The sequence below is a fragment of the Carassius auratus genome, unplaced genomic scaffold (assembly GCF_003368295.1).
Source record: "Carassius auratus strain Wakin unplaced genomic scaffold, ASM336829v1 scaf_tig00006454, whole genome shotgun sequence".
Classification (NCBI taxonomy): Eukaryota; Metazoa; Chordata; class Actinopteri; order Cypriniformes; family Cyprinidae; genus Carassius; species Carassius auratus.
This window is the reverse complement of record NW_020523756.1, coordinates 6,804-78,892: the sequence shown is the minus strand read 5'-3', so window position 1 is coordinate 78,892 and position 72,089 is coordinate 6,804. Positions and strand designations below refer to the sequence as shown.

Here is a 72,089-nt window from a genome sequence, read left to right as displayed (position 1 = left end):
GCCACATAGTCGCAAGGAGTCGCTACTTAGTAAGGATGTACAGACCTATTTATCTTCAGGGCTTTTATTGTCTACCGAGACCATGGGATGCCAGTGCTAATATGAGATTCACAGTCAGACTGTCTTCTTGAGACAGCAGTTCCCATATTGGAGAGTTTGGCCTTGTCTAAACCGGGCTGTTTTAAATGGAGATGAAGCACTGATCCTGCCCCGAGGAACCTTCTCTGCTGATGATAGTGGAAGACTGCTTGCTTTTATGAGCAGCAGGGTGTTTGTGAATCTTGGATGTTCATGCAATACAATCATTATGAAAGACACCACTTACGAAAGGAAAATATATTTACCAATATATTTCTTAAAATATACTGTGATATATTGTAATATATTATTTTCCCTTTTTATTTTCTAATATTTTATATATTTGAATACATTTAATAATATATTAATGATACATATATTATATAATATATTGCAAAATATACAAATGATTGCCGCTTTCAATATATTGCAACATAAATATATATAAGAATATATGCCTAATATATTATATACATGATATTTTCCAATATACTGCAATATATTTTTGTTTCATAAGGGACACTAACTGAACATGAAATGTTGCAATGAGACTTTATTCATGTGTGTTAAAATACTTTCTTCAAGACAAGAGACAAGATGAGGATTAATTTTTGATTGAACACACATGCACAAATGCTGTCTGTCTGTCAGGGAAGCTGCTTTCTCTTTTCCACACACTAAAAGTGATTGCCAATATTAGGACCAAAACAAAGTATTTCACTTGACTATTAGGCTGTGACTATTAGGTTCAGTCAATTTAAACAGAAAAGCCAATTACCTTAAGGTTGTGGAAGTTGTTTTTGAATAGAAAAACAAAACAATTCACCATTAGAATTATTTTATTACTTTAAAATTATAAATGTTTCCAAAAGGGGTGCAAATAAAGAGGTCTTCCTTCATAACAACAATGATTATGTTATGTTGTATTTTTATTTACCAATATTACCTTTTTACTCTATTTCTGATTTATTATTATTATTATATATATTTATGATTATTTGAAGGAAGATTTGCAAACATATACTTAAGAGTATATGTACTATAATTGTCACTCTGTCACTCTATGCTCTGGTTTTCCATATAGTAAAAAAAAAAAAGTCCCACCCCTTTCTGAATTATTTATATAGAGGTGCTCAGGATAGAACACATTGCAATCAAGTAGTTATCTGGCTGACCCAGATATCTTCACTCATCAGCTGATGTGACCTGCTTGAGCCACACTACTTATCCAGACTGAGGCCTAGAATCCAGAACCTTGGCTTAGATTCTGAATTTTTTATAGCCAGGCTGCCATAGAGAATTTGGCTTAAAATAGTGGACCCGTTTTATGTTGCTCTTAACAGATGAGGGTTTAAAGAGGGCAGGCTAGAGGGAATTACAGCAGCAAAGTCAGAATTTATTCACCAGCTTCTCCTGAGCAGATTAGATTCAGTTAAAAATATGAATGGCCCTACTAATGGTGTCCAGACAGTGGCCATGTAATCTCATAAGAAACCAGAGAAAGTTCACAATTGTTAGTCCAGGATGTTTATTAACAGCTGTGTTAAGTGCATATAGCTTAAAATATAGTTAAAAGTTAATAAGAACACAGAGCAAAAAAGGTTTCAACTGCTACTGTGAAGAAAAAAAAAAGATATTTAGAATACTAGATTTGCTAAATACAGGGGAAGAGTCTTAATTCTGAATAACATACTAGCATACTACTCTATCTCTGCAATGCATGTAGCATGTATGTTAGTATGTTATTCTGAAACCAGCCCATGTTATGGAAGGGTTGACTGAAAGTATAGCTACTGTACTTGGAGCTTATTAATATGTGAAAAAAAGTTTTTAAATGAATATCCTGTGTTGTACTCTTTCCTCTGTAGTTTTGATAGCTGGGTTTCAGTCTTGCAAAGTAAGGTACTTTTTACATTTTTTTAAGACCAAAAAATCAGGATCACATCAGCTAGCTTTGGTCATAGTAGCAGCATGCTAGGAAAACACAGTTTATACCAAACTTTAGAAAAAAAGAACACTAAATACACTCTGAAAAGTATTTGCATTTGAGCTAATGTGTAGCGAGTAAACTAACCATTTAGTTTCCATTTTTTTGCTGACTAAACACATCTTCACAACAGTTTTTTTTAATATATTTAAGATATATTGATATTTCTGTTGTACGTGGAAAACTGAAAATACATTAAATTGTCAAAAACAACATTTAGAAAAACAGGATATCACTTGCTTCTAATATTCTGTAATGGTTCATTTGTGCTCTTATATTTTCTGTGAGCAATAAGTAAGGTTCTAGAGCCAGAAATGTAACAAATTATCACTGTATATATATATATATATATATATATATATATATATATATATATATATATATATATATATATATATATATGTGTGTATGTATATATATATATATGAAGAGTTCAGATGCAAAAGCCTCTAAATGCCATCTGAAATTTTCATAAAAAATTAGGACTTTTATCAGGCTCCTATATTTATGGTCAGTTATTTCACTATTATAGCCTGGACAAGGACCTGTACATTGCCATTAAAGTAAAATGACTCAACCTAAGCATAGGAGCTTGATAAAAATCCTAATTTTAGATGAAAATTTCAGATGGCATTTAGAGGCTTTTGCATCTGAACTCTTCATATATATATATATATATATATATATATATATATATATATGTGTGTGTATATATATATATATATATATATATATATATATATATATATATATATATATATATATATATATATATATATATATATATATATATATATATATATATATATTCTTTTCCTAGAGTTCATGCTCAACATAGAAAATACTCTGATATTTAATTCATAACAAAACTTTAGTAGACTGAATTGCACAGACCGCTTCTTTTATTTATAATTGCTTTCACATATTTGGCTTGACACATATTTATGCAAAAACAAAAATTCACCCAAATGAATAAAAAAAAAACAATTATGTCACAGACAATTTGCACAAAGTAATTACTTTATCAGACTTTTGCCCACTCCAAGATAAAATCTAGCATGATGTGAATGAAAGATAAAAGCAACAATGGTTTAGTCACAAATTTTCTTTTGTTCCACTGACAGATCTTATTCAACATTCATAAGAACATGACAGTTTCACATATTTAAAACTGTGAATTAGGTCTTTGTGATGTGATGATAAATGATGGCACAATCTGACATAAAACTGCTAAATCAAACCAAAAAATCCCATTTATCTACTTTATGAAGGAAAACTAATCTATCCTTTCATAAGATAAACACACAGCAAGCCTTAACAAGGGTGACAAGTTTTAGGTATCCATCCTCATGTCATGTCATCAGTGCAAGATTAATGAAGGAAAGACAATTTAGCAGCCTCGATTGAAATACAACCTAGCAAGCTATTTAGCACCTCAGAAACGGACATTGTCACTGTTTAAATAAATAGGAGCAACAACTATCACCTCTTAAAGTTCTGAAAGCCCTAAAAATGAATGTATACATCTATAGTACGCAAAGTCATCTAAGAATCAACAGCTGAGGTTCCATCTCGTAAACATTGCGTTCTTACTGTAAACTGTCTCTTATTTACAGTAAGACAGTGATTTTTCCCCAAATCAGACAACAATTACATCTATCTTGTGCATTTTTCAGACAGTGTCATTGATATTTGTATTGTTCATTCATATATAAATTTTAGGAATATCCAGTTCAGTTGACATCCTCTCGGCTCTACATATGTAGTAACTTCAAAGTGAGATTTTTTCTCTGGCCTACTTCTCTGTTCAAAGTCAGACAGCTACATCTACCTTTCTCAATATGTCCTGATTAAAGAGAAACAGCCTTCTGCTGCAGTTATTGCATAGAGTAGAAACATTATGCAGTCTTACGACCATATGCAGCCCATATGCACAGCAGCACTCAAGATGCGTCCGGCTGTTCACTCTTGTTCTTGTCATTTTGATTTTTTTCCACTGCAGTGGATGATGAGAATATATTCAAGGACATATTTAGGTTGTTCCAATCCTTAAGTTACTGAAAATAAAGATCATACGCCAGTGTGTTCTTGAATAAGACAATGTTTTTTCCTGGTTGAAACTCTCATACCCACAATATTTGCACTCAACAGTGCAATATGTTACAGGAACAAGAATTGACAGTGATCTTAGATCATCATCTAGAAAATCACTGTTGGTCGAAGCAAAGTCAAATGTTATACACATATATCTCTTTTATTATACTACTATATTTTACAATAAAATACTGTCTGATGACTGTCTAGGTCAGGAGTCTTCAACAGTGGGACTGCAAGAGGTCTGCCCATTTCTGTTAATGACAATAATTGTTTTGTCAAATATTAAGTAATTAATATTATTATATTGCATTGCCATCATATTTGCTGAATGAAATCCAGTATTTGTTTCTTAAAAATAGTGCAACAATATTTGACACATAATTCTCACAAAATATGTTGAATATAGTAGCATATTTTCTTTCAACAACCATTTCTAAGGCATAGAAGTGCTGAAGTCTTGTAATAAACTTAAAAAAAAAAACTGCCACAAAGACATGGTTGTAGCTATTTATTCAAAGATATGCCAGTTTTCATATGTATGAATGATTCTGAAGACTATTTTATGCCTAATCCTGACATCAAGATTAGAATTATGGCCAGTGATGGAAAACAAATGCAAACATGACCAGATGTTAGCATCTCTTGGTGTTTTATCTATGGCAACTATGGCATGGTGGACAAAGACTGTAAACACTGTATTTACTGTATACTTTAATTTTATACAAGTAGCACAGTTGCTTTGGGTTTTATCTGTACATGAAAAGTTAGATTTTATGTATTCATACACAATTCAATTTGCTACCATAAATCTAATAACTTTCAATAAGGGTTTTCAATTAACTAAAGAGATAATAGAAAAGTCTCAGTCAAGTAATATGCAAGCCTTTCATTATTTAGAAGCTGTAGGCTTTTGTGTGCTTTCATTTCTTAATGTCTCTTTCGATTCTGTAAGCATGCAAGCTCTTTTCATTGGTTAAGATAGAAATCGGATTCGGTCCAAATGGCGTCCTCCTGTTTTCTAATGGTCATGCATACAAATGCAGAGAGACCGCAGACCCTGGTAGAACCCAGACGCTCTACACATAATCTCATTACCAGTGAGTCAAAGGAAATGGCCTGGGCTAAAAGATAAGGCCTTTAGTGAATGTGTGCTGTTTGACTTCTTTCCGTAATGGGATCATATAATCAGACATAGAAAAATAAATAAATTAATATTTAGAGCAACATTTAAATCATTTAACGAGTCCTAAATTTGCTTCACCGCTAGTGTCATGTACAATAAGAAAAAAACATCAGATTCTGCAAAATAAATAAATAAATAAATAAAAATAAATTGTAAACAGATGATTTAAGATCTCAAAAAAAAGAAAGAAAAGTAAATCTACACAGTAACACAACATTTATTTGACAGGTGTTTATGAATTAAATATATTCCAAAATGTACATTATAATTAATTTGTAATTGCATATTCTTTATTTGTCAAAATTATGTAACTGATCAGATTTACGGTGGCCGAGAAAGCTCAAAACTCTGTAACTTAAGAAAACACAAGCAAACTGAAAAAACACCAGCAGATATAGAAAACATCTTCCTTACTATCATCACAACACATGCATTTAACGAAACGCACTACAACACATGCATTTAACGAAACACACTGCAAATCATCACAACACATGTAAATAACGAAATGCACTGCAAATCCTCACAGCACATGCACATTAAGAAACAATTAATGAAGCATTGCAAAAAAAAAATCATTAACCTTGAAATTATATTTAGCTGAGGATATTAAAGTTAGCCATCTTAAGTAACGTTTTATATTTAATCTGTTAATTATTAAGCTTATTTAGGCTAATCATATCCAAAAGATAAAGGAATCATGCAATCAGGGTGTAAAAAAAAAAAAAAAAAAAAAACTCACCTTCCAGTTCACCAACAACTCCACTGACCAGTAGCCACTGCACGATAAGCAAATCCCAGCTGGGTCCGACATTTTTTGGAAATGATTTACAGCATTTCTTAATTCCCATGTGTTGTGAAGGATTTGTAACGCGTTTCGTTATATGCATGTGTTGTGAAGGATTTGCAGCGTGCTTCGTTATAAGCATGTGTTGTGATGATTTGTAGGGCTTTTCGTTATATGCATGTGTTGTGAAGGATTTGCAGCGTGCTTCATTATAAGCCTGTGTTGTGATGATTTGTAGGGCGTTTCGTTATATGCATGTGTTGTGAAGGATTTGCAGCGCGCTTCGTTATATGCATGTGTTGTGATGATTTGTAGCGCGTTTCGTTATATGCATGTGTTGTGAAGGATTTGCAGCGTGCTTCGTTATATGCATGTGTTGTGATGATTTGTAGCGCGTTTCGTTATATGCATGTGTTGTGAAGGATTTGCAGCGTGCTTCGTTATATGCATGTGTTGTGATGATTTGTAGCGCGTTTCGTTATATGCATGTGTTGTGAAGGATTTGCAGCGTGCTTCGTTATATGCATGTGTTGTGATGATTTGTAGCGCGTTTCGTTATATGCATGTGTTGTGAAGGATTTGCAGCGCGCTTCGTTATATGCATGTGTTGTGAAGGATTTGAAGCACGCTTCGTTATTTGCATGTTTCACGAGTTCACCCTTACATCTAATCTGAAGGTGAATAGTAGGCATATTCAGCCCAAACCCAAATAACTCCCCCTATCCCCAATTTGGGATAAATAGATTAGAAGTGAGGAGTTGGGGTGGAGGAGGGATGCCGAAAAAAAACTGTCGTGGGACAGGAGGTAGGAAGACTGGATATATATATGCTTGTGTGCTATTTAAGATGATTAGCTAAACGAGATGCACCTGTGCCAAATTGAACGATTATCTGATCGTGCTTCTCCCGAACTTTGTTAATAAAACCACATGTTGTGATGATTTTGCAGTGAATTTTGTTATATGCATGTGTTGTGATGATTTTGCAGCGCATTTCGTTAAATGCATGTATTGTGATGATTTTGCAGCGCATTTCGTTATATGCATGTGTTGTGAAGGATTTGCAGCGCACTTTGTTATATGCATGTGTTGTGATGAATTTGCAGCGCACTTCGTTATATGCATGTGTTGTGATGATTTTGCAGCGCATTTCGTTATATGCATGTGTTATGAGATTTTGCAGCTCATTTCATTATAAGCATGTGTTTTGATGATTTTGCAGCGCGTTTAGATATTTGCATTGTGTTGTCAAATTGATGATGTTTGTTTTTTTTATTTACTGGTGTTTTTTCAATTTGCATGTGTTTTCTTAAATTGCAGCGCATTGAGCTATCTCGGCCACCGTACAGATAAAAAAAAAAAAAAAAAAAAAACACTTATGAACGAATGGAGAGTGTTCACTGAAAAACCAGGGACCTCAACTCATTATTTGTTAAAGTCTCTTATGTTTTAGGTGGACAGCTCTTGAGAGCCTAGCAGCACTGTGTTTTTACAGAAGTTCATGAGCAGTTTGCACCTGCCAGGGCCGGACGAGGTCTGTCGTCCAGTTACTGGCCAGCTGCACGGGTTTTCTGCTGCAGTAACGCAGCCCTCTGCTCCATCATGGCTCTCATCATGGTGGGGTTAATAGCTGGACTCATAGCTGGGGACATGGGCCGCAGTGGATACTGGCTGGATTTAGAACTCATTAAAACACACTGGAAGTATGGTATCTTGCCTGTAATACAAAGAATGAGTGATTATCAGTTCTGAAATAAAATAAAATAAAATAAAAACTGATTAAATGAACACTTTTAAAAACATTCATACAACATTCATACATTTATCGAAATATCAAATATCTTTACCTGGCTTTTTCCCCTCCGTGACATTTTCCTCTGCTTTCAGATCTTCTAATTGAAGTTGTTAGAAAGATAAATTGAAGAAATATTTTTACTAATTTCAATATATATATATATATATATATATATATATATATATATATATATATATATATATATATATATATATATATATATATGTATGTATGTATGTATGAAGCAAATTTTTAATTGACAGGGCAAGGACTTTCTATTTAGAACATAACATATGTTAATGTGACATTTATCAGGGTTGTTATGAGGAGACATGACAAAGCTCAGTTCTCAGAGGAAAATTATATCTGCAAATACCCATTTAGGCAGAGTCAAAGACTTGAATTTTAAAGTATAAGCGGCCTTCAAAAGTTATTTTAAATGGATGAAAACCAGGCTGTGAATAAAGTCACTTGAGACCTTGGCGAATTTCAACAATGAAACAATACAAAAGTTGCATTCGCAGATGAACTGAAAGCTTTGTCCTGATCAAAGTAATTTGTCACTGTAATGTAGCATTGCATTCAGAAGGAAAGAGAAAATAGACAAAAACTAAAGGAGGAAATTCAGAGTGTACCATGCCCAAAGACAACATGTCTGAATGTTTGCCGGATTAACATAATCTGTTTTCATAATCATCCTTTTTTTTTTTTTACCTTTCTTAAAGTCTGACAAATTTTATTGAGCCTTCATACTAAATATTATTATTAAATATATAATATAAATTTAATATCTTATTTGATAAATCAGGCTTTTATGTCTTATATAACATAATATAGGAGAATATGGTGCTCACAAATGAGGTCTAAACTGAGCAAAAATTTGCAATCTGGTGAAGTTGCCGGTATTTATATGACCAAAAATTATGATGAAATTCTGGTAGCTTGTAATGTAAATCAATGGGATCTGTATCTCTCTGTGTATACTTTTGTGTTCACTGTAATATAAGACAATTATACTGATAAAATTATGCTTTCCAGTGAATAGTGCCTTGCTAAATCAGACTGCAAGTGGTTGCTGAGTAAGACCCAGGGTTTTTACTGAGTTAACATGCACTAAAGTGGCACACTAGTTAGTAAACTTGACTCTAACAAGCATGTCAAGTGATTCATGTAAAAAAGGACAGTAGGTGGGTGTTAAAGTGGAAGAGTGACATTAGGAGTTCACAGGGTCAAACTGCCAGCAGCATTAGTGTATTAATAGGAGCATTTAATTTGTAATTTCACTAATGCTGTTTAAAAATAGTTTAATCTCTGGTTGAAGTGGGAACCTTGAATAGTAACAAAGTGGTTTATTTGATTTCCAGTGAATTATTGCGGTTCAGTTATTGAGACTGATGGTGAAGTGAATACACCTCAAATGAATAGGGGAATTGTACCTCAGCGTCACCTGGAAGTTTTTGAAGTTCTCCCAAGTTCTACAATATGCAGGTTCACATTATCACTATTAATGCTTAGCAATGCATTTCTAAATGTATCTGCAGATGTTTTAACCTGCTTACACAAATGCATGCATTTGATTATTGCTTATGACTTGCTGAATGATTAGGGACAGCATTACTATATATGAAGCAAACAGTCTACATAAAAAAATAAATAAATAAAATAAAATAAAAAACACTTCACAGCATACTCTTTCACAACCCAGGGATACCAGAAAACATCTGAACTTACTTGCTGGTGCTGGTGCCTCAGCTGGTTTGTTTGTCAGAAATGTAATGACAGAATCGTGGTTAGCAAAGATCAACCTTAAAGCGATGGCAAAAAACATGGCCTTTGTTCCAAAACCTAGAGAGATTTCTCACTTCGTTATTAGGCAGCATTCTAACTAAAATAGAACCTCAGAAGAGACAGCTATACCTACAGCTAGCCATATTTTACCATGTTAATACTTTCTAACTGAATAATTGTTTGTTTTACCAATTTGAATAAATGTCTTTTGAAAACATAATTATTAATTAATATCAAATGTAGATGCAAATATTTAATAATAAACTATGCCATTATATTTAGTGCAGTAATTTTTACAGTTTCTTACCCTTTTTCATTGATGTATGACTGAAAAATAGGCTTTTAAGTTTATTAGTTTATATATTAGTTAAATGTGTAATCAAAATGGGTGGAAATGTTATAAGCAATTCAAATACATAAATCTTAATTTAGGCCTATATATTTTGTGATGTTATAATAAATATAAAAAAAAAATCACTAAATATTTTCCTATTTTGTGAAATAAAGGAATATATAATATAATATAATATAATATAATATAATATAATATAATATAATATAATATAATATAATATAATATAATATAATATAATATAATATAATATAATATAATATAATATAATATAATATAATATAATATCACTAAAAATACAAGTTTTATTCTTTTGAGCCTGACTGTTGAAATTAAATAGCTGATCCAAAGACAAAATTTTCTTGTGCGAACTGAAGTCTATAGCGAGATTTTATTATTTATTAATTTTTTGCTGACTTGATCCACCTTGCAGTGAGTTCTCAGTGAAAACAAAGAAACCGTGTGTTCAAAACACAAAGCATCCATTGGGAAATTAATATAAAAACAATTCCTCAATATTTTGCCATGCCTGTCTATTTTGTGCTTTGAGCTGTCAAGAATAAAAATGTGTGAAAACTTCTGATCCAGTTTTACGCTTGTTAGCAATGGGAAACCAAAGATATTTTCTCTCTTTTAGGGGCGATATTCAAAGATACAGAGATGGCTATCAGACTTTTATGATGCAATCTGAAAATAATCATTAAAACTTACCCACAACTTCTTCAGTGGCTTGATTGACTTTCGGTGTTGGTGCAGCCTTCTTTTTGACTAATGATCAAACATAATCAAGCATATTACACTCATGATATAGTATGCAGTATACAATATATATATATATATATATATATATATATATAACGCTACTTTATCACTTTTACTTTTTGTCATGTTGTCAGTTACTGTAAACAGGATTTACTAACTTTAGCCCTTTACAGGATGTCAAGGAGTTAAAAAGCACATAAATATTGTGTACTGGTTTCCTGTCAAGAAGTCATGAAGTATTGCATGCAATAATTCTATACAATCCATTAGCAATCTAAAATGCAGTGACCTATCACTTAAGATTGACAACATCATTAATCGAATGTATTTGTTGTTTGGAGGACTACTGACTGAAATATTCACTAGAACAAAAGTGTCTTCAACACATTCAGAGCAAGATTGCAATCCTTATTATTACTACTAATAAAATAAGAGTTCAGTAGTTTAATATTTAATATTAGGGGGTTGTTTAAACCCCTAACCCTTAAATATGAGCACTAGTAAAACTATTACTGAAATTCTATACAATAAAATAACATACCCTCTGCTTTGGGCTTCACTTCTTTTACAGCTTTCTCTTCTTCCAATGTATGGGCACAAAAAAAAGAGTATATTGTTATTGAATTAATTATGAAATAATCAAATATTGTTCGATATTTATCAAAATCATACTGCACATCTTAAAGACACCATGTTTCATAAGACTGGTGCTCTGACTGTATGACCACAGGGATTTTATGGCATCAAATAAACAAAATGGCATGTGGAAAAAAGCATACAACAACAAATCATTTTCCATGTGTGCCAATCTAGAAGCAACTGATAAGCAAAAATAATGTGCAATGTGGAATTCAGCTAACAAGTAGCAGGGACAATTACATTTACTCCAAGCAACATTACATTTACTCGTTGACATTGCTAACGATGCGGCTAGCAGGCACTAGAAGCAAACAAATATCATCCAGTGTGAAAAATGTTATCAATTTCAAAACACCCAGAATAGGATACAGTTGAACCTCTTTCTGTGAGTATTGAAGGGAATAATACAAATAATATACAACAACAATATGTACCTTTCTTAGTAGAGGTAGGTTTAGCCTTTTCTTTAGAGATCATTCGCTCTGTAAAATATGAAATTATAAGCTACTGCTCATTAATATAAAACTACTTCCAAGTCAGTTCCTGAACCATAATTACCTGTCCTTTTAGACTTCTCTTTCACAGCTGTTGGCTCTAAATAATAGAAAAGGATTTATTCAGTATGAAACTAAAATCTAAATTTAGCCATAATTTTTCTATTATTCTTACCTTTCTTTGCCACTGAAGGTTTTACTTTGGCTTTAGTAACTGTGGGGTCTTGAAGACATACAGTACAAATGTATAAAATCAAATAGGAATGCACAAATTCAAATACAAAATGTATAACAAAGTTGTTATAATAATGACAAATCAGCATCTTCTCCAAAATTATTTTAACTCAGATATTGCCTTTCATTTTATATAATTTAAATTGGATCTCACCCTTCTTTGTAGGAGCTACTTTGGCTTTTTCTTTAGGCACTGGTGGTTCTGAAATTGGAGGTCAAAGGTTATTACTTGCTTCGGGTCTGTTAACATAACTATAAACTATAATACATTCTTACTATTGGCACAAAACAAATTACTACAATAATATACCTTTCTTTTTAGTGGCTTGTTTTGGTTTTGCCAAAGCAGCTTCTGGTTCTTAAGCAAAGGAAACATTCATTCAAATAAAAAAAAATATATATAAAAAATAAAAAAAAGAAGAAGAAGAAGAAGAAAAAGAAAAATACAAAAACAAAATTATTGTCATATAGAATTAAATTAATAATATATTGCAGGATAAACACCTTTCAGTAGAGTAGGAGCTTGATTAGTTGTTGAAATTTGAACTTCTGATTCTGAAAAACACAGTAACTATTGTTAAAAATATATTTCTAGTAAACATACTGCACTTTCACTGAAATTCACGTTTTTTATTTTTTATTATTTCTTTTTTTCATTGACAGACACACTATTTAGTTAGCAATAATATGTTAATTATTTTATGAATGGATTTAAATTAAAATAGTTTTGAATACCTGGAATATCGGATGGTGGTAATGGGCTACTTGTAACTATATGATGCACTGTAAAATATAAGATAAAGTAGATTTCAGGGCATTAAAGAATATTTTTGGTTTGTTTAAATTTAAAGGTGTTGTGTGTAAAGTACACCTCACAACAGTAATTATGAGTGGCTGCATTACTCACCATACCAGCCAGGGGGCGCTGGGCAGTACACAGGTGTTGGTCGGCACATAGGAACTGTTTCACCGGATTGTGAAAAGAAAGATTCAGAGTTACACCAGACTGTAGATTGTGTGTTACTGATGCTGTCTTTTTGCATAATGTGAATGTAACACATATTAAAAAGTCACAAGGATATGAGTTGCACTCACGATCCTGTATCAGAGCTGGAGCAGCTGACACTTCCACATCCTCTGAGGCTCGAGATCCTGTTATTAGGAAAAGGGAAAGGGAGAGCACTGCTGTCATATAGTTAAATCAAATGGAATTTTTAAATTTGACATCAACTTAGAAGTTCAGCCAAAAATGAAAAATCTGTCATCATTTACTCATTGATCAAAACCTGTATGATTTCTTTATTCTGTAGAACACAAAAGAAGATGTTAAGCAGTATGTTCATGCTACTCTTTTTTTCATGTAATGAAAATAAATTTTGACCAGGGCCTGACATAAAGTATCCTGAAATCATAAGTTGTTTGACACTCTTAATCTTCCTCACTGGTAGTTCAAACTTGTGTGATTTGAATATGTGCATGTTTAAAGTTGCAGAAGATCTGTAATATTGCTCACAACTTACATGGATAACTTGTATGTTTTTTATTTAATATTATTATTATTATTATTATTATTATTTTACCATATAGGTTGAGTTTGAAAGTTCCTGTTTGCCATTAATGTGTGTTTTATGGAAAACAGCATGTGAAAATTTAGCAAAATGTGTGAAGACATGATGACAGGACTTTCATTTATTGATGAACTATCCCTTTAAAGAAGTAAAGTATGGTCAGATCATGTGGATTTACTTCTCTTTTGGGATATGTTGACAGCCACTGTCTTTGCTTTTGGAGCTGTGAAGCAGAAAGCAAATTTGAGTCAATATTAATTTCAAAGATTATAAAGTCATTTGAAAAATGTCATTCAGGGCTTGATGATAAAGCAGGCACACATTGTGCTTTTTCTTTTGCACCTTTCTTTGCTTTTTCTAGTCTTGTTCTTACTGGAGACTCTTTTTCTGATGAGCAAATATTAGTTATGAAGTTAATTTTAGTACAATATTCAATAAAAAAAACAATAACTCTGATGTTAAGAGGGCTATTGGACCTTTCCTCTCTTTAAGCAGGGGTTCCCTTCTCTTAGTCTCAGCTTCTGGAGATGGAAAACACAATAAACAATATAAAATTAGTATGATTATCTCCAAATTTGTTGCCAGAAATTTAGTCAGCTGAAAATGATTGTAAAAATATACAGTGTTTGCTGGCAAAATTAAAACACTGTGTCAAATGCACCATGAAAGACATCTAATTGGAAATATATATTTGTCATTTTACTAAATGTGGAAATAAACAAATCAAAATTGAATTTAGGAATAAATACATTTTCTAAAGTGGATTTTGGCATGAAATGTCCCATAATGCCGTTGGCTCACAATTATTTGATTTTTTATATTTTATTGCATTATTAATTAGACTATTTTAACCATTTTGTTAAAATAACAGAACAATCTTTTGGGTAATCTAAATCTTTTTTTTTGGAGGCACCCTCAGACTTATTCGGAAAAAAAAGCAAAATCGAATCAGTCACAAAGAAATATACTAAATCTGAAAATTATTATGATGTACATAAAATAATGTGAAACTGTTCAAAAACAGACAAACTAATGAGAGATGTATTAGATTAGCCTTGTTTAAATCAACACAGGGTGATAAAGATCACATTGGCAGCTAAACACGAGGATAAATGTCTTCTACTGATGAATATATTAGTGTCATTATCTTTAAAACCCATAATGTGCTTATGACATCAGAGGCCAATTCCAGATTTTACATCCATAAATCAAAATGTTATTACTGAAATTAATTTTTAGAGTGGTGGTAGTAAATCACAGGATACAAATATGACACCTTCATTATAAATTTGGATTGCATAATTTTGCCAGAATTAATGTGACAAATTTTGGATTAAATACCACCCCATCAGTAAAGAGATTGGATTATTTTAACAAGAAGGATGCCAGCTAAAAATAAAAACAGGTTGACAACCTCGCCAACAAACGGAGATTAACAGTAACAACAAATCTGAAGATAATGGCTGAGAAGAAGGGAAATGTTTTAAGCGGCTGCAAGAATTCCAAGAAAGTCTCTTAGAATAATGTTATTTACATGCTCGCTGGGAATTACAGGGTGGTGTCATTCAAAATGTCTTTAACCTTAAATGCTAATGCCATTTTTGATATCACTCAACGCTGCAGCTGAGAACATGATATGTGTTATTAAAACAGCATGCATTCTTTCTTCCTCTGTTTTCTCACTGACCTTTGGTGCTAAAGTTTATTAGCTAACAAAATGCATTTACTCTTTTCTGATTATTAAGATCAGCAGGGGCATTGAAAGGCGTAAAGTAGGATATTATAGGATATGACTATGGATATATAAGATATGACTATAACTTTGATTTGCCATTGAAACTTCATATATTACATTTGTGTAAATTTGCATTTGCATTTTTTTAAATAAAAAATTAAATAGGATAAAAAATTTAATGTTTAATAAGATGCGTATTTAGAGACAGTAGTAGCACTTAAACTGTAATTTTGCTCTGACCTTCTTTTTAAATAAAATAAAATAAAATAAAAAAGTTTCTCTATTTGGAGACAACAGCAGCACTTTAATTATGTACTGACCTTCTTTTTCAGCCTCTGCCACAGGCTCCTCTGCTTCTTTTTCTTTCGCTTCCTTGGCTGCCGCTGTTTTAAGAAATAAAGCAAACAAAACAAAAGGTGAGTCTTACAGCCCAGAAAGAAAATAGAAAGACAAAAGACACTGACATGTACTTGTTCACACACACACACACACACATCCACACAATGTCAACTTTGATGTTCAGATCTTTTTGTGCTTTATTTGTGCTTTCTGTGCGGACTGTTCAACCCCATGGGTCAAAATGGATCTCTTCAAGTCCCACATTTTTGCTCTCTCGCCTAGCAGCAGGAGTCTTTCTCTCAGCAGGGATTTATTCTGTTGTGTGAAACATATCTAATGATGTTCTTGATAGAGGAATGATAGAGTATCTGCTGCTTGCCTGCAGGCAAGGCCGAGATTCTCATTTTTCTGGCGTACGCTCTGTAGTAAATGGAATGGGGTGTTGTTATTGCTGTAATTTTCTGCAGAGCACAACATTTTAAAGAACTAAAGTACAAAATAGTAAAGTCAAAAACAAGTCAGATCTATTTGAGGTAGCCTTGTCAATGAAACAGATCAGCATGATACAATCCTGGGATATCTTTGGACATGAAACGGGTGGAAAAAGACTCCCAAATATTGCTTGATGATGGGGCCAAAGCAAGCACACACATTTACTGAATACTGGATTATACACTCTTCTGTAAAAAAAACAAAAAAAACAACAACATATATATATATGATAGAGCCAATGTATACACTGAACATATTATAATCAGATTGTATTGCTGCCATTTATTTACTGAGTAATAATTATACACTTTATTGTGTAATGAATACTGAATTATACATTGTTTTGTATAAAAATGTATTTAAATAAAATAAAATTTGTAGTGATCAGAGATGTTGCTGTCGAAATTTAATGAAGGCATGTCTTAAAATAAAATGATTTCCTTTCACTTCATAAAGGTAAAGGTCAACTTGAGATCTGCATGAGCCATATTATATTCAGTGTGCATAAATGCCCCCAAACTTGACATACATTTTTAATCTGTCCAGTGCACAAACAGCAGGAGATTGAATGCAAATCAATATGTTGCTGCAAAATCAATGAAGGTGAAAACAAACTCTGAACAAATTTTATTAAAGTTCGAATGTTGTCTTGACAAATCCTTGCCTAAAAATGTAAATAATCTTATTATAAATTGTTAAGGCTTACTTGAGCAATTTTTTATCTTAATGATTGCTAAATAGTTGCCTGGTCTTCAGAATGGCTGCTAAGGTTGTTAAGACCAATCTACCATTTTTGGGCAAAAATCCTCAGCAAAGACCATGAGAACCAGGTCCTCTACATAGACCCTGTGCCCAGCTTTGACTCTTTCACCATGTGATGTACTCCAATCTTCACTGGATGGATGTTTTGAGTGATGCCAGTCCACGTTCTGACTTCTGATGCTGCCTTGAACTAAACCACACCATGTTTGGTTCATCTGGCCAGAGGAGAACTGGCCCCATGACTAAACCTGGTTTCTCCCAAGGTTTTTATCTCTGTTTCTGTCAAATAAGAAGTTTGGGTTCCTTGCCACTGTTGAGTTTTTTGGCTCACTTATTTGGGGACACTTTATATCTGCCGATATTATCGACTTGTTTGCACAGACACAATTAGGAGAAAACTTAACTGAGCTGGATGAGAACATCACTGAATCAGCAATGAACTGACTTTAACTGAAAAAAATAAGAGCTGCTTTTTAACAAAATATAATTTTGTTTACAGCATCTCAGAACACCTTAGTTACCAAGTTGTGACTCCCTAGTAACAAGTCAGAGAACATTAGCAACAACTTGTTATGTTTGTTATAGGGTGCGCTTGAATTGACAGTTTAGAGAGCTTTTCTCCTTTTTGAAATGTATTTGAATCTCTCTGTATAAGTATCAGTTCTCTGCACTGTGTGTAACCACAGTCTCACCATGTTTCACTGTTGTCTCTACAGGCACAAGTACACTTCATTCTGTTGTTCCCAGACAGAAGCAGCAGCAGTCAGTACTCTGAACTCATCTGTGAGTCTGTGATACTGCTCTGTCACACACTGTCTCAGAGTGGGATTAGTTTTCCATCTTGCAATACACACATGGCTTTATCCCCAATCTCCTCTCCAGATTTTAATCTGATACCCAGTAGGATCTTTTGCCCTCAGGAGGAATTCAGAAAAATTCTAGTTCAACACCATATCGATAAATCAAATAACAAGAATAATTGGAAAGGGAGGAATACATCTCACAGGAGGAAATCATATTATAGAGATCCTTGTGCTTTTATAATGTTCATTTCACCATGGCTGAGGTTACATCTTTTTTGCATTATCTTTAAAATATGTATTTTAGGTAAATAATGAAAAATATGGCTTCAGTTAAAAATAGTACATATTAATTTCAAGAACTGTTTAAAAACTGTTGAAGAAAGAAAGAAAGAAAGAAAGAAAGAAAGTGCATTTTTAAAAACATCTGTATACATGGCCTATATACTAATTAAAATTATTATTAATTGATCTTTGAAAATACATATTTTAATAAATAATGAATAATTATTATTAAATAAATAAACAAATAAACTATAATATATAGCATTTCTTAAATATTCAGCTCAATAAATAAAGTTCAATAATTGGTCACTTTAACATTACAGTTTAATAACAGTCAAGGATATAATAAATGAGGCCAGACCCCTTTGATCTATAACTGAGTCTGAGAAAGTACTTTTTTTTTTTTTGTCTTTTTATACACACAGAAAAACAATGTACAAAATCTGTCACTGTGGCGGTACCTTTTCAAAGGGTACACCTTTGTACTTAAAGCGTGCATATTAGTTCCTTAAAGGTAAGTATTAACACCTGAAGTGTACATATTTGTACCTAAAAATTTACAAATTGTACCTTTTGAAAAGATATTTCCCAGGTGATAGCTTTTGTACCTTTTTTTTTCTGAGAGTGCAGCAGAGACCAGTGCAGAACATCAAGCAACTAGACACACACCAACTTCATTCTAATGCTGTGAAGTAGATGGGGAAAAATAGCTATAAGGAAGTCGTTGGAGATCAAAGTTTAAGGCCTAAGGGTCTGCTCAACCCTCACATCCACAGCCACACACACACTTGCCCTCTTCTCCCATCATCCACCTCCATCAGACTTCTGCCTGTTGTAGAACACCACTCCTCCACAGTTTTTGAGCTCCTTAGTGAGACCTTGGAGCTCATTAGTGTTGGCATGATATTCTCATTTTAATTCTGGTTCATTTTATATGCTTCATGCAAGCAAACTGTTGCTATGTTTGTTACCTTTAGGGACCGGTTCTGGTTCTGGTGCTTTTTCAGCGATTTCCGCCTCCTCTGCGCTTTCATCCTTTTCATCTTTCTCCTCTTCTTTCAGGGTTGTTATGTCTTTGAAAGGAAAGCAAACATTTATAAAGCTCACCGGAAAGATCACAAGAAGTATACATTTGTCTCAAAGTCTTTCCAACCTTTAGTAAACAGTAAAAATTCATTTTCCCTTGACCTTTTATTCTTGAACTCTTCCAAGTGATTTTGGCGGGAGCTAAAATGTTCCCTTTGTTGGTGGCTAGATTGCATTAGCGTTTGACAAAGAGATGTAATCAGATTTAATTTGCTAACAGAATCTTTTTTTTTTTTTTTTTTCAATTATTCTACTGAGACTGATCCTTCAGATTGCATTTGCATCATCAGTGGCGAGTTAGGAGATGGAACAGGTGGTTTGGCTTTGTGCAACGTGAATTAGCAAATCAGATAAATTAGGTTAGTCAAGCTGCCCTTTGTTTGACTACCTAAGTAAAAAGCAAAAGGTATTAGGCAGTATGCATAAAACTTACCATTAACTTTATGTGCTGCTCCGGCTGAAAACAATGACTATAACCACTATTCCTAACTTTTTACTCATTCTAGCCACAATAACCTATTTAGATTTTCTCTAGTTTGCAAGTGCATATTGGCTTAATCTCTTTCCAGTGTTTTCATTCATCATCCAGAACTTTGATGACCTTGAATGAACTTTTTCGAGACAAGTGTTTGGTGACAGATGACACGAAAGCAGTCTCTTATGTTTTCTAACTGTTTCACTGGCAGCTGAACGGCAATGCACCAGCTGCTGTTCTTTGATCCACTCAGCATGAATTAGACTTCAACCACAACCTCAAATGGGGTCCCTTCTTAAAAGCATAATTGGATATGTATAGCAGAAACTTATACTGAACTATTTTTGTGTGATAGCAATTGATGTCTAAATGACTAAAGTATTCAGTTAAAATTGAGAAAACCTACACATAGGAATTGTAAAGAATTCTTGAGGATATATAAAGAGTTCCAACTTCCAATTCTTGTTATGGTTTCTTAACAGTTCCTGTTTTTTAGTACTATTAAGGAATAAATAAATGCAATCCAATAACTGGCCTTATACAGTATATATAGGCTATAAAACAATCCAATATATAAAAAAAACAAATGTGTTAAAATAGTCCATTCATTATTTTATAAAATTCTAATGAAAAAGCATAATAAATTCACCAAAAAGAGTCAAAGTATTAGAGTAAATTGTTTGGAAGACAGATTATATTGGCTTCATTGTGTGTTTTTGATTTACTAAAATAATGTGGCTCAGAGTGATTGGTTCAAGAATTAGACTACACTAGTAGTGCTATATGTTTGTGAATCACACACAAAAAATATATTCCACACAGAGTCATTCTATCAGAAACTGGATTAATGTAGGTTGTGCTGTAGGTAACACTTTAGAATAAGGTTCCATTAGTTAAAGCTGCGGTAGGGAACTTTTGACGCTCTAGCGGTTAATAAACAGAACTGCTTGCATCTTGCGGAAGAGCATCGTAGCCGGAACTACTTCTCTCTGTTTATGTCTATGAAGAATCACAAAGGTACTGGGTTACTCCGCCTCGGTACCCCTGAAGCAATCTAAAATAGTCCGAATATAAACACTTATTATAGGTGCACCCTAGTGATTCAGGAACGGCTAAAAACACGGTTTGGAAAATGGATTCATGGTGTACTCGCTTATTATATACATTTTTCTACATTTTGAACACAAACAAAGTTATGGACCGCAGCTCTGATTGGTTGATTTCTTACCAGGAGCGGTCTGTAACGGCAAAAGGCAATAGGACCACTTGGAGGAGCCAGAGGAGCTTGATTTTTTTTCACAGATTATTTGTCTCATATTCTACTGTCAGGACATAATGACAGGTTTAACAAATATGTAAAAAATATTTTTTTTACAAAAGTTCCCTACAGCACCTTTAATGTGAATTAACTACTTTCGTTAACATGAACTAATCAAGAACAATCCTTCTACAGCATTTATAAGTCTTCATGTTAATTTCAACATTTACTAATGCATTATTTAAATCAAAAGTTGTGCTTGTTAACATTAGTTAATGCACTGTGAATTACCATGACCTAACAATGAATAACTGTATTTTCGTTAACTAACATTGACGAAGATGAATAAATACAGTAATAAATGTATTATTCATTGTTTGTTCATGTTAATTAATACATTAATTAACATTAACTAATGGAACCTTATTCTAAAGTGTTACCTGTGCTGTATGTTTTTGATTCACTAAAATTAACCATTTCAGAGTGATTCATTTGGGAATTGGACTACGCTGGATGCGCTCTATTTTGGTTCACTAAAAAGACCAGGCTTTGACTCGTTCCTTTGGAAATCAGACTACACTGGTCACACTGTATGTTTTTGATTCACTAAAAAGAACCAAAGAGTTGTTCAGGGATCACTGGCTAGACACATTTAAAAAACAAACAAACAAAACAAAATAAATGATCTTTTAGAGTCAATAACCATAATCTTGGTACCTTTTTCAGGTGAAGAGTCACCATCTTCATCAGCCACCACTGTTGTCTCATCTCCACCTGCGTCAGAACTAACTACAGGTGCTGTTACTATAATATCATCATCATCAGCAGCAGCAGCATCATCATCATCATCATCCTCAACCCTTATCTGTTCCTCTCCCTCCTCTTTTCCCTCTTGCTCCTGCTCCTCCTTATCTGCAACATCATCGGCTAGCTCAGGCTCCTCAAAAACACCCTCAACTTCACGTGTTATATCTTTCTCAGAGTCAGCGTCTATCAGTCCATTACCAGTCTCATCTTCAAGACCGTCTTCTGTAACCTCACCATGATCGTCAGCTAGCTCTTTTATCATCTTATCATCATGGTCATCAGTAGCGCTTAAGCCATCTTGTGAGTCAGCTAAATCAGCCACTGCATTATCAGCTTTAGCAGCACTCTCCTCTATGGTTGTTAATAGCTTTGAATCGCCATCAGCTTTAAGAAGTATAGATTCCTCACCAGTTTCTTGCACTTCAACATCAGCGACTGTAGCACCAGCATCAGCTATAATACCAACAGCTATGGCGATATCAGCCTCTTGGGCCTCATCGTCAACATCTTTTTCCTCGCTTTGGTCATCTTTTTGGTCATCATCTTTATCATCAGCAGGAGTATCTTTTTTTCTTTTCTCGGTTTCTTTAGAAGTGACTTGTTCTGAAGTTTCTTCTTTCTCCTCATCAGAATCAGCAGAGATCGAAGTATCTTTCTTCTTGACAGCAGGAGCAGCAGCTTCCTCTTCATGTTCTTCTTCCTGCTCAGCATCAGCTTCCTCTTCTTCTTGTTCTGTTTCCTCCTCCTTCTGCACAGCTTCTGCTGCTACTCCCTTCTTTTCATCTTCATTTTCTTCATCTGCATCAGCCTCCTCTTCCTCCTTTTCTTTGTCCTCCTCCTTCTGCACAACTTCTGCTGCTGCTTCCTCCTCTTCATCTTCTTTTTCTTCCTCATTATGAGCATCAGCTTCCTCATTCTCCTTTTTTTCAGCCTCCTCTTTTCTCTTTTCCTCCACCACTGCTTCCTTTGCTAATTCCTCCTCCTCTTCTTCCTCCTCTACGATCTCCTCATCACTTTCTTCTACCTCTTCTTCCTCTTCATCCCCATATTCTTCTTCTTCTTCCTCCTCCTCTTCAAGAGCAAGCACCTCATCTTCCTCTTCCTCCTCATAATCCCCTTCGTCTTCTAACATCTCCTTGGCCCATATCTCTGCAACTATATCATTAGGTTTTCAGAAATATCAGTGTAATGGATCAAGCTGTAATGGATAACATATAATAAGACTTATATATTGCAAATTAGTGTTTAACTCTGACATAATCCCTTCAGTGTGCAAATGATTGATTGATAAAGGAGTACATCAATCATAACTTGATGAGACCTCATAATGATATTCAGTACTTGGCAGAATTACAAATGTTTGTATATTTTAGTCAGTGTCTGTTAAAGTAGGCATGAAACTGAAATTGTGGTTATCTTTTCTTACCTGTTGTAACATATGTGACAGTTTTGAATTCCTAGTAACAGCTTAATGAGGTCTTCAAAATGCTCAAATAATAATCATAAAAATAATTTTAGTGTATAGTGTAAACACATCTTTATATATCTATAGAGTATGTAGTAATTATGCATTTTTGAAGACCAACCTGGTTTCCTTGACATTGACTTTTGGATTATTGCAGAAATTAAGCTCTGTGACCAACAAAAGTTTATGATTCTTACCCATTGTGCTAATTTTGACAATCTTCACAAATTAATGCAACTTTTGTCCTTCTTGGCAAATGTAAAATGTCAAATGTAAGCTATAAACAAACTATTCCATGTTGCATGACTTCAATGTCACCACCAGTAGGTTTCTGACAGCTCTTTTCGTCTTTATATACTGTATATATATAGATATATATTTTCTCAAAGTTTGAGTTGGAGTAGTTTGCAAGAGTACTATGAACACAGTGAAGCTTTAAAAGTGGACTAGTGAATTGAAGATTTCTTTTCTGTTTGGGATGATGACGTTTAATGTTCCTGACAACTTTTGTTGTCCCATTCAGCCAGTCCTTTTTCAAGACAAGTAAAAGCTTTAAAAATCACATGGGGGTATTACTGATGTATTTTATGTCATAAAATAAAAGCTTGTGTTATCCACAGACCTTATGTCAGGCATTTGAACAAAAATCAACTTAGAAAACTCACTGACTTCAGGGTGATTGAACCGGAAGGGCTAAAATGCTAACTGGTTTCCGGGTTTTGTCTATAAAAGTACAGCACATAATCTGTGGTTATTTAAAAAATATGTCCCGCCCTAATTTCCTCTTTCCACACAGGAAGGAAAATGGTCTTTACCCATATCATAGCATCTTTAGAAGGTTATTTGAACATTTTACAATAACAGGCATTGTAAAGGGGCAGTTCACAGCATCTGAAATTACTGTGTTGCTGCACGGTGTATAGCATCCTCTTAGAACAATAATTACAATATATCATAGTCCTCCAGTGACATTGCCTATATGCCTTAGGAGTGCACAACTAATTTCTTGGTCTCTTACGTGTCCCTGTTTTAGCAATTACCGACTGTTCCTTTAAAGCAAAACTGGGCCACACCAATTTATGAAGCTTGCAGAGTCCCCTTAAGTGTTAATATGACAAATGACAGGAAATTTGTCACCCGTATAATCAAATACAGACTTTTAGTATATATATGAGACGACTTTTATTCACAAACATTTGCATAAGCTGAAACTAATAATGTTGTTTAGATGCTTTCTATTTGCATTAGCTTTGCCATTTAGAGGTGGCTTAATGATCATTTCATGAAGATGTTAATGGACTAATACATGCAGCTTTATGGAACACTGATTAGCATGGGAGCACAATTAGGGTGTGTGAAAACAAAGGAAAATGATTATGAATGGCACTGAATGTAACAGCGCAATCAATGACTACTTAGTGCCCATTCTCCACAAAATACTTGCCCTCCTAATGCAACTGTAATATAAATATGTTAATTACAGATACAAGCAAACTGTTATCTGTTATGCTGATAGTTTATGTGTTCTCTAATGAATGCAATCTCATCAAGCGCTCATCAAGACACAAACCTTTTTTCCTCGGGTGGCAAGAATTCTCCTAGAGGAGAGAGACACAGAACATAAGAAAAACTGATTAAGTTAGTTGGATAATGTGAGGTTTAATGCACGGTACAAAAATGCAATTGTTTATATGGCACAGTGACTGTAAGTCAGAGATGCTCAATCCAGGGCCTGCTAGCCAAAGTTGGCATTTCTTATTTGTCTAGGCTACATGATCAAAGTGAAGCACAGAGTTTGATACTAACCTTTTTTCCTCACAAAATGACGCTCACCTAAATCGGTAAAAGAGGAAGGAAGACAAAAGACAGTGTTAGAGAAGAACCTACAAAATAGATCTTTTGAAACATTGATGAGAGTTGCATAAATTATAAATGTGGCTCAGAGATGGGAAAAGGCTTGTCTGCGATCCACAGCATTTTATTCCCATATCCCTGAAGGTCTTCTATAAAATAGAAAAAGGGCATGCCAACACCAGTACACACACAGTGTTTTTTTTTTTTTTTTTGTGCAATCTTTGTCTTTCACACTTACATATTTAATTTGCATGCAGATAACAGGTTTAAATCTAAATAATTGTGAAGCTACCTTTATGCCTGGTAATGCTTTTGCATGTGTACAATTCAAATGATTAATTAATCAGCTTGTTTGTCTGTTTGATTTGATCTGGCGAGCCTGTTTTACTCAGTCTGATACAAAAATACATCTGTATTTATCTATATTATATTTCTAATTTACAGAAAAGATTATGAAATTGCTTTACGTTTTGAATATCTGTGCTATTTTCATAAATTCCCATTACTGTATATGTATAGCCTACTGTCAAATCTAGTAAATAAGGTTGTGCACCATTCATAACTGACACTGAAATGCCACATATATAGAAATGCATATTGTATTGAACTGATAATTTGAACACATCATTTTCCAGAATGCATAATTTAAATTGCAATTCAGTGAATTACTCTTCCTGTCATTCCTGTCAACTTTTGAATTGGAAGGGAGTCAATTATTTAATTAAGAATTTTGCACAAACCTGCTCCTGACCCTGAAGTTCTTTCTTGACCTCATTGCAAGTGCATAAAAACAATACATCAGGGTCATACAATAATATTAAATGACAAGGATTTGTTTGTAACTCTGTAACTCTGTAAGGCTGTTGGCCTATCTCCGCTCCCGTAAGAAACAACCAATCAGAGCTGCGGTCCGTAACTTTTTTTTGTGTGCAAAGTATACAAAATGTATATAATAAGTGAGTACACCATGAATCCATTTTCCAAACCGTGTTTTTAGCCGTTCCTGAATCACTAGGGTACACCTATAATAAGTGTTTATATTCGGACTATTTTAGATTGCTTCAGGGGTACCGCGGCGGAGTAACCCAGTACCTTTGTGATTCTTCATAGACATAAACAGAGAGAAGTAGTTCCGGCTACAATGTTCTTCCGCAAGACGCAAGCAGTTCTGTTTATCAACCGCTAGAGCGTCAAAATATAACCAACTGCAGCTTTAAGAGTTTACTTTAAGCTCATGAGTTGGAACTTGAATTAAACAGACCACACTCCACAGGATGCTGAAACAGAACAATATATTGATGACTCACTGTCGGAAAAACATTTTACCTCACAGTATTTAATAAGCTAATCTTGTCCTATTTCTGTCAGCCGTTTGCAATCAAAACTAGGGAGTCACATGAATCATTCGAATCAAACTTATGAAACAGTTCTCATTAATGAATCGTTTAGAGGATTTAACAAACGATCTGAATAGGTTCACGATACAAAGTGAATCATTTACTTCACTCACGTACTAAAGCGTCTGAAGCAGCTTATCCTGCCTCAAGCAGGGAATAGGTCTACTAAAGTGCACAGGGAGCCAAAATAATCTATCATCCTATCGTTGGCAGCAATTTAAAAGACTTGATTAAGTTCAACACCTGCACTAGGAGCTTGTGAATGACTCGTACCTCAGATAAATACGTTAAACAAGTTTCAAAACGGTGGCCTACCAAGACACTGCGATTGGCTGTCTGGGCATTAAAGAAGCGATGGAATGCCACTGGTAATGGGAAGTTATGCATTTGTTATATATAAATAAATAACAGTGTAAATGTATAATCTGTGTGTACATAGTGTTGTTAGAAGTTTGTATAAGCTAATTTGCATTCTTGCCTCTTTATTTTCTTTTCTTTTTTGCCAGATGATATATCCCACTTAAGATTCTGTTGGTATGTGAGGTAACCATCAATTTGAGAAGCATTCATTGATAACTGGAGCTGCTGAAGCAATGTGGAAGTCAATCCACATGCATTTATTTTAAATGACTACCTCAAGGTGACTTTTATGAGGAATCTTAGTCAAGCGCGTTATTGGTTCAACAATCTTGGCAATGTCACTATTGTGTCTCTTTGCTTTGAGCTCTCTTTATGAATGTTTCTGAAAATTTCACTGTGCATATGTGTACGTACTTTGTCCTCTGACAGCTCCATAAACATTTATTTCTGCTGTATTTCGACCAGGAAGATTCCAAACTCATGTGCTATAATGTTACTAAATGTAGTAATGTAAATCATGTAGCTCTTCATGTTTGTCTAATTATGAGTCTTGAGCAGATGTGGGAGTTTATTAATTGATTACAGTTCTGTGGTCACTGGTACTTAGCCAGACAGTAAATGACATTAAAATGTGGGTTCATTACTTCATAAGACATATTTAATCTTCATAGCATATGCTTTATTTATCTTTGGAGATTTTGATTGAAGATTAAGGCTTATATTTGCCTATAATAAAAGTGTCAGTTTTAATGGCAGCATTGTTTGCTATTCTACGAGTCTACTGTACCATCCTTTATGGGTACTTTTGGATAGTCTTGTAACAGATGTGAAACATTTTCAAGGTGATAATGTATCAGAATATAGATTGCTTGAAATAAAATATTGCCACAAAAATGATCCATGATATTATTTAATCCCTTTGGGAAACCATTTAAAGCATGTTTTGTTTTTTGTTTTTTTCTGTAGAAAGAGGAAAACGTGACCTTAAAAGCCAGCTCAGATTTCTAATAAGACCTATTAGTACACATGGCTCGTCAGATCAAACCACTGTGGGTTAGTCTGTGGTTTCTGAGATGCTGTTGATATTACACTAAACACTTTGTTATGGAATCGTGCTGTTAATGTTGAATGGAGGCTACAAGTTAATATACCTTCCTCCTCCTCCTCCTCCTCTTCTGGGGCTAGCAAATTAGTCATAAAAGTCAAGGTTGATGTTATCCAATCAGTAGAGTCTTCCATGGCTTCACTCACTGTCTTCATGGGATCAGGGCTGATGTGCTGAATACCTCCTAAAAGCATGTTTTAGACAGGGCATCTTAAGACACGTTTCAATGCATTCAACATACGTTCAGTCAAACCTCTCTTTAAACCAGCTCTAACAACAGAGAAAACCTCAAACCTCAAACCAAAAAAGTCTTTTGAATCTCAATGCTCAAAACCACTCAAAAATATTTATCTCTATATCATACAGTGCTAAAATAATTACTAACAAAATACACTAAATGGCCAAAAGTATGTGAAAAGTGAATGCTTTAACCATTTGTGGTTTCAAAATCATTGACAGTTTGTTCACTTGTTGCTTTTGCTGTTTAAATTGGACATTATTACTTTTTCATACTGCTTACTAGCCTAGAAATAATTTAATTATTATTATTATTATTGTAATTTATTCTATAATAATGTTCATGTTCATGTTTTAACAGTGTATATATATATATGTATGTATATTATATATATATATATATATGTATATATGCATATATATATATATGGATATATGTATATGTATATATGTATATATATATATGGATAATGGATGGATGGATAATGAAAATTTACAAAGTTTTGTTAGTTGTTCACGAGTCCCTTGTTTGTCCTGAACATTTCAACTGTCTGTTGCTCTTCAGAAAAATCCTCCAGCTCCTGCACATACTTTGGTTTTCCAGCATATTTGACCACTTTCCAGCAGTCAAACTGAGGGCAATTGAGGGACTCATACAAAAGAATAACAAAAGGTCAAAACATTTATTGATGCTCAAGAAGGCAACACAATGCATTAAGAGCCGGAGGGTGATTCTCTCAATTGTCCTTAGTTTGAAAAGATGGATTTCAAAATCATGCAGTCACTGCTGGAAAGCGGTCAAATATGCAGAAGATGCTGGAAAACCAAAGAATGTGCAGGAGCTGGGGATTTTTCAGAAGAACAACAGGCAGTTAAACTCCAGGAAATGACACACAGTATTAAGATCCAAGGGTATGTAGACTTTTGAATGGTGTCATATTCAGTTTTATTTTGTCTTGTGGAGTACAGTATATAAACATCTGTAATGTGAAATAACTTATTCATGACAGTATTAAATAAAAAATAACATGCAGTTTTCATGATCCCCAGTTTTCATGCTTCTCTATACAGATATATCTTGCTTTTACAGTGAATAGATAGTAGAAATTAAAAATTATTTATGTATTAAATGTAAAAACTTGGAAAATGTTTAGTTTTCTAGTTGCAATAGCCAAATAATTGTATCAGAAGCAGGTGTTATAATGTATATACTTTTGTCAATGTACTGCATGCTGCTTTTATTTTCAGATTATCAGTGTGCTATCATTCTTGAATGGCATCTTCAGTAAGACCACCTAATGATTGCAGTGTAAAATTCTGCACTGAAAAAGGCTGAACATCCACATAAAACAAGCTAGGTGTATGCTTGCATATGCCGATACAAATATAAATGCCAAGTCAGAAAAACGTGTTTTCATTTAGGGAGACTCTTGAGTTTTCCTGCTTTCCACTGCTCTTTGACAGGAATACTCATATTTCACACATCATCATGAAGTGCCTGTCTGGTTGCAGTTATTAGCAGGCAAACAGCATGACCCGAGTTATAGCCATTTTACCAGATGTTTACTACCCCATTAGAATAAATTAGTATTTGATTATAGAATATTCTGGCTGCCAGCTATTTGTAGCCATTATAAAATTCTCAAGAATGTGTTAAAATCAGCTTGTGAATTTACATTAGATGTGCAGTAAAGCTATTTTAGTTTCAAAACATTGTAAATCTAAAAAGTCTATTAGGTTGATATTGCTTAATCATAATTCATTATATCAGTTGTTGAAATGTGTTATTTCTTTCAATGTCAGTAATTAAATAGGTGTTTAAAAACCAGGCAAACAGAAGTCTCACCGTTGATTGCAATGTTTTTCTGCGGAATCGACATGTGAATTACTTATTTTTTTCCAAATTAAATTGGGAAAGGAGTCAATATTTTAGGGCCAATGAAAATTGCACACATCACATTTATAGATCTATAAAAACATTCACCTTGACATTGTAAAGGGTTTATATCTCTTAAGAATGCAGCCGGAAGATGCTGTTCTGGATGACTGAATTAAATTTACAGTTAATTAGTTTTTTTCTAGTCACATATTTAATACCTTACAATGACCTTGCTTTAGTCATTTAAATAACAACTTCAAATGTTTTGCCTACCAAGACCACTACTGTATGTGTAAGATATAAGATGGCTTGCCTCTAAGGCTAGCTGCTTCCTTTAATGTTTTCCTGACATGGTGTGGCTGGGGTCCTGTAAGGATGAGAGACACAGAAGCAGAGGTGTGGGATAATAACACACACACAAGGTTATGTACACACATGCTCTCATTGGGTCGTCCTCACTGAACACGCTCCAAACTCTAGGCAGGATGATGTAGCCACCATTATAAATAAAACACAATACACTTATGGCACAAAATCACAGGGTAGTTGTGAAAAGAGACATGTTTATCCATGTCACAGAGATTACAAAAACACTTTCGGCTGAGTGTAAATGAAACCGCAAACATTAACATTTTGCGAGAAAACTAACTGATGTAAGAGGCAGGATACATACGTGTGAATGTGTTACATAAGTCACTGTATTATATGGTCTCTTTTTTTTAGACCATTTACTGGTTCATATCAAATTAAATTGTCACACTCTTTTCTTTTTCACACGTCTGCTTACGCCTGCATTGAAATTCAAGCCTCATAACGTTATTGTGACATCTCCTTTACCTAGAAATGCTAATGCAATACTGATGAATTCAGTGACATTGGTTTGATTAACTTTTTAACCTAGTTCATGGAAATTCATATTGCCGTCTAAGCGCTCACACTCAAAACTGAAAACATTTACAATTTTTGGGTGCTTGAGTGTGACGTAAACTCACAGGAAAGGAAAATTACAATTGCGATTTTTTTTTTTACTTTTTTTTTTATATCTCTAGACAGTTATAAGAATACAATGAGAGAAAATTCAAACTTTTACTTATGTCTTCTGCTTCTCAAATGTGAAGACCCTATAATCTCACACGTGACCCCTCTAGAGTTCTCAGCTGTGTTTCAAGATGATCAGATTTGCCAAGATGCCAAAATCTGCAATTTAAAATTAGACCAATAATCTAACATGCTTTATAACCACAATAATTATCTGTTTTTGTGTCACATTTGTTTCAATCCTACAGAGAGAAAAAAAAAAAAGATAAATTGGATATCTATAAAAGATAATTCCAATAGACAGACCGTTTTCTCTGGGCAATGCTGCTGAACCATTGAAATCAATAAAAGAGACACAAAGCCATGCAGATGAATGCTTAAATTAAGATACAGTGAGCTCAAACTGAATGAATGCCTTGATGTTTTTAACTTATCCTGAGGACAAAGTGCAGAGAGTTCAGAGCACAAATGTGCTGGTTTCTGTCTGATCTATGATGATAAAGGAACATGCCTGCTCTTTGTTTCAATGCAGAAATCTTTTTCTTAATCTGGATTCTTTCTTTCTTTCTTTCTTTCTTTCTTTCTTTCTTTCTTTCTTTTTAATCTGGATCCCTGCACATGGCATGCAGGAAAAAAAGTATAGATAGTATAAGATTCTATATTGTGTAGCCCAATTCTCCAGGCTTATATCTTCTTTAAGAGGGAAATTAAAGTATATATTCCTTATCTGCAACATAGAATAATTCTTTAATATTCTACTGGTGAAATATTATTGTTTTGCTCAATGCATTTAATGAAAAAAGAATTAAAATCATTGTGCATGGCAAAGAGGTGTTGCCGTTCAATACAGAACAGTTAATAAACGAAGTCACGCTTCAGTGCTTTCAAAGCATAGTTATCGATGTTAGAGTAAAATTAATTGATTGAAGATAATAATTTGAGGCTTATTGAAAGCAATATCGCAAAGTAGACGTCAACACATGGATGTTGAGTATCATAGGGTGGAATGGAGCAATTGGCACAAAGCTTATTGATGTCATGCTGGCTCAAATAAAATGATGGTTTTAAGTCTCTGAAATGATATACTGTGCACTTTTTGAGTTAAAAAGTCCAGTATATTTTTGCTTTGAGAATTTCAGATTCTTGTTAACATCACTGCAGCATGTGTATGATTTTTTTTAGGGCCATTTTGCACTTAGAATCAAAATGGTGTTCATTTATGTTATTTTATTCCTGATGAAAGTACTGTGGGAAGCATTTTTATGATGCCATACTGTTTTATGTCCCTCATAAAAGCCCATATGAAATGAGGTCTAAATTTATGATGTTTGTGATAAACTTAGCCTACATATTTTTAAATATAGGCTAATAAGTAAACAGATTTATTTGTCTCTTGACCTGAAATTAGTTTCATGTTGCATTTCAATGCAAAAAAATCCATAGGAGATTTGTTTTTTTATGGAAATGATTGAAGTAAATATAATATTTGATCTGAAACAAAGCACTGTGCAATCTGCTTTCAAAGTGAACTTAGTCCCAGAATTCATTTCACCAATACCACAAAGTCAAAGGTGTAGTGTCACACTGAATGGAATGCAAGACAATCTAGACTCTAGAGGAAGTGATGTTGTGTCCATGACAGATTACATGGTTCAGTAAATTTTGAGATGAGAGTGACAGTTGTTTCTTGTTTGCATGCAGGAAAACACACAAACGCACACACAACTGGCATTAGCACCGAACTGCAGGCAGAGAGACTTTACCAGGTTGTAAACCGGGGTCGTCACAGTATAATGTATGGGGTTTTTATTGGGTGGCAACAGGATAAGCATGGTGATGGACAGGATTGAAAAAGGAGGGAAACTTATTAGAATTAAGTAAATGTAAATGTGAAGCCTAATTTGGGGCAGTGCAATCATGTAGTGAACTACATGACATGAAAGTCTAATATTTCCTTTTTGAAATACTTGAAAAAATGGGTTTATCTGTTTGTGTTCTAAGACCTAGTGATGGAATGAATTGTGAATGAGATGTGATCTCAATGACTGTAATAAATCCATCTAAACAATGACAATTTTATTAAACTATCTTACTATTTATTATGAAAGTTAATCACACTGAGAAGCAAATGGCTGCTACTTCAAGCAATTCAGAACCAAAAACAGTCGTTCTATAATCTTCTTTTCGTCAGGAATGGATTGTAAAGTACTGAATCATCTGGTGGTAATACAAAGTAAAACGGTGTCTTACAAGGACTTTTCTCTGACTCCATGTGAATGCTGATAGCAGCCTGGCCAACAGAACACCCTATCTATCCTTGTCACTGTCAATGCTATCAGGAACCAGTCAATTTCCCTGCCTCCTGGTCTTAGAAGCCTCACAAGTTTGCTCTGTGGCACTGCTGATAAACTTCCAGCAAGAAAACAAGCTTGGTGCTTTATCAAATCATAAAAACTCATCCGCACATCCAACTCCTCATCTGAGTCATGTTTTACTTTAAGCTGAGAGTTAATAAATAATATAAAGACCCCAATCATGTAAAAATTGACTTCTGCGCCCAAGCTATAATCTCTTCAGGGACAACTGTACCAAAATAACTCCCCATCAAAGGGAATTAGACCAATATAAGAGCCCTGGACCTACCTTCAAGACCCTTGCTGTCGAGCAGGCCAAACATTATGACAGCCACGGTTGACCAGGTTACAACGAGAGCCAGCACGAGGATCCAGGCCACAGGAGAGCTGAATGTGGTGTACAGGTCATCAGTTAAGGTGCGTTTGGACGAACATGTTGGATGTAGACTCACATCATTCTTGATATCGACTAGTGTAGTCATGGTGGTGGAGGACCGTGCTGTTAAGACAGATGGAGGTTTGGAAATGTATAAATGCAAACAAGACAGGTAAAAAATCTACATGGTTTCAAACTGGTTCAAGCTGGTTATTTATGGTTAATATCTTGTCCAGTTTCATACAGTAGTATTCACGGGTGGAGTTGACATCTTAGTTGTGTTAGAGCTTAGATGGTTAGAGTGTGAACCAATAACAAACCAGGTACAAAGAACAAATTTAAATTAATAATTGACCATAAAAAAAAATTATGTCAGTTCCTCTATATGTTTTGGCTTTATTTGATCAAAATATTTATCACACAAATTGATTGTGTCACTTCAGGGGAACTACAATATACAACTCACGGGGAAATTTCATTCTGTCTTTGTCCTTCTTGGAGTTTGAAAGTGCTGGGCCTGATTGACTTCCATAACAGTAACCAAAACAGATGAAAATGTTCAAAATATCTATTCTGTTTTCCAGAAAAGAATGAAAGTCATACAATTTTGAAACAAAATGAGGTTAAGTAAATGCTGAGAAATTTTTGTGTGAACTACTTGAATGATTCAGATGATTGGCTACTCTTAACTACCATCTGTAAGGAATAAGGAATCTGCTGGTGATAGTTTACAAAGACAAAATGAAGAGTATTTGGTCTGCACACTTTCAACAGTGAGTAATTTATGTTTTATAAATGAGCCACAGTGGCTGCAACTTAAATTTCAACAGTATTTTGCTCTAAACAAAGCCTTGTTTATATTTTTTCATATATATATGTTGGCAATAGCATATTTTTTTCATACTTTTTTCTATGGAAGTTGCTTTTGATGCTCAGTGCTATTTAAAGAATCTGTCTATTGTATGCACATTCAACGCTATCTCATGACCAATTCGTACATATTTTACGAGGCGTCTAATTCGTAAGAATTTGTACGACCTCACTCGTACGATTTTATACGATTTGTCTAAACCCCAGTGATGGGTAGGTTTAGGGGCGGGGTTAGGTGTAGGTCAATCGTACAAATTCATACAAATTGTGCAACTCGTAAAATACGTATGATTTGACAAAAATCTTATGAATTTGTACGAATGTGGTCGTACAAATTCGTACGAATTAGCCACCTCATAAAATATGTACGAATTGCCGTGAGATCGGGTTGGCACATTAAGTTGTCTAGTTCTGTCACGTTTCTCACTCTTAGTGCAGACAGGACATAAGAGTTATAAAGACAAAGACAGCTAGACAGCAGATGAATGTTTGCTTTTTATCTTTATCAGTGCATTGCCTGGCAGAGAGATTGAAAATGTTGTCTGTAGATGGGGCACACATCTGCAATTGCAATGTTTCATTGTTAAAACATCTCCAAGGCCACTAGAGGAATGCTGGCGATGTGTCATCCGTTGGCCAGAGCTCCTTTAAAAGCCCCTTTTCTAAATTGATATAAATTATTGCGGCAGCAAGAGCGTCCAAAAATACAGCACATATAAACCTTATAATATGTGCTGCAACGTTTACTAGACCATTTTATTAATCTTTGCCAATATTGTTGACTTAAGTCATCGTAAATGATTGATTCTTGCACAGACCACTTTGATTGTGTTTACAGAAAAGTATTTGTGGATGATCCATTGTGAATCTGAGGCAAGATCAGGGCAGTGGTTCTTATTTATACTGGCCCTTTTCCTCAGAGGACTAGTGTTTTCTGCTACCTCTACTCCAGGCTCACAGATAATGATGTGCTCCTGTGTGGGGGGGTTTGATATATGTCACACACCAGAAGTGTTAGCTAAGACCACCTGCTCTTCACATGGTCCCTGTTGTCAAATTTAGGATTAGACCTCCAATCCAAATGCTGACTCAATAATCTTTTTCTGTAACCATATGCTTAGCTGCATCTGGTTTGGAGTTTTGCGGCATCTTTCTACGTGTTATCATGACTTCGCCCTTGCAGATTGTCTAAGCTTCAGTATCTGATTGTACAGAAACATATGATCACATGTAGTGTACACAGAAGGCCTAGGAGAAATCTTTCCATGGCAACACGGTGCGCAAATGCCACTTCAACTCTTGCTGTGTTGTAAACCCGAAAGGGGCACAAGAAATAAAAAATAATTCTCATTGCTTATTTCAATATAAGACCTTGTCCTCCTAAGATCCGTGTATGGATATCCAACTAATCCCAGGTTTGTAAATGACAGATGTTGAGACAATGAAATCAGTAAAAAAAAAACACTCTGCAACGCTATTCCTTCAAGTGTCACTTTAAATATAATTTATTCAGGCTGATCTGAGAGTCATTTCACAGTTTAATCAGAATATCTAATTTACTTTAAAGTCTTTGCAACATTTAGCCATTTCATACAAGACTGGGGCTTATTTGAGATGGCCCTTGACGTCAGTAATTGGCTTTTTTTTTTTTTGGAAACTCTATCTCAAGTCACTGATAATGACTTTAAAAAGATTTCTAACTTTTTAAACGCATTTCTTTCTTTTTTTGTTTTGTTTGGGAACTGACAGAGTTTCAGTTTCTTGGGAAAACCTTTGAGAATACCGCACTTCTAAATCTAGAAGTTAAATGACAACTATCAATGAAAATGTTCTGCAGATACACTGAAACCTTCAGCTTTCAATGTGGACTGAAGCTTTTCAGTTTTGTAACTTTATTCCAAGTTTTCAAAGTATATGTTGTCGGTCACTGATAATCTTAACATCTGCCATTATTGAGAGAAATAGTGATAACTGATTTGTATATGAATCATTCTTTTGAATCAAATCTTTTCAGTGAGTGATTTATTCATGTTTTATGCTAGTCCAAATCTTAAACCAAAACCATTGACTTGTGATCTTGTTGCAATGACTTCAGAAGAATATACAAGTTGCATTGATCGCTTTTATGGTGAATTTATGTCCTTTTTGAAGATTTAATTGCAAGTGCATTAAAAAATAGTGACTAAACTTTGTAATTTCTCTTTTTGTCTTCCACATAAGAAATAAAGTCAAATGGGTTAGGAACGGCATGAGGGTAAGTAAATTAGTTAATGAATTGTTTGAAATGTAAATGATTAAAAAAATGTGGGTCAACTATTGCTTTAAATATATTTCCTCTCTAGCTGATTGAACTGTTTTTCTGTTGATAACACTACATTTAAAAAAAAAACTTTAAAATCTGCAACAACATCAGAAGCCTACTTCAAAGGACTACAGATTCCCATAGAGCCATTTGATATGGTGTATTTTTAGCTGCTTTCAACCTCAAAATTCCCCTCCAAAGCAGATGGTTACTATCTAAGAGACAGTTAACTTGACTAAATGACTAAGTTAACTTAAAGATCTTGGATGTATGCTGCTAGTAGCGCAATTTACATAACATACACTAACATTTATTTGACTTATGCAACCTTATTGTTAAATACACTTAGAAATGTAACTGGAAAATGAAGTTGACAGTACCTTCCATCTCTCTCATGCACTAACAGGCTGAAAGCACAATCTCAAGAGTCAATTCCCCGGTCCGGAATAGTTTTCCAATCAAAAGCACCACAGTGACTTTCTGTGCCTTTCCTGTTAGAGTCCCAGTAAAACTTATGCTTGTGCCAGGGCCCCCTTGAAGGAAGCAAAAAGGGCACCTGTTGCTCAAAGTGGCATAGGAAAAAAACTATACACTTTCAGCTGGTGACAAAGTACCAGCAGGAAGGGGAAAAAAGGCTAGGCAGTGTAAAGAGCAAATCAAGCCCTAGGTTGTCCTTATGTTTGTTACCAGCCCATGATGTGTGTGGGTCAGGAAAAATGGGAGAGAGTGGAAGACGGGTTTCAAGGTAACCTTATCTGTGACTGGACTGTGTGGTTTATTCTTAGAGTCCCCAGCAGCAACGGCATTATGTTTTGCCTTTTCAGGCCAGGGGTGTTACCCCTGAAGTGGAGCCAGGCTGTCATCAGGTGAGTGTGTGGGAGGCAACCACTCACATGAAAATGCATCTTTGAAATGTGCATTTTAATCCATTTTAGCAAAATGTTCTTCTAATTTGCATAATGAAATATTTCATGTTATGCATTAAAACCATAACATACTGCATACAGATTTCTTTCATGGAGATTTTTTTTAGCTAAAATTGAGAAATGTAAGAAACGGAGCCCGTGATATACTCAGGTTAAGCTGTTTGTGGTGGCTTGTTAAATATTCATGCAAATCAAGGGAAATCTTTTTCATAAACCGTGCAAATGGAACATTTAGAAAGTTGACCTTTAAAGAGCAAATTGAATTTTATTCTTTCAGCTGTACCTTTCCCATATTTCAGGGAATAGGGAAAAGCCTGAGATGTCAGAACATAAGTGTGCTTTCAAGATTGAATGACATAGCTTGACAAGCAACATATGTTGAAAGGACCTATTGAAACAGGAAGTTGGGATGTAATTTATTTTTCAGAAATAGCCAGTAGGCTTTAGTTGTGCTTAGACTTTTTGTAGACAGCCATTATCTCGCTTTGCTATTGCTAATATTTTATTTGACAAAACTTTGGATATAATCACAAGTGCTCGAACTGTTTTCACCAAACAGCTTGGAGAATCTAGCTGCTAGAAGACTTTTTCTCAATGTCTAGGAGTATAGTAGCATATAGAGACATTGAAGGTAACATGGACTGTAAGCTAAAATACTTAAATTTTGAGTTAAAATATCTAAGTTTAAAGATACATTTAAGGAATGTTTTAATTTTTCTGCTTAATTTTTAATGTAAAACTACTGCGTTGTAAAATTACTACTGAAGCAAATTTGACCATCCGAATCAGCCTGCAATAGCAGCTTTTAGTTTATGGACTAAAACAACAACAACAACAAAACAAAAATAACATTACCATTAAAATTTGACCTTTTCTCTTTCTTCATTTTATAGGAAGACCCATATTCATGAAGACAAAGTTGCATCTTTATTCTCGTCCTGTCAGAGCTTAGTATACAACGGAAGCTTTACATTTCTTACCCACTCATCTGCATTGCTGTCGTAGTCAGTCTACCCTTGTGCAGGTCAAGATGAAACATGCAAGTCTGATGAAATAGGGTGCAATGAGGAGGAAAAATGAGTGGCATAGTGGTGTGAATCATGGGTGATTTTTTTATGCACATGTGTTTGTGTGTGCGGAGCCCACACTAAGAGAAGGTTGACGCAGACACATTCTCTCCTGTTTAGTGTGCCACTGTGTCACCTCAGAGTTTAATCCTAGCTTGTCATCTCTCAACACCTATCACATAAAAGACACTGCGATGACATCTGTTTAAATTAGCCAGATTTCCATTTAAATGCTGCCTCTCTGAATAGCTTCTCAAGTCCCTGAAATGAGACAAGAGGTCTGAATAAACCATCTGCATCTCTATCTATGGTGCAAAGGTGAGAAAAAAAGAATTATGTTTTGTAGACGGCTCAATCAGCCTTGAACGTCATGCTAAAAGTGGAAGATGGATAAGTAGTCATTGCATTAAATAAGCAAAACAGCCAATTGAAAATTAACAGATGTACAGAAATAAAAAGCGGTTCAGTTGTTTTTAAGGAAGGAAATTGATAATTTTTTTTTTTTTTTACAGGTTTGGTTTAGAGTCCTCTTAAAAATTTCATTTGATTACCTTTCATTAAGATTTAAGGATTAACTATTTTGGAGAAAGCTTGCGCTTTATATTTTTAATCCACGGAAAATCAACAACACATAAGAGTCATTAATTTTTGCAACTCCACTAGTTGCACTGCATGGTTATTTATCCACTAAAAATAATGCAATGCCATTGGTCCATGGTGGAGCTGCACAAGCCTATGGCGAAGCCTAAGCCCACCAGAGCCAGCCAATATGGGCAGTGCAATCTGGCTATATAAATGGGCATGTTGCCATAGGATTCTAAGATTTATTTTCCTTCAGCAATAACAACGGTCTTCGCTGAAACTACGGGACTTGAAGCTTCACCGTTGAAATGCCTCACAGCAGATCAAGACCTCTCTGCTCGGCTGATCATGCAGCCGCCTACTGTGCGGCAGCAGCACCTGTCTTCCATCCGCCATTCATTCCCATCCGCCATTCATTTTGCGGCATTGATGCAAACACAACCCCATTTCTTTCTGGACTCCCCTGCATGTCGCTGATGGTCATGGCAATTGCATCTCATGCTTATGGAGATCCCACGCTGATGATGCACTCAAGGTGACGGAATGTCCTCATTGCAAGTATATGAGTCTATCGTCTCTGTGCTCGTGGGCAGCTTTCTTTTCAGAAAGCGACCCCGACCCGAGGAAAACAGAGCAGGGCAGAGGACCTCTGCGCCCATAGACAAGCAAGCTCATGCCGGCCCAACCCTGCGTGCCTGGTTCTTTCCTCAGTAAGAAGCTTCCCACGTCCACTTCACCTAGCCAGACCAGCATCCCTCCATGGCTGCAAGCGATTTGGTGTCATTTGGTGGGAGCGAGTGTGACATGCTTAACAACTGCTTGTCATTGGCGGCCTTCGACGCAGTGGAGCTGTCAGGCTCAATCAATGACCCTACCCCCCTGCCACCTACAGAGCACAGCGAACCCGAGCCAGGCATGGATGCCAAACTCATCTGAATCATGTCAAAGGCTGTAGAGGAGCTGGGATTGGAGTGGTCTCCACTGGAGGAGCCCAATTGCAGCTCCCTGGATGAGTGGTTCTTGCAGGGGCACTGTCTAACCCCTCAACAAAGAGCTTCGACAGTGCTGAAGAGATGGTCAGCTTAGTGGTGCTCGAGTGCACCTTATGGTTGACCTTAACAGAAATTAAGGATGCAGACAAAGTCCCCTTCCTGGACTTACCGGTCTTCCCCTCTGGCCTCTTTGGACTTGCGGTCAAAGGATTCAAGGAATGCTTAAATGCTGCACAGAAGTTGTCCCAGGCCATGCGACAGTTCCTTCCCAAGTGCTCCAGATCTATGGCTGCTTCTAGTTGCCCCAAATCAGCGCCAGCTCAGCAGCCTGCGAAGCCCACAACTCCATTCACGAAATGTCAGTGACCCCTGGCCCAAGTTAGTGTTGGACCTGGCACCTCAGGTGTCCTCCTGATCTGCAGGAAAGGAAGAGGAGGGTGCCAAGTCTCGCTAAGCCGGACCTCCCCTAAGAAGCCTCTGTTGTGCCTCAAAGCACCCCGTTCAGTTCGGGGTGCTGGCAGCAGTGTGTTTGTGAACACTAGACTCATTCAGAAAGTGCACACACATCCAGCCGCTGTTATAGCGGAAAAAAATAAAACACAAACACTTTCAAAAAGAGAGCATATTTCCTCTTTCACTTACCATGAGTGTTGGGTAACCATAAGGTGATCCTCAAACCAAATAAATCCAACCCTTGCCAAATGGGAAGAGGCCTGGCAGAGGGGACCTCTTTGCTTCAAAAGACAACTCTCACTGCCCAACTTATTTCTCAAAGGACATGGACTCGTTGGCCCACAGCTGGCAGAACCTCCTCCTCCTCTACGCTTCCTCCGATCACCCTGATCCCACAGGTAATCAGGCAAAACAGGGAACAAAGGCACAGGGATCTGTTGGTAGCCCCACGCTGGAAGAACCAACACTGGTTTGCAGAGTTGTACCAGCTGCTTGTAGCAGCTCCATGGCCTACTCTCCTAAAACCAGCCCCAACCTCATGCAACATATCTCTGATATTGTCCCTCCTACAAGAGCTGTTGGAAAAGGGCCCTTCCCCTTCTATGTCTATGTAGCAGCTATAGCAGCCTGTCATGCTCCTTTAGCAGGCCAATCGGTGGGCAGAAACAACCTGGTTGTTTGCTTCTTGAAGGGGTCTAGGAGGCTTAACCCGCCTTGCCCCTCCACAACCCCCACATGGAATCTGGACACGGTGCTAAGGGTTCTTAGAAGCCCTCCTTTTGAACCACTACAATCTGTTGATTTTCATCCCCTGATGCTAAAAACCATTCCGCTAATGGTGTTAGTATAGGTAAAGTGGATGGGAGCTCTACAGGTGTTCTCTCTGAGCCTCTCTTGTCTGGAATTTGGGCCCAATGACTCTAAGGTCATCCTGAAACCGAGCCTCGGGTACATACTTAATTTTGTTCAGACCATATGTATTAACTCTATCATTACCCCAAATGGGTAGGTGATGCTATTGTGCTTGCTTACTCCTCATTGGGCCTACACTGCCCCATGGGAGTAAGAGCCAATTTGACTAGAGGCATGACCTTGTCTATAGCTTGGTCTAGTGGTGTGTCCATTGCAGAAATCTGTGTGGTAGCTATCTGGACCTTGCCATCCACATTCACCAGGTTCTGTAATCTGGATGTCCTTTCTGCTTAATGGCCTCAGTCTTGCCTCAGGGCAGAACCAGTCTCCTGCTTTGCCTACCTGTGTTCTTGGCTCTCATGGAGTGCCAGGGCTGTAAGTTTTTATTCCTGGAATGTTTACTTATGGCTGGGCTGACCTCTACGAGTTTAACCATAGTACCTCCTGCAGGGTCTCCTTGCAAAATTACTCTTGAGCCTCTTGTGGTGCTTAAGGCAAGTATGAGTCATTCCTCTAAGCATAGCACAGTGGGATTGTACTGGTTACTCGAATGAGATACGGGAATGAGAATTGCATACTTAGCCATGCTGTACAGTTGCACGACTCAGTCGTCACTTCAGTTGAAGTAATCTGTGAATCCTATGGTGACATACCCACTTATAAAGCCAGATGGCCCTGCCCATATTGGCGGGTGGGCATCATTGTTTTTCATTTACTGCAGGAATCAATGGCAGTTACACTGTCATCAAAGGAGTTTTCCCCATAGCGTCTTAGCAGACACAGTACTCGTTCTCGTATCTCAGGGAACAGAGGTTACGTTTGTAGCCGAGTATGCTTTTGATCCACTAAAAGAAAACCAACTCCTACGAGTGACTTGTTTGTAAATTAGACTACATTGGTTGCATTGCAAGTTTTTGGAAAACCACTAAGAATATCATAATTTAACAAAATAATTTGTGTTGTACATTTCATAATATTTCATAGTGTTATATTCCTGTTGAATAGGTAGTGCAGAAAAGTAGTGCAAGAATCCTTTAGTTCTGGTGTTTTTGTATCATTGGAACATGTTCTGAATAAGAATTTGTTTTTACCTTAGGGGTTGTAAAATGTCTGTACAAAATCAGCAGTCCATGCAGAACTGAAAACTGCTGAGGCAGTGCCAGCCAGCGAGTAAAATTTACTTTTATTTGGAGATGGATTTTTGACCAATGATATTTTGTGGACGTGTATAGCTAGTGCAGTGCTGCAGATATAGAAACAAAAATTCAGATACACTTAACATATTTGTGTTTGATAATATTTTGGAAATGTGTCAAATGTAACACAGTATCAGTGATACAAGGCAGATAACTAGTCAACAGCCCATACGGTTTACTGTGTCTCTTCAAAAAGCTTTATGAAATATATGCAGATTTATTTTTTTACATCTCAGTCTTTGGTCTATGAAATACAAAAAAAAAAAAAAAAAAAAAAAAAAAAGAAAACAAACAACAAAAAAAAAAATAAACAAAGGAGGAAGCATAAAATAGCGGACAAGTCTCCAATGGTGAAAAATCCTGCAAAGCAGCCACATTCTTTCCATGCATGAATGATTTTAAAGAACTAATTTAGAAAAAGAAGAGCCATACAAATGTGGTTTATGGAAAGAGAAAGCAATAAACCAGCAGGTTGTAAAATAAAAATGTGATGCATAAACTTGTCTATAAAAACAAAATATTTACTTTTATAGCATTGCCTGTCTGACAACCTAGGATTTTACAGTTTGCAGTTGTCAGAAACAACAACACACTATCTCCAAATCATTTAATTTCATTTGTTAAGTAAAACTACTGTTACTAACCTGGCATGAAACAGATTTGGGCCGCTTCATTGGGAAATAATCCTTCAGCTACTTACAGTAGAAACTTAAAGTAGTGTTCATCTCCGTAATAGACATCAGGTTTTGTTCCTTCTCTCATGGTGAGATCTGTAGCTGTTGGTGAGAAGAAGCAGACCCAGCAGTAAAGGATCGGACGAAACTGCATCTTAATGGGTAATTTAAAAGAACTGCTGATGAAGTCATTAATACTTAAAGACAGGCTGTCTGGAGTGCAATAGCAAGCAGTGCTAAATGACCATAATGGGAGGACAGGTCAGGCCCTGATTCAAATGCTTTTGGAGAGTAAGAATTTGAGGTGGAAAAGAACAAAAATAGGCCTAATGGGCTTTGTCATTGTATTTCACAGGGAGGGGTGTTATGGATGTTATGAGTGCATCAGACCCCTTTTATGCCATGCCAAACCCAATCATAATTTAGTCCTGTCAGCTCTAACTGGCCATCTGGATGCTCACCATACTAGACAATAACAGTGCCATAATCAAGGAAGAAAATAGGTAACATGGAGCAAACTGAGCCACTTGTTTAATAGGAGTATTAATGGGATCGTGCTGTATGAATAAGGATCTCTTATAGAGCTGTTCATAGTCCTATAAAAGCTGGAGGAGAATTAGCATTTTTGACCACAGGTTTCCTTCTGGAACTCTGAATGGGTTTTTAGCATAAGCTAAAGTTTTCAGTTTAGTGAGTAAAATGTTGTTAACATTACTTGAAGAGACTTTAACATTATGTTCTTAAATTACACCCAGTCGCTCCTCATTAATGTTGATATTGTTGTGTTTTCCAAAAACCAGATGCTACATGCGGCATGCTCTTTGGCACCATATCCCTCTGAACTGAATGTGGCCCAATACTGCTGGATGTGGTCATGTGTAATTAGAGTTGACAGGGCTGCAACATCGAATATTAAAGTGCTGAGATGGGCAATCCAATGCTTCACTGATTCACACTCAAGGAAGGTTCGTCGGACACCTGAACGGAGCCCTGCCTGCCGCACTTTCTTTGTTCAGATACCGTACCATCAATTAAAAACCCTGCATTGCAGACACTCTTCTGGCATTCATTCATTTCAGAGTGCTCCACTTAAAGGAACCACTAAAAATGAACTTTTACAACATTCAACCAGTCTCTCTCAAGTTCACTGGCAGATAGCAGAGCTCGCTGGCAGCTATCAATAGAAGCAGATGTGGATGCCTCCGGATAGAAAATGTGCTGAAAAACACTAGGTAAATGTGTAGGATAATTGCAGAGGCTGTGCAAACAGCCTTTTTCGGTGGTAATGTGTAATGTCTGGGGTGATGGGTCTTCTGTGTTTGTAAGGCAAACGCTTAACAAATACGAATAGAAAGTTGAGTGAAATGTGAAAAGATTCATCAAAATAGTGGTCTACAGATTTACTTGTGTGCTTGGAAAAAAGTGCAATGGACCACCTTTATTATGATTTTCTTTTTGTAGCTTTACAGCACCTGGTCACATTGAGATACTGATTTATTGAAAGAAAAATACTGCACTGTGAAAAAGTTTTTCCTAAAATGTAAATAAAATGAGTATATTTTAGTATCTTTTATAAAAAAAAAACAATAATAATACTTACATTTTTCTACTTCTGAATTTCACATTTAATTCAATGTTCGTTGTTGTTGCTTTGTAATTATTACCAGCAGTTTCAAATAGTTTCTTGAGTAAATGACAGAATTCTCATTTTAGGATGAACTATTCAATTTTTGAGAGTTTTTCACCTCTTGTCTGCTCTGTGAATTGCTTCCCATAAACAGCAACTTGCATCACTTGAAAACTTTGATCATGCAGTCTGTCGCAGAGCAACGAACAAACTGGGGGCAAGAAATTATCATCAATATCTGATGGCCTTCTGGAATCCAGGTTTTGAATGATTAAAACTGGCAGTGAGCTGCAAAAGCGCCGTAGTCTCCCTAACACAGCAGCAGTCATTGTGTGTTGCCAAGACACTGTTTGTGTGGTGAACATGATCCATCTGTTGTGTATGTGTGAAAATAACTTTTAATTATAACTCCATGCATTGCTGTTTCAAACTTTACTGTCTGCACGTTTGGATAATTGTGTGTATTATTTTCAAAAGGGAGCATGTGGAATTCTGGGCCAGGTGCACATGTTAAACTTTAAAATCAGCACATTTTTATTGGCATTTGACAGCCCTGACATACAGTAGCTGGCAGTATTTAATGCAGAATAAGCATGCAGAAATGTTATTCCACATCCACAAGGGGGCACTGAAACACCCAGAGGGGCCAATCACTGGCTTATTAAAACAGTAATTGAACAGCCCTTCTGAAGGCTGTAATTGAACACCTCATTATTGGAGCTTATGTACTCAGCTCTCAGTGTTACACTTATTAAGACATACTGACAGGTAGCGTAAAGCAAGACTGTTGTTAACACTGGCTTTGTGAACTAATTACCTCTAATATACAGTACCTTGCTGCAGTCACACATACCCATAGTTGCAGTGTGTGACAAATAGAGTTACTTGAGGTAATATACAAGCCTGCATAATGGGTGTTCAAGGCCAAGGACAAAATAAATAAACAATTGCTATATATATTTTCGATTAAATCACCATCTACGTACATGAATAAATGTATACAATGTTTTGTACATTTTTTTTAGCCTTCAGCTGATCCATTGCAACACTGAAAAAACATCTATTTAGCATGACAACCATCTGCTCTCATGTAACAAATCTTACAAGAATTCCATCTCAGTGAACAAATTGCAATATTGTGATTAAAATTGCTACAAAGTTACTAAAAATTTAGCCATGAGAAAAATAGTGGAACAACTGCACACATGACCATATGGTGTTTTGCGGTGAAGTCGGCCTATAAATGCATTTAAAGCCACATCGACTGTCATATCAGTCTTGTAAATCTGTGAAATAACCATTATTTTCTTTAAATGATACAATTCAGCTTTAACAGCCAGAGTTAAACCTGTCAAACAAGATCGTTTTTAAGTTGCAAGGGTACCTTTAAAAGAATAATGTCCTGAGTTTTCACTGTTAGGCGGTTGAAAATCCTATGATGGCTTGCTGGTGGAATATGAACAGATCAAATTAAATATTCAGGAGAACCCAACTTCAACCTCACTAAAGCACAATGCAGGAAAGTGCATATGTCTGGTGTCCAAAATAAAGTGACAGAAGTTGGGGGATCTGCAGTAGCTCAAGGAGTTTGAAAGGATCCATATCTCCCCATACAGCAGATGTGCAGTCCTCCTTAATTTCATATTCTTTAATGGTAATGGTAATTGTGACGTGAATGAAATAAAATCAAAGCATAGATTTGAATCCAAGACAGCTATGTCTCAAAGAGTTATAATGACTTTCATGGGAACAAAGAATAAAAATGCATGTAATAACAACAATAAAATAGTCGATTTCATATATGGCATTTTTTTTTTTTAAATGTAGTGTATTTATTTATTTATTTTTCTGTCATGTGTTGCGGTTAATGGCTAGCATTTCCACCGAATTTGTTAATTCCAGTTTGCTTGCTTGGACATAGTGGAAACTTGGCAAATGCAAGGTCCAGAGGTGATCACTGGAAAACTCAGATAAGTCATGTGGCATGGAACATTCACACAAACATAACACAATCTCTTATTCTATCGCTTTCCCAGGTACAGTATTGAAATGAATCCAAGACTGAACTGGACCAGAGGACACAAAAGCATGACAGAAGGAGGGGTTTGCAATTTTGCATGAAGTCATTACCGGGCATGGAAAGTAAATACATGATACTCCCACTCAAGATTGCTGGGAAAATGTAAGCATATCATAAACACTGATAGAAAGACTAATTGTGTGTATTCGTTTGTGTGTGTGGGCTTGTGCTTGTGTTTACTCAAACATTAGAGATTGCATGCAGCAGCATCAATTATAAAAGTATGCTATACACTATAATACTAAGTATACATGTGCATACACAAAGTGCGCATATGTAGTAGGCTATGTGAAGAATTTATTGCAAAATATTACACGTCTCTATCGAATACTTTTTTTCTGATTGGTCAGTCGCGGATTGGTCAGATATTTACTTCAGTGTCACACCGCGGACTCATATCGTTTCATAAAAACAAAATATTGTGGCTCAGTTATCGACTGTAGGCTATAGCCTATTGAAAATAACCTCGGAGGATTTTAGTAGGTCTATTATTAAAATTAATTCTAGTTATTTTCGTCTAGTCGTCTTGTTGTTATAGCTAATTCGTGTGACTATATTTTGTCTTAGTGGAAGCTAATATATAGCTAAAATTAGTCAAAGCAAAAAGTTATTCAAATTAAATTAATATTTTATGTGTGTCTATTTTTATTCATTTATTATTATTATTAGCCTATATTGTGAGTGGCAATGTAATACGCGGGGTAATACAGTCAGTTATCGCGAAATAAATCTCTAAGCAGCCAAAACGGTAGGCTACTGTAGATAAAATCACTTCAAAACAGCCTTTGAACTACGATAATGGAAGCTCATGAAATGAATTACATTGCTAACAAGAACATGCATTTTCAATGTATACTTTGAAACCCGAGGGAGCCGTTTAAATTCAGACCTGGAATTTCCTGAGGGCAAAGGAAGCAATTACAGCCCGTTATATATCTGCATCTTGCCCAGTGACCCCTCAACACCACACAGTCATTATTTCCATATCGTGTTGCTCTCACGCCCACTGAGAGAGGGAGCAGAGAGCTCATCCGGTGCATTGAGGGACGTCCAGGTCCTCATCTGCGCTCTGTACAGCATCAGCACCAGCCGCTACGTGAGAAACAACCCGAGTCGCATCCCTGTGGAGAGGAGCACCGCGTGCGCTTCATTCAATCTGGAGCGTCAGATGGTGCAAGATGCAACGCTTCTTTGTCCTCCTCTACACCCGGACTGTTCAAGTTAACACTGGAATGGACCAATATTAGTTAAGGGACTCGAGAATACATATTTATGTTGCACTGAAAGGGCTCCTAGGACGCGCGCTTGGATTATTGTCCTAATATCACAATTCCCGTGGATTTCCTACATGTGCAACTAAACACACACGCCGCGGCTTCCAGAGCAATAAAGCAAATCATCGCCTCCTAAAATGTGTTAATTCGGTTTCTTTCTCGCGAGGGAGGAGCAATGAGATCGTAAACAACACTGGGTGGCTTTGTTTCTCGGACAGGACCCGTGGAAGATCACATTGACATGTCTTTCAGTGCTGGATTTGGAGCTACCGTTATTTCTCCACTAACTTAGGGAAGTGTTTTTCGTATATCTTTGAGTTTGCATTAGAGCTCAGTTCTACTTTTCTAACAAACACATGCAGTTTTCTTCATATCTTCTTCCTACATTGTGGAGTGTTTGGGATGCTTTTATCGGAAGGGCGTATTTGATTCGCCTCTGTCGCCTTTGTAGCGAAGAAAGACCCCTCTAAACCCATTGCCTCGGCATTATCTTGTGGAGTTACAGCGACCCACGTGGAAACACGGACTCGACGGAGGGCAAGATGGGCTGTTGCAGTGGTAGATGCACGCTGGCATTTATATGTGGCATGCAATTGGTAAGTGTTAATGCTTAAGTAATTTCTAAACCTGCTGTGATGATGATAGTTCATGGATTCAAACCTACAACCTTCCGGTTACCATTCAATATGCTGAATTACAAAACTGCATTTCAGTTTAATAAGAAAACTGTTATTTTGGTAAACAGAGACAGTCTTATTGGGGTAAGTTTGGGTGAAAGTTCATAGAGGGATTGAACCTACAACCTACTTACCTACTGTAGGATTTTAATCTGAATTGGTTTCTTGAAGCCTGTGCCTGGTAACTTAATGTGATTTTATACAGTTGTGGAATAAGCTTTGGTTCAAAGAAGAGAGTCAGTCACTTGTAATAGTGCAAAAAACTGCAGTGTCTCCCAGAAGTGAACCAGAGAACTTAAGAGCACAAGTGTCCATCCGACAAGTGGTCAGTGATATAGCTCTAGATGTATGCGGCTGTGTGTAATCTTAATGGAAATAATGTGGGGCTATATGTGGAAACCCTGGCTTATTATATTACACCGGAGGGATGACGGTGTTCATGAAGACTGGGCTTGTGTCATTAGCCTGGGGCCACTATTATTTATTCTTATCTTCCCACTAGCACAGGCCCTGACAGCCAGTTAGGAGTTTTAAGTTAAAGAAGCTAAGCTAAGTCTCACTGACCTACTAAAGCATTAAACGATTGCTTCTGCTAGAGTTTGATAGGGGAATGTTTTCTAATCTAGTCCTATTTGAAAAGATGATTTCAGTCTGGTGTTTGTACAGCAACATTGTGCTCTGTAAGAATTCACAGAACTGAGTAATTTTACTTTTACCAGACTATCTCTGTGACACCTTTTGAATCACTCTGTAATGGATAGTGGCCAGTGACAGTCTCATCATACCGACCAGCTGGCAGGGTGAATCAGGCGTGCGTGATAGATCACATGACAACTGGCAAGCGTGACTACACTAATCCAAATGGACGTGTGTAGGTTAATGTGCCACGCAGGTCATTATCCTGAAGAATCAGCCGTAGTGGGTGATGTCACCACCTGCTGTCTGTTAATCAGACCTTACTCTAGAAGCCAGTCTTTGAGCGGTATGATGTCATAAGTGAGTCATTTATAGCAGGCTAATGTCATAAGCTCCCATGTAAATTTTAAGCAGCTAGTGTCTTATAATGCACTTTTGTATTGTTTGGGATTAGGGTGGGTTATGTTCTGATGTCAAAACTTTGAAGGCCGTTCTTGTTTTTGTTTTTTTCTGACCTTAGCTGTTTTTTGTCCTCTCTGTTTCTCTGACCTTTTCCGATCCCCTTTTCCCATGTTTGCTACTATTCTGAGAGAGTTAATTCTCAGCATAACTGAGATGCCCTTAATTTAGATGTTCTTAAGGTTTGGAAACAACCTAAAAAGTGTTTGCCACACTCGTTGTGAATGATAAATCACTGTATATACTGAATAAACATTAGTAGAATGCAGTGATATATTTTTTGTATGTTTCGTTTAAAATGACTTTATATAACATTTGCCTCTCATAGACTTTTACTTTAATCACATTTATTTCTGAGAGCTTATATAATCAATAGCATAAAAAGTGGCAATTCTTTCTTTCTTTCTTTCTTTCTTTCTTTCTTTCTTTCTTTCTTTCTTTCTTTCTTTCTTTCTTTCTTTCTTTCTTTCCAGTGACTGTGTAATGAACTTCTGCAAATAATCTGCATATTAATCTAGTAAGAAAACGATGTAACAGATTGGCTTATGTGTGCATTAGTCGACCATTTTGGCCAGTGATGTAGGGCACCCATTTCACATCCTGGCATGAGTTACTGTAAATAAAAAGTTTGTTACCCTTTTCTTCTGTTGGAATGGCTACAGAAAATGGAGCTATTGCACTCAACTCTTCTAAATTAGCAAGCAGACATTTTTATTGTTTAAGGCTATAACACAGATAAAATGTCCATAGTTAAAGCATTTATAAGAGTTTCCTCTCTGGTGGTTTTTGTGTCTGGCAAGTATAAATGCCTGTGGTCCAACAATCTGGCCTGGAGGCCCAACATTTTGACATTGAAGCAAAGAAAATAATATTGTATACTCAAGGGATGTGTTTATTGAGATTGCTCAAAGATGCATTCATAGAAAGGATATCTGGTAAAGTAGTTTAACTCTATTATGGCTGATGAAAAACTTGATATCTGTTGTCAAAGTGGTCCTCTTAGCTTCAGCCTTTGACAGCCTCCCTATGGACCATCTGATGCATATTGTACGCAAAGATGAATACAGCTGGTGAAATCTGCCAGTTCCAATTGGCTGCCCACAAGGGAACTTCCGGGAATCAGGCGTGCACGAGTTTTTTTTTATTTTTATTTTTATCAGGCAATATTTTACCACTTTGTTGCATGCCAGTCTGTTGTTGTGGCTGCATCGATTTCAGATTTATCTGCCCCTGCATACCCTCATCAACAACAGTTGGTCATTTTACATGTTGGTCAGAAGGCTGTCTAAGTGGGCAGTTCTTGGCCAGAATAAGCTACAATATGCAGTAGAATTAGTGTTGATAGTCAAAAATGTGGTTTTATATAATCTGGATTGTCATAAATATTGTAAAACAATTTTCTGAGTCTGGTTCTAATTACATGATGAAGTATGTTGATTAATCAAACCAATCACAGTTAATCAAACTTATCAATGTTTTTCTGAAAAATATAGAATTTCCCTTAAATGTACAGTAGATAATTCAAAGAGGCTTTTGTGGCAGAAGAGTTAAATTGACATCATAGAAAGTTGCTTTAGAAGTCAGTTTATTGTTTGTTTTATGTCCATATCATTGAAGTCTATCACAGTCCTCAGCAATCTGTTATGCAGTCGAGTTTGTCCATCTGTCTTTATTCGTTTTGTGTTGTTTGCTCTCTGTGTGAGTTGGCAAGTTTCCTGTAGAATTGTATGAGTCTAAGAGTATGATTAAATGTGTTCAGTTTTATTATTATTTTATATTATTAATTGTATTAGAGTAACATTTGTCAATTAAACTACTGAAGGAAATGCTCTGTGCATTTAAGATTTATGATTGAGGTCTAATCAGTTTCTGCGTTTTTCAGTTCAGATACATTTATGAAATCAGGGTTGGGTTATGTTGTTCATCCATCTTATTGTTTTCTTATTTGTTTTTGCTTTTCTTCTGCTCTTTGTACTGTCATAGGAAACAAATCATTCTCGGCCACAAATGTTTGTTTACTCAAAAAAACCCAAGAATGACTGTTAACTCAGATGTTACATTGCGAGTAAAAACAGAATGTGCATATTAAAAAAGAAAGAAAGAAAGAAAATTACTTGTTAGATTGGCGAATAGCAGATTGCCCAGACCTGTGGTTCTTGAGGTCACACAACTGAGTTCATTTCATACTCTCTTGAAATATTCTACACCTGGTGCTACACATTTCTATAATTGCTTTGTTTTCAAACTGGTATGAATGTCTGCTGTCATGCTTTCCTCTTGGAACAGCACAAAGACAAAGGTTTAATTGTTGTTTTCCATCATCATAATCTGCTATATGCAGGACAAAGGCTTTTTGCTTTTAAAATTAATTACTCTCCTGAATGCAGGTGATTAACCAAACATACATTTTTCCTTAGATTAATACTGCATATTATATGTGATTCACTTTGTCCGTAAGCATGTAAAAGTGTTTTTTTCTGGATTGGAAGAAAACAGATTCCTAGCATACAGACGGAAAGCACTTCAAACAGACCCTTTGCCAAATAAAGCAATCACATTGGCAGAATATTGCTCTAAATTGCTTTGCAAAGCCTTTGCCTTGTGACCTTGGTTTCCCAAAACTGACAGATGGTTTAGGAAGCCTTTTTGCATAATGAATCCAAATATTTACATATCTCATCAAAACATTGATGCCATAAATCTACCATGTATAAATGAATGTTTTTGTACACCATGAATTTAAACTGGCTAATTAACATGCTTTTTTTCCCCTTAAAACAAACTCTCTCTCACACACATCAGCACAATTAAACGACATGTGGCAAAGCTATCTTTTTCACATAAATCAGCCAAATTTTGTTGTTTGCTTGATTTTTGTTGCTGCCGTGCAATCTCATTAATCTAACTCCACGAATATTAAACATCACATATTTACGCATTAGGAAAACACAAAGTGACTTGAAATCATAGGTGCAAATTATCAGTTCTCACTTCCCCTGGGAATCGAACCTAAGACCTCAGCATTGCTTGCACCATTCTCTACTGTTTGAGCTACATGAACGCTGCACATATAACAAGAATACTTCTGTTCTGATTGGTTATTGTGACAGCAATTTCACATTCACATCACTGGAAAACCCTTCACATCGTGTTTGATGGAAATCCATTGATTTGTCATGCAAGTGGGACTGTTGAATCAGATCACTTTGTTTGCTAATATTTTCATGAATTTGACAATAAGGAATCCCGGACTGACAAGCAGGATAGAGACAGAGTAGCATAGCGAACTACTGAAGCTCTTTGGCTTTGTGACTGTGACTGAAGAGCTGTCTCTCAGGGAAAAGAAGTCCTTGATATTTGGCAAGTGAATTGAATTGGCTTCTCCACACCACAATCCAAATCTAAAAAGGCAGATAGATTTAATGACTTTTCAAATGTTAGAAATCATTCCCAGCCTAACAAACCAATAAACACAAGTGCCTCAAACATGCGGTGGGAATAAGTCTTTGCTGCAGGACATTTTTTCAGACATCTCTCCTTCAGCATTAAATTAACCTTTCTTTTCCCTCCCCTGGATGCCTCTTTCATAGACGTGAGATTTCAGAACACAAAAGGTTACGGTGATGATACCTGTTCTGTGCTGCACACTATTTGCCAGCTTCCCATTTGATTGAGGCAAGCCATAAACATTAGCGGGAATGTCTCCTAGCAACAGTAGGTATAAATGTTGGAATGTTGCCCGGTAGATGAACACGAAGGATACAGACTCTTCATAGTTGCCCTTTTGACCCATCAAAGCCAAGAAAAGTACAAGAAATGCATTATGTGTATTATGATGCCTTTTGGATGATTTTTTTTTTGAATATTGAAAGCTATTTGATTTGAATCTGCATTTTATGTTCATGGCTCAGCCTTTCCAACCCAGCCTTTCACATAAAAAAATGAACAGATCACATTAATTTCTTTTTTTCTTTTCGGGACAGGTTACTGAGAATACAAATGTATTTATTTTAAAAAAAGAAAAGAAAAATGGCATTAATCAGAAATATCTCTATTTAATAATAATATTAATAGAAAATGTTCCTTTCAAGTGGCTAATCTAATAGACTTTAAATTAGAATTTTGATTAATTAATTTATTTTTACATTTATTTTTTTTTATTTTTTTTATTTTTTTGGTGTTCGTAAACATTTCAGTAATGTGTGGTGAAGTAATTTATTCAAATTATTTTATAGTTTAAGGGTTAATAGAGGGTAACTAAAACTAAAACCATAAAAATATATTCATTATTTAGAATAAATATGGAACTGACATTTAATATAAAAATAATAGTCTAAAGCTAGTTGACAAGGCTAGTTGACAAGGCGTCGTTCCTCAAATTGAAGTATTAAATTACAATTCAAATAATAATTAATAAAAACGTCCCAAGGTTACGAATGTAACTATAGTTCTTCGAAGGAATGAGACGCTGCTTTGAATGCTTTGGGGAACGCCTTTGGCGAGACCGGCTCTGAATATCTTGTGCAATCTGTCCAATGGAAGGGCGTGACATCATGGGCGGGGTGATGTAATGAGCAGGAAACTATAAAAGCACATGTCACGCAGCTGGCTTCAACTTCGAGTAGGGAAGCAAGCGCCAGCAGGGGTGCCGGGAGTATAGCGATACAACACAGCATCTCGTTCCTTCGAGGAACTAGGGTTACATTCGTAACCGTGGGACATTCCTTTTCAGGAACGCAAGCTGCATCGAACGCTTTGGGAAATGCCAGACTTCCAAATCCCAGCCTAGTGTGTATCCGAAGAGCACAGCTAAGGCGAGAGAACAGAAGAGCCAGGAGCGGCTCGCATATCTATATTGTAAATTCTGAAGAAAGTGTAGGCGTGGACCATCCCGCAGCATTGCAGATGTCCAATAGCGATACACCTGCTAAGAAGGCATTAGAGGTTGCCATACCCTGTGTAGAGTGAGCCTTGGCTCCCAAGGGCGGGGGAAGACCAGAGGACCCATAGGTAACAGTGATAGCTTCAACTATCCAACGACTAAGGTTCTGCTCGGTTGCAGGAAAAATTCCACTTTGGGGGGACCATGGCACACAGGCCGTCGGTCTGTCTTTGTCCACAGGGCAGCTCTGTGGACGTATGAGAGCAGAAGGCCTGCAGTACTATTGATTGTGGTGGGACAGAGGGAACTTTTGTAACATAACCCACTGGAGGGTATAAGAGTGCTTTGACCATACCGGGTGCAAAGTTTAGGCAGGTAGGGGCCACTTAAGGGGCCTACAGTTTAATGGGTCAGATGTCTATCAAAAATATCTTGAATTGGCTCGAATGGAGCTTACACCTCTAAAACCACAACCAAGTCCGAGGGGGGAAACGGGAATGTACTGGAGGCCTCAGCCTCATTGCATTGACATTAAACAACACAAACTAATAAAAACTACAAGCATTTCTAGCAATCTTATTATTATCAAAACTATAAAAGTATCTCAATAATACTAAAATAACACTGAATAGATTATTTAGAAAGTATAATAATGTTATAATATTATACCTTGTCATGTACATATTATGCTGTCATGTCATATATTTATTCATAATGTCATATTTTTTCATTTTTGTCAATTTTACTCTGAATAAAATGATATCTCATTTTATTGAAACTAAATAAATAACATGTTAATTGGTGATCAAGTATAAAATTAAACCACATATTCAAAGGTTATGTATTAATTTACTGGAAGTGTATATGAACATTTTAACAAAAACATGAAAACTGAAAAAATCACTACAGAATACACTTTTATTAATCCTTGTCAGTTTAATTCATTTCAGCCTTTAATTAACAGGTAATGCTATACAGAAATTAAACATTGCATCATTAATGAATGATTAAATGTCAGTCTTTGAACACATTTATGAATGCTGTTACATTTAAGCTGTGTAATCAGTTCCATTAATTAGTCTGTTAGGCTGACAGTCTACCAATTCTCTTCTTGCTTGTCATTGCTACTGTCATTCTTCAAAAACCATCAAATTTTTCACCACCACACTCGATGCTCTGCTACCACAGTTTGTATCCAGCCACTTTGCGAAAGTCTTTTTACGGTAAAGTTACCTCATTTTGCATCTGGGAATGAAGCCATCATCTTTTGCGGTTTGGCTGGGTTACAGCAAGCTTTGTTAGAACATCTTCTCCTAATGCGGTTGCCTATAGTTTTTGATCTAATAATAAACAGTCCCTTGTGTTATTGTCTGGAAATATGAATACCCATAATGCATTCGTATCACCTATCCGATAAATCCTCTGCGTTGTTGCGACAGCAGAACGGTTTTTACCTCTGACTGCAGCGGTAGAATCTAGAAGATGTGATCCCATGAGAATACAGACAAAAGTGCTTATGTGCTTCAGCAGAACGAAACGAGGCAGGGCAGTAGAATGGCTGTGAGTAAAAGCATTTTTTGCTACATTGGTTTGTACGTGTATTCAAGCATAGTAAAACAGGTTTTCTGTTCTATTCTATCACAATAATACACAATACTCAATAATCAGTTAACATCATTAATGCAAAATTGCCTTATTTTAAATAAGCAAATCCATCATTCTAACTGTTGTTTCTGTTTAAAAAATACAAGCCTTCTATGTGTAATATTGCTTTCTCCAGTGAAGAAGTTGTTTTGTCTGAATCAGGAGAGAAATATGCACAAATGAAAGCACCATTTACTAGTGAAAACAGTCCAAAACTGTTTTAAACAAATATTTGGGTGGGAATATTTGATGTGAAAGGTCAACAAGGGATTCACTTTTTCACTGGAGGAATCGTTATTATGGATTATGGAAAATAAAAATGCCCTAACAATGGATTTGTGTCTTACAAACAGATGGATTATTGTGATCTTTTTCTCAGATGAATATTTTTGTGGAAACTATGATACAGCCTTTTCAGGATTTTATGATGAATCGAAAATTCAGAAGTTCAAAACTGTATTGATTTTAAAAATACAACTTTTGTAGCTTTATAAATGTCTTTGCTGTCACTTTTGATCAATTCCATGCATAAATCCAAAAAATGGCATAAAATGTTTTTTATAAATTAATTGTCAGATAATGCATCTGATAACTGTCTTGTTTAAAGCGTGTAGTCCTATAATCCAAAAGATTGTATTCTGAAAACATATTGTTATAAGAAAAGCTTTTAGGATGAGTGCTCATAATCATAACCAAGCTGAAATCTAGGTTTAACATTTCTTGGTTAGCCTTTAATGTATACATAGGCCTACTGCTATACATTTCCTATTTCAATTTCATAACTTAGGGGTATTTTTATTCATCCCATCATTTTTCACCAATGAAGAAAGAAAGTCATACTCATTTGGAATGACATGAGGATAAATGCATTATGTCAGAATTTTTATTTTCGGTTGAACTGTTCCTTTAAACTGATTGAATGTAGCTGTAACAGTTGTATGAGGGAAACATGTAATCCAATCCGAAGAGCTGCTTTATAAGACATGCGAACATGACCAAGCAGAACAGCCACACATACCCTTTGATAACTTATGGTTAACATCTCTTTGCTGAATGCATGCCTACAAATGTTACAATAATTTACGATCGATACTTAGTAGTGTGATTGGTCTTTATTTTCCATAAAGTGTTTTATGGGTGCCTGGAATGGCATTTCAGCAGGGTTCACGCCTCAACATGGCACTTAGCCTGATTACGACTGTGCCTCTGCATATCGTACCATGATAAGAGATTTTCTCACACCGCCACAGCATGCCTGGTTGAGGACGGCTCCATTGCTGCAGGCGCTGATGGGGTGGGCTGTTCCACATCTGTTCTGGTCAGCTGAGAATCTGCAGGTCTGAAGGGTCAAAGACAATATCTAGCACATACTATACAGCCATCCTTTTTTTAAAATCCTTTTTTTTTTTTTCTTAACCAGGGTCTTTTAACCAATACAGGTTTTTTTTTATTTTTTTATTGCACTTCAGGATGCAGTATTCTGATTCAAATTTAGAAAATAATTAAAATTAAAAAAAAAAAAAAAAAAATCCATACATTTTCTAGAAAAGCAAACTATATATATATATATATAATAACATTAAATATAATATTTAGTTTATAGCATTATGTATTGTTTTTAAGAGTTTTTAGAATATGTCATTTTTTTGTAATTTATTAATCTATTGATGGATGGACAATTTTTTTTATTGGTGTTATTTGTAATTATTATTTTATTTATAATTTTTTTCCAATATATAATATTTAATTTATAGCATTATATACTTATGGATTTTTTGTGATTCTAATTCCTGTCAGATTCCTGTTCTATTTCTTGGATGTGGCTAATTGAATCCAATGTCAGCTTTGAAAATTTTCATGTATTAGGATATTAGTTTTACTAATTCTTAAATTCTGAATTTTGTCCAATTTTTCATGCTGTTGTCCATGGTACTGAAATCCTTTAAAAAAAAAAAAAAGATCTGTACGTCTCATTCATATGGCCACATTTAGTCTATTTAGGTGACATTATAGAAAACATTATATCAGAAAAATCCGTATCTAAAGACTTTTAGAGCATGTCTGAGGATAACCAGCTACGGCTGAACTCATAAGCATACAACATATCATTTAGAGTGAAAACATTAAGAGTAAGTAAAAGACTGTGTACATATTTTCATTTCGAGCGAAGGAACTACTCATCCCATAAACCACCGCGCCTCACTGAATTCGACTGAAGCCACAACCGCGAAGGAGCCTTTTGAGCAACTTCCAAATCTGACGCGCAAACTTTTTCCTCCAGTGAATTTTATTTTATATAGTGAATGTGCAGTAATAGCAGTTCTTTCAGTATTAATCATGTAAATAAATTGTGTTTTATACAGGTATTGTGTATTGATTTTTATATTTATCATCGTGTATTTTATATATTGTGTGCATGTTTGAAAGCGGTTAACGTCACCAACATGGTGCAGTGCTTTGTACCTGACTTGCAATCACCGCTCAGTCGTCAACACATGTTGTTGCCATTACACAAATGTTCAGTAAATGCAGAAAAAGGTATGCCTAGGCTAAATATTGTTTTGACAGTGGCATCATAAAATGCTTGATATGACTCATACCATATGAAGGCTACAGTAGCCTAGCTAAAGTGGACGATAATGCTACTTTACCAACCTCCCTGCAAAACTCACCAAAACTTTGTAGGTCTTGTCCCTCATGCTGGCCCTTACAAAACCCACAAGCTGACCCTCGGACACGCTACACTCACGCTACACTCGCTAACATTACATGACCCTATATAAAGTGGTTTTCCCACCTTTGAACACTTTTGTTTTCCTCCTTGAAAAAAGCCATCATGGCAGCCAAGGAGATCATGATTGCACTGATAAGTCTACCGTGCAAAAACGCAACACAAGTTTTTATTTAATTTTTTTATTAATGATCTTCAGTCTTCACAGACCTTCGTGGGGTTTAACCAGACAGTTCCACGAGTTCCACCAATCAGATGCATCACTGTGGGATTGTGGGATTCTTCAGGATTGTGGGTAATGAAGTACTTATCCAAGACATCGTGAATAAAAGGCATTTATCTCAAAACAAGGTTAGTGCCCCATGAACCTTTGGCGTTTATATCAGCTACTACCATAGCTTAGTACAGCCATAGCTGGTTTTAAGTCTACCAAGAATGGTTACGTTTTTATGGCTTATACTCCAAATGCCAATGCATTAACCAGCTGTGGGCGGGACTGTGATGCTCTATTGACTTTTATGAGAAGATAGCCACAGTTAGTGGCTCTATAGAGCTCTGGAATCCAGCGTCATTTCCTTCACTTGTTAAAGGAATCTATATGGTTCAAGGCTATTATAATGAGAGGAGCAGGTGTGTGCTGTCCACATGAAGTGGTTTTGATGGAAGCAGGTTGTGAGGACTGAAGGCATTGTTAGCAGGGCACACGATGGCAGATCACATGTTTTAATGTGCCTCAGGCCATTGCTGATGGCTTTATATTACAGTGTGGAAAAGTAATTACATTCTTATAGCACAGGAAGAGAAGCCTTTATGGAATATATTAGCTGTATTAGACATACTAAATTAAAATGAGGTTTTGCTGATCTGTGGAACTCAACAAATCAACAAATTGATTGCTATTGTTTTTGACTTCCCTCAATGAGTGGAAAAGCATCCCTGCAATCCTCAAAGGAAGCTAATGTGCTGTGTTGAGTTCAGGCTTTTTTATTATTAACTAGCATAACAAGCTAGAATTCTTTGGTCAACCAGCTTTAATCAGAACTGCCATGTTGGTTGACTAGTGTCAACAGCTCATCTGGTTATTCACGTTGAGATTCAATCCTCATACATTAGTCTGTTCTTTATTGTTCAGCCGTCATGACTACCGCTACACTTGGTACTCTACAGTAGGTGTGCTTAGATTTTCAAATGCCACGGCTGCAACCCAGGGTGCTGAGCTAGCCTATATTTTACAGATACACCGTCTTGCACTCATTTAAAACATTGGAAAATCCAGTCAAGACTAATCTCACAGCAGAGTTGCTTCTGCTAATTGTATAAATGATTTCCTCTATGATAGCATTATATTCTCTTTATATACATATATATATATATATATATATATATATATATATATATATATATATATATACAAACACATGTGTGTGTGTGTGTGTGTGTGTGTGTGTGTGTACTGTACATATAATATTTTCTACATAATGCAGGACTTTAAAATTATAAACAAGCACAAAAACATCAGGATTCTTATTAAATGTTTTTACTGCTTCCAGCTGTTCATTCAAACAAACGATGGCGATAAAATATGCACTCTTACAACTATCTAATGCATATTACAACACGAAAATCATAAACATTGTCATAAGCAGTCGATCATAAGCGTTTGCTGAGCATAAATGCATGGCAACCTTTATGAAGACATATGTCTTAAGAATGCACAGAGTGTGCAAATATGCACGTTTATTTCATTAAATCATTGATTTTTATTTTATTTTATTGATTTTAAAAGTTTTATTTATTAAACATTAGGGTGTATATGGATTTATGTTTACCAGCCTCAGTTTAAGATCTCTTAAAATTAAGACTTTTGTTATTTAATATATGCACAACTTTCTATGACCACAGGGCCTACTAAATCTATTTTTAGTCACAAATACAAGTGAGATGCTCGCACTGTCGAGCCCTGCTGGGAAGAGTAATTTAACACACGTGTGCCGTTTTCCAGTTGGAAATGTTTGTTTTTGACCCATTTTTTCCATCCTCTTTCATCATTTGTTAGGTTGTTTGGGTGATGTCTCTTCTCAATACCCAAGATGGCCCATGTTAGAAATCTCAAAGAAGCGATGATCGTGAGTCAGGCTGCCTGCATGTTGGTGGCATTGTACTGGGTGTCAGTAGTACCCAGTGGAAAAGTGATTGCTGTCTGCGACTCATAAATATAATTTCCTTGAAACCTATGAGCCGTGCACCACAGTGGGGAGGTTCTGATTGCATTGGAGGTGACAGAAACAGAGTCAGACTGTCTGTTTCAACGGAGTGACCTTGTTGGACTTGGGGAAGTGGTCAGGAATGATGGATTTCCTAGTGCTTATCATGCTTGTCTGTCGTCCCCTGAGAAAGATTCTGTAGAGTGAGGAATTCAAAGAAACCTCTTTTTCATTTTATAGTACAAAACGTTGGGCAAAAAACTTAAAATGCCATGACGTGTCATTTTACACTCAGATTTATTAGGATTGAACGTGTTCTCCAGTGACGGGAAGTTAAATTGTCCATGCCGCCAATAAAAGGCAAGACTGTGTTTTAGAAACAGAATTTGATACATCTTAAATGGTCATATCTGAAGGAATGTAATTTATTCTGGACGTTTTGAGAAGATAAGAACATACATTATACATGTGAAATATAAAAATTGGGGGTCAGGAAAATGTAAAGAAAAAAGCTTTTTGAAAGTCATATAATATGCTCACAAAGGCTGCATTTATTGTAAAAAAAAATACAGTAAAAACTGTAATACTGTGACATATTATTACAGTTAAAAGTTTTCTGTTTAAATAAACTTACAAATGTACAGTGGCATGTGAAATTTTGGGAATCTGTGAAAATGTGAATAATTTTAACAAAATAACAGAGATCATACTAAATGCAAAAAAACAACTTAATGTTTTATTTAGTACTATCCTGAGTAAGATATTTTATATAAAAGATGTTTACATATAGTCCAATATATATATATATATATATATATATATATATATATATATATATATATATATATATATATATATATATATATATATATATATATATATATATATATATTATTATTATTATTATTCAAATAACCCTATTCAAAATGTGGTTACCTGGATGATCCATGACTCAGGTCTTTCTGTTTTGTGATGGTTGTTCATAATCATGAGTCCCTTGTTTGTTCTGAACAGTTAAACTGACCACTGTTCTTCAGAAAAATCCTCTAGTTCCTGCATATTCTTCAGTTTTCCAGTATCTTTTGCATATTTAAACCCTTTCCAGCAGTGACTGTATGATTTTGAGATCCATCCTTTTACACGGAGTACAACTGAAGGACTCAAACACAACTATTAAAAAAGGTATAAACATTCACTGATGCTCCAAAAGGAAACGCGATGCATTAAGAATTTGAAGATCAAGGTAAATTGTACTATATTTGTGTTTGTGTTCTCATGCATGTATCTTCTGTTGCTTCCAAAGGGTAGTACTAAATGGAAAAATATATATATTTCAACAAAAAAAAAAAAATTGTCTTCATCCTGTTCAAATCTTTTCACCCCCAGCTCTTAATGCGTCATGTTTCCTTCTGGAGCATCAATTTCTTTTTGGAGTTTTATGGTCCATAAAACTAAAATTATTATTGTGTTTGCAAATTGACATGGAACGAGAGATAGAACGATAGACAGAATGATAGAACGATAGATAGAACGAGTACTGCTCCAGTGACAAGCTGTTGTACCCCAAAAGCTAAAATTTTGGCCCCTTGTGTGTGGCCTGGATGAGTATGAAATTTCCTGGCCTAGAATTGTGTCCCAGTCTGGCCCTGTATACATATATACACACATGTACATGTGTATACCCCAGAAACGAGCTAGAGATGTGTATAATGGGCAGAAATTAATTAACGAGTTGTGGCTGAAGTTACTGGGTTCAGACACAGAGCGTAGTGCTGCGCAAGGTGCTGAGATTGCTAATAAGATGTGGAGGCAGCCGGTATTAAACAGCCAGGCTGTTTTAATAGGAAAGGTCAGGCATGTCAGCTCCCATTATTGTTCTGTGTGTCCTGTGGACACTACAGCCAGTCTAGCTAAATTGAGATCTCAACTTGCTAATAGCCTAGAACTTCACTAGCGGTGTATTAAACCTGTCCAAAAGTTTCCTTCTTCTTCTTCTTATTTTTCACCAATGAGAGTCAATGGCAGCCCTATCTATCTCTATCTATTCTTCTGTCGTTCTATCTATCGTTCTATTGTTCTGTCTATCGTTCTATCTCTCGTTCCATGTCAATTTACGAACAGAATAATAATTTTAGTTTTATGGACCATGCTGTAACAACACTTATTTTCGTAGTTGAAACAATATATAATAAATATAGATTATTTTACGTATCATTTTTTTTTTTATTTGATAGTGCACTTGTGCAATAGCATACCTTGAAGCCCATTGCTGGATCAGAGATGGTATGGTTGGCATGGACACTTTGATGCTTTAAAAGTTCGATTTTTTTTGTAAATTGCATATGACTTTTATTTTTCTGGTTGGTGGGGAGATTCGGCTAGAGTGACAGTGATGCTGGTGTGTTGTGTGAAGTAGAAGACATGACTCTAGTAGTGCACGCAGGGGTGGATCGTCATTCTGTTCCAGTTTGTTGAGGATTAGATGTATACATCCCTGTCAGCAGATGCAGCTGTTGCTACTGAGCTGAAAATGGACATACATACAGAAGGTGAAGTATGTATCACACACATAACCTTCTCTGGCTTTAAGAGCTTGTGAGAGAGAATAATTAATTTACCATGATACTTTGGGTGTATTACCTAATTTCTGAGAATATTACTAAGCAGGACAAAAAGAAATGGTAGCCTTTGCAGAAACCAGTTATAGTTTCCAGAGGTTGCCGTTGTGAGTGATGCTTTGTAGGTGTCATCGTATTTTAGTCTTCTGATAGTATGCAGCCTGGCATTCTGTAATTCTATACTAGTAAGTTAGAAAGAAAATATTTTACTCTTCTGTACATTAGATGTTTCAGTTGAAAGTTGATTCAATAAAACGTTGTTCCACTTTCACTACAGTTCCAGTTGAGCAAGACACTAGTTTTAATCAAACATGTCTCATTTTATGTAATTGTAGATTACAACGTTTTTTTTGCATGACTCAAACTTAGTCAGCAGTTCTGTCTTCAGATGATCTTCTGTAAATGTTACATGTTAAATACTAGTTTATTATTACTTATATATCATTTGTTCAAAAAGAAGCCCTAGGTGTGGAATCAAAACCTGTTGCTCATATTTGTTGAAGGGTCCAAAGTGATTTCATAGACTTTGAATTCGATGCACATTTATGTTCTGGGCACCTAAGTATTTATTAACTAACCATTATTTTTAGACATCTGCCAATATTTTGCAGCCTGTCACCTTTCAGGCGTTCATTCCATGCTTATGGCACATCTTGTTTACCTGGCAGGGTCTGAGTGATCTATCTGAGAAGTGTAAAAGCTGCTGTGAGGGTCCTGCAGACTGACCTGAGTTCAGAAGGTCTCTGTGTTCAGCATGTTTGCTTTATATTGATGAATGTCACAGACCAAAAGCAAAGCTGCTCTGATTCACATGGTGCCTCCATGCTTAGAAAGTCTGTATGTTTGAGCACTAAAAGCAAATATTTTTTGAGGATTTTTCTTTTTTATACACAATCTAACTATTTTATGATTATCCAATACATTTATGGCTTGCTTGATGAGAATGTGGACAATGGTGTGATTGTTTACCCTGTATAACATAATTCGCTGGTATTTCTTAATATAATTTAGTTGATATAATGCAGTGTAGTTTAATGGGGAACTTGGAAAAATACTCTGTATAATGTTGTGTTGTGTCTGCTGACATAAATTGATAGCTCATCCAAACATAAAAATTCTGTCTTACTCATGTTGATCCAAACCTGTATGAACTCAAAAGATGATAATTTGAAGAACATTGAGTTCAAGCAACATTGGACTCTATAGACTTTCATTGAATGGCCAATGTTCTCTACACAAGAACGAAAACTGCACAGTTTTGAAATGACATGAGGATAAGTAAATGATATGAGTATTTTTATTTTTAACATAATTTTTCATTTAGATTCTGCCCACAAACCTTAAACTGTCACAGTGTAATGTAGCATCACTCATCATTTTCTTAAGGATGCACTTGTACAGGAGGTTATCGATAATCATTTTTAGGTCTTGACATTAATAGAGTCTTCACTTATGGGAAATATGTGCTGAGCCTGGACGATGTCATATGGACGCGAGTCATAGTGGAAAATGAGAATGAGGCCAATGCCCTTGCAACCCTCATTGGTAGGCTTGATAGGAGCAGGTCAATATTTTCTTCCTGTTTAATTTATTTAATTGCTTGACCTATGAAATGAAAGGTCACAGCTGCAGCTTGAAAGTTTAATCAGTTCATTGACCATTTGATGGCATTTAATGGTGGGACCACTTTTACATTTATGTATATAATTGTATACCAGGTGAAATAAATGGTTGAGTAGTCTTCTGTTCTCTTGAGCCTACCTTGCCGGACAAAATCCCATTCGCCTTTGTGAATTGTCATCAGAGTTTTGCTCTGCAATCTGTACACGTCTGCACTAAGCAGCCCAAAAACAGGTTCACAGCAAATAGCATATCCTCCGGTCTTCTGTGACTGGTAATTAAGTGGTAAAATTTCTGACACATTCATTACTACACGGCCTACGGACGGCAGTGTTCGCTGCATTTTATAGGTCATGACTGGTGTCAGACTGTCAGAAAACTGTTGATGGAGGAAAATTATCATGCATTTAGAGTACATGATTAAAAGACCACAAGGACTTATGAATACAGGTTGACTCACTGGGGACTGTGCAAGATTTTTTTTTTCAGACATTTTAGAGAAAAAAAAAAATCTTATTTTTTTGTTGTCTTTAGCTAAATGACAGCTATAAACTATGTAAAAAATTTCTGACGTGCATAGTGTAAAGCTGTCTTTCCAGTCCTCCAGTCTGAAACTAAACAGCCAAAACAGATTAAGAACAATTTTATTTTGATGTTTTAAAAAATTAATACTTTTAAAGTCACAGGTTGTAGGACCTGCCACTAGAGGGCGCACTACCAAAACAATAACAATCGCGTGGTTTGATGACGCTTCGAAAAAGGAGCGTGGAATGATGGGATTTGTTGTTGTGACGAGTGGGGCGGGGCCGAGAGCTGTGGGAATGGGGCGAGGCCGGTGGAGTGATTGAGAAATGAGGGACACCTGCGCCACTCACCGGTCTCGCATCCCACGGAGGAGATGGAAGGATATAAAACAGGAGCGACAACAGTAAAGGACGAGAGCAGACCGGGCCTGGGTTTTATTTTATTTTATGTTTTGTTAATCGTTATAATAGCATACTTTTTCTGTAAAGATACGAATCAAAACAACTCACCTGTCGAGTGAAACAGAAGCGAGATTGGCATCTCTTTCTAGTTGAAGTTTGTCAGAAAATGCAACACCGATATTGATCCTCGCTTTATCTCTCCTCTTGTCCCAAAGTCTTCTTGGGTCGTTTGGTTGGCCCGTACACTTATGTATACGGGAGCTGTCCTTGTTGACAGAACCAGCAGCAGACGGTAAACAGTAATTATGTTCCATAAATAAGTAACACAATCCACCATAAAAAGTAAAAGAACAAGTAAATAAGGAACTGCTTGAAGCAAGCTAGTGGTTTGCTGGACGCTAGACACTACTTCCGCATTTGTCCATGTTGTCATGTGGTTTCTACGTCAGTAAAGGCGGTAACAAAGTGTAACTAACGTCATTGACAGATGACTGCACTGCCCCGTGTCACTGTTTAGAATGGGAATTTTCTCATGATTTACAAGTAGTTGAAAACATTAGAGATATTGTTAGTAATCAGCTGGACAAAATATATAACACTAGCCTAGTGGTTTTTGGATATTTTACTGCAAATATCTTACAAATTGTACCTGTAAGTAAGAATGTATTAAGCTGATCAAAAATTACAGGAACATTTATAATATTCTAAAATATTTATATTTGAAATAAAGGCTGATAATAAAGAATGATAATTTGCATAACAAATAATTTTAACATTTATAATAATATTAAAAAAAAATTATTGAGCACCAAATCCGCATATTAAAATAATTTCTGAAGGAACTTGTGACACCAAAGCTTGCAATAAACCACAGGAATAGATTACATTTTAAAATATAGTAATATAGAAAACATTTATTTTAAATAGTAATAATATTTGACCATATTTATGTTTTGCAGTGTTTCAGAGTATCAAATAAATGCAGCCTTGGTGGCTTATTTCAAAAACATTTAAAACAGTCTTATAAGCTAAATCTATGTAAACTAAATTATAGTAAATTGAATAATATTTCAGTGGTAGATTGTGTATTAAAAAAAAAAAAATTCCTTAAAAAATATATTTAGCTTTCAGTGCTCAGATATAAAGACTCTCTGACCATGGAGGCACCATGTGAATTACAGCAGCTTTGCTGTGGGTCTGTGACATTCATCGATATAAACAAACATGCTGAACACAGAGACCTTCTGAACTCAGGTCAGTCTGCACGACCTCACAGCAGCTTTTACACTTCTCAGATAGATCACTCAGACCCTGCCAGGTAAACAAGATGCGCCATCAGCCTGGAATGAAAGCCTGAAAGGTGACAGTCTGCAAAAGATATTGGCTGATGTGTAAAAGTAATGGTTCTCAGACTTCTCAGGCCAAGTATAACCTTTGATTGAGTTGAAGCATCCAAATACCACCTATTATAATTGTATTATTATTTTACTCTTTTATATAGGCTAATGATTTTATTTTAATATTAATATATTCAATGGTAATTTGCTGTATATATGTGTGTGTATTTATAAACTGGATTTCATTTAGTTTTTACTAAAAATATTTAATTCATATATATGTACATCATATGTATATTCAAAATTTTTAAAAGTAGTTGTAATTAGTATTTTCTAATTAATAGGGTAAAGTTTGAGGGGCTATGTGTTAGATAAAGTGATGATTGGAGAGAGAGAGGCGGAAGTGATGTGAGTGGTAGAACAAGAGCAAGGAAGATTGGGAGTCAAACTGAAGTGGTGGAAAGAAGGAATAAGTTGGTAGAGAGGAAATGTGTGTACAAATGAGAGGCCAGGCAAAGTAGATGGACACTATAGATGAGGAAGATTGAGACAGGCTTGAAGACTGAGACAATCAGAACGAAAGAGCAAGAGCTCGGAGCGACCCGGATAAGCTCAGCACAGCTCAGGAGCTGATAGCACTTGGCTGCTTGAGGGTGGCTGGAAATAAGACAAACTGTCCCTTGCTGTCAAGCCTTCAGGACTGATTGATCTGTTATCTCCCTGCACAATTTATCTCTCCCTTGCTTTATTGCTATGTGTGTGTGTGTGTGTGTAAAAGAGGGATTTTTTTTAAGTGAGACCATCTCTACTTCAGGGATGTGATTCTTCCAGATTAATCCAGAATTAGAATTCCAAAATGAATCCAGCCTAAAATTACCCACTTGAATCATGCAAGTCAGTAATGAAAAAAAAAGTGAAATAAGCAATTAACTAAATAAACTGCAAAAAGGTTATGTTATCTAAATACATCATGGACGGAATGGTACTAAGAGCGCTAAACGAGCTCGCGGTGCAATCTCCAGGACAGTTAAAAGGGTTCAAATAGTTCAGAGCGCCAACAGTACTGAAATGTGTTACTCGCCTGGTAACTTTTTATGAATGGTGGTGAGAATTTGAGATTGCTTAGTACTATCATAAAATTAGCAACGGTTATTATGTAATAATAATAAATAAATAAATAAATGGTATAGTCTATACCGCTACATGTCTGCTCTAACAGCACTGTGTTTTCAGTTTTATTTCACTGTAAATGCTAGCTGAGTTTGAGTGTGATGGGGGTGTTTCTCTGCAGCAAGGACTGGAGCACTTGTCAGGATAGAAGGAAAAAAATGGATGGAGAAAAACACCATCAAATTCTTGAGGAAAATCTGCTGCCCTCTGCCAGAAAGTTGTCCTTGTATGCCCTATAGTCAGAGCCCAGATTTAAACTCCAATACAAATCTGTGGAATGACTTGAGGACTGCAGTCCACAAACGATCACCATCAAATTGAACTGAGCTTGAGCAGGTCTGCAAAGAAGAGTGGTCAAATATGGCAAAGTCTAGAAGTGCAAATTATTATTATTACTGTTATTCCTTTGATAAGTATATTCTACTAAATAATAGTAATATATTTCTGTCACAATTTCTTCAATTTAAATACATCGTTTATTTTGACATACTGTTGTGAAAAACTTTGCATTTCTGTGTGTACATGATATGACAATATTGTTTATCAAAATAATCAGTAAAATGCTCATGAATTGAACTCTCAAAATAGCTCAGGAGATGAAGTTCATGTTTTCATGTCCTCCTCATATAGTGAGATGGCCAATGCTAAAAATCCTTGAGCGTTATGTGTGTAGTTAGTAGACGAAACTGCGCTGATTTTATTGATGATAGTAAATTCAGTAAATTCATTGGGGGATTTACAAAAACACTTGCTCTTAAAATATGGCTCAATACACAGTTTATTTAGACCAGTTGGCTCCACTGAATCACAACCTGTAAGTATGACAAATAGTAGATGTTTATATTTTTTATCGAACAGAACTATGACAATTGTGCGAATCGTTTCCAACCAGCAACATGTATGCTGTAGACCAATCACAACAGACTGGGCAATCTGACCAATCAGAAGGAAGGGGTTTAGAGAGACTGAATCTCAGAACTGCTTCAAACAAATCATTTTAGAATCGCTGGAAAATGAGGCAATATTAAATGCATATTTTTAGAAAACAAAAGCATTTTTTTTTTTGGACCTTGCATGAATGTAACCCTAATGTAAGAGACTCCCAAAATAATATTGGCCTTGCATGCATGTAATCCTAATGTAGGAGACTCCCAAATTAATATTAGGAACCTTAAAAATGGCATTATCGGGGCACTTGAAGTGTACAGCCTTACTTTTTATGTTTTCATTCAAAATTTGCCAAATTTGGTGACATTATGTGTTGTACAGTAAATTCCATTTTTGTGTCTGGATTCTGTGATTCCGTCCATTTTCTGCATCGCCAACATCTTCTGACTATGCATTCTGATACAATATATGTTTTTTCTTTCTTTTGGTCCATCGGTAGAGGAAATTGCAGATGATGTATTTTAGTCTGAAATGAGTGTGTGGTAGCTCTATAGCAATATCTTAAGTAGTATGAGACTTAACATGCTGGGCTTATATAAGATGGATTGAATTGGCTGATGAATTGCATTAGATGAAAAGCATGGAGTGTCTCCTGCCAGATGTACTGGCTATGATGGTGTACATTAATACAAGACATTCTGTCATCAGCATCCCCGTTCAAGAGTCCTCTATACCTCTCTTCGCTATTAAAATATCCCAGCCTCCTCCACTGCTCAACAAGGTTTAGTTAAATATAGCTGAATCATATTATTTAGGCTACTGATTTATATGCTCTAATAATTCACATCCAATTAGGTGGCAATAGCCATCATGTTTTATGATGCATTTTGTAAAAGCCACTTTTAGCTGAAGATGATTTATTACAGGTTGTGTTTAGAATAGACTATTACAATTTCTGCACTGTATAGTATGTGTACTGTGCACAGTATGCAAATTTTCTGAATATGTAGAGTACTTGGATGACCTACATGTAAGCTAAATGTGTTGAATACAGTATTCCACAATGCAGTGCAGTCAGTTTGACTATTAATTTTCAGTAATTACTAGTAACTGGAAGTAATTGTATTAATAAGTAACTTTTTTAAATGTAGACTACTGTTCAAAGGTTTGGGTCGTTAATATTGTTTTATTTTTTAAAGAAATCTGATTCTGATATGCTCAAGTTGCTTATGAAACATTTATTATCATCAATGCTTAGAACAGTTGTTTTGCTTATTATGGAGACTGTGGTTCAGGATTCTTTGATAAACAGAAAGTTCAAAAGAGCAGCATTTATTTGAAATATAAAAATTGTGTAACATTATTAATGCATATACTGTGACTTTTAATACATTTAATACATCATTGCTGAAAAGAATCATTAAAAAAAATCTTCAAAAACTGGTAAACTGGTAGTCTATACAGTTTACATGCAC

The 72,089-nt window shown here is 35.8% G+C and overlaps 1 protein-coding gene and 1 long non-coding RNA gene across 2 annotated transcripts; both read right to left on the bottom strand.

The window, feature by feature from the left end:
* Positions 1 to 12,505: 12,505 nt before the first annotated feature.
* On the bottom strand, positions 12,506 to 13,960 carry LOC113071183 (uncharacterized). Its single transcript, XR_003280052.1, has 6 exons — positions 13,942 to 13,960; positions 13,291 to 13,347; positions 13,103 to 13,156; positions 12,931 to 12,978; positions 12,700 to 12,750; positions 12,506 to 12,553 (listed from the first exon to the last, which is right to left on the bottom strand). It is a non-coding gene; the product is annotated as an uncharacterized LOC113071183 (long non-coding RNA).
* Positions 13,961 to 15,696: 1,736 nt separating this feature from the next.
* LOC113071185 (cilia- and flagella-associated protein 251-like) lies at positions 15,697 to 37,766 on the bottom strand. Its single transcript, XM_026244560.1, has 9 exons — positions 37,420 to 37,766; positions 33,781 to 33,990; positions 30,413 to 30,466; positions 28,030 to 28,167; positions 25,074 to 25,100; positions 24,841 to 24,865; positions 22,211 to 22,959; positions 19,148 to 19,249; positions 15,697 to 15,881 (listed from the first exon to the last, which is right to left on the bottom strand). Exons 1-9 carry the CDS (start codon positions 37,433 to 37,435, stop codon positions 15,697 to 15,699), a joined length of 1,506 nt encoding a protein of 501 aa, XP_026100345.1. The 5' UTR covers positions 37,436 to 37,766.
* Between the last annotated feature and the right edge of the window lie 34,323 nt (positions 37,767 to 72,089).

Excerpts from the sequence above, each read along its gene's own strand:
- LOC113071185 (XM_026244560.1), bottom strand. Across the intron at positions 30,467-33,780 it reads CGACAGCAAGGGTCTTGAAG|GACCCCAGCCACACCATGTC; the intron begins GTAGGTCCAGGG and ends TCATCCTTACAG. Across the intron at positions 28,168-30,412 it reads GGAAGCAGCTAGCCTTAGAG|GAGGTATTCAGCACATCAGC; the intron begins GCAAGCCATCTT and ends ACATGCTTTTAG.